At 45.5% G+C, this 66,718-nt stretch overlaps 3 protein-coding genes across 4 annotated transcripts; 1 reads left to right on the top strand and 2 right to left on the bottom strand.

The window, feature by feature from the left end:
• The first annotated feature begins 3,465 nt into the window (after positions 1 to 3,465).
• Positions 3,466 to 4,887, top strand: LOC101771321. The gene has a single exon (XM_004962560.4). The coding sequence runs from the start codon at positions 3,900 to 3,902 to the stop codon at positions 4,425 to 4,427; it is 528 nt and encodes a 175-aa protein (XP_004962617.1). The 5' UTR covers positions 3,466 to 3,899; the 3' UTR covers positions 4,428 to 4,887.
• A 1,380-nt stretch (positions 4,888 to 6,267) lies between these two features.
• LOC101770931 (WD repeat-containing protein 89 homolog) lies at positions 6,268 to 13,054 on the bottom strand. Of its 2 annotated transcripts, none has more exons than XM_022825474.1 (8): positions 12,477 to 13,054; positions 11,943 to 12,150; positions 10,479 to 10,574; positions 9,314 to 9,388; positions 8,437 to 8,547; positions 7,957 to 8,048; positions 7,479 to 7,563; positions 6,268 to 6,896 (listed from the first exon to the last, which is right to left on the bottom strand). In XM_022825474.1, the coding sequence occupies exons 1-8, from the start codon at positions 12,680 to 12,682 to the stop codon at positions 6,579 to 6,581; spliced, it is 1,191 nt and encodes a 396-aa protein (XP_022681209.1). In that variant the 5' UTR covers positions 12,683 to 13,054; the 3' UTR covers positions 6,268 to 6,578. The 2 variants fall into 2 exon arrangements, with proteins under 2 accessions (XP_022681209.1, XP_004962616.1); XM_004962559.4 differs by having other exon boundaries at positions 6,268 to 6,941; positions 12,477 to 13,051.
• Positions 13,055 to 33,367: 20,313 nt separating this feature from the next.
• Positions 33,368 to 37,850, bottom strand: LOC101780521. Its single transcript, XM_004963928.4, has 3 exons — positions 37,742 to 37,850; positions 34,976 to 35,314; positions 33,368 to 33,820 (listed from the first exon to the last, which is right to left on the bottom strand). Exons 2-3 carry the CDS (start codon positions 35,309 to 35,311, stop codon positions 33,371 to 33,373), a joined length of 786 nt encoding a protein of 261 aa, XP_004963985.4. The 5' UTR covers positions 35,312 to 35,314; positions 37,742 to 37,850; the 3' UTR covers positions 33,368 to 33,370.
• Between the last annotated feature and the right edge of the window lie 28,868 nt (positions 37,851 to 66,718).

The raw sequence follows: 66,718 nt of genomic DNA, 5'->3' as shown, positions 1-66,718 counted from the left end.
CGGGCCGAGTTGTCTCCGGATGACGATACACGCCCCTAAGTAACTTCGGAGGATTGCTTGCCAAAAATGGACACTAGGGGGCGCCAGAGGGTGCCAGGCCCATCGGCCTGGGCTCCTCTAGGCCGATCGGCCTAGCCCCTAATAGGGGTAAAAGTGTGTCAATAGTGAGCATCAATAGCCGGCTACCACAAGCAGTCCGTGGGGCTGGGTGTAATTTAATGTAAAATCTAGTATAGACACCACACCTACACCATCAATTACTACTTTACTCTGCTGCTAAAGCAAAGCACCCAACTACCTAATTAGTGGATGAGGAACCAGTATAAAGAGGGACATAAAACAGTCATAACTAGAGCCAAGGCTAAAACCACTTTAGTCTAAAGTAGACATTTGGCAATCATTCACAAAATAAATGCAGAAAGTAACTATCTCAAAATAAAGAGCGGAAGATAAAATATATTAATACTCAGAGTCTTACGAAAGAAAAGCTAAAGATACAAGAGCTTTACCAGAACTCCTGAAGACTACTCTGGAACCCTGAGGCGAAACTCGACCCAACTCTAACTCCCAACTAAACTAGCCTAACTCTACATCTTGAAAGAGTGAAAGAATTTCTCCTTGGAGGTGTGTCCTTGGCTCCTGGTGCGAAATGCCTCTATTTATAGCACCCAGGAGGCAGGAGGGTACTTGTAGGGACCAAGGGACGTCGATTGGAGGTGGGCCCCTAGGTCGTCCGAACTGACCAGGTCGACCGACCCTAGGATCCACCGCCTTTGCTTGATCAACACCTGAGAACAGCTCCTAGATGTCGGTTTCTTGCATGCAGTTAAGCGGTTGTGCTCCGTGGCAGCCAAGGGTTGGGTCGGCCGAACTCGACCCTACACCCCATGCCCGAAGTTGTCCGTTGCACCACCTTATCTTGTGGACACCTTGGATCAGTTAATGGGTAGGTTGTTTGGTGAAGTTTTCTTGACTTGTGGGCCCATGGATTCAAGGGAGTTACACCAAGTCCACAAGATAAAACCGACCTTCATCCAATGCTCGGAATTGTTCCTTGATGTATTTTCTCATGCATGTGCGAAGATGGACCGGAGGAGATGCTTGGGCTGGGTTCGACCGAACCAAGGAGGGTCGGCCGACCCTCCCACAATAATGGATGGCTCGTGACAACATTCCATTGGGTCCTATGATGAGTAGAGAGGCTTCTAGCAAAGTTTGGATGTGATTGGGCTTGGCTAGGGTCGCTCGAACATGTCACCCTGCGGTGCAATCTTCCGAGAAGCATAACTTTTGCGTTCGGACTCTGAATTGAGTCATCCAAATGTCCATTTTGATTGTCTCGAGGAGTGCTTCAATATGGTGGTGTCAAATCAGGAATTTGAGATTTTTTGTGATAATGATATACTTGGACTCCATCTCAAGTTCATTCTGCACCACATTGCATATGTGCCATTTGATAGCTTTCTAAGCATGTTCCTGCAAAACATCCAAACCACCAAAACTCGTGGAATTCATTAGTTTAAATATAATTACGCATAGAACAATATCTACACCCTCTTTATTTACCGAGAGTTTTGTGGTCGAAATTTTGAAATAACGGCCACCAACACCAACAATACCCACCTCTTGGGGCGAGGCTTCAATCGGAGACATGGCGATCCCCCCCCCCCCCCCCCCCCCAGATGGGGACAAAAACAACTTTTATGAAGGATTTTGTGCTGAGGACATGTCTGGCTAACCGGTATGGTGTTACGGAGCTCGGACTATTGCTTCCTAGGAGCATGAACGCGATGGATCCCGTCGGTCTCAACTCTCATCAGCTCTTGTGGTGGAAGCAGAAGCCAGTTGTGATGGATTGCGGATGGCACTTCTGGGGTAGGATCCATGCGGGTGATAGTGAAATCGGATTCGCTCCAGCTTGTATTGTAGTGGAAGAATCGGGGGCAGCAACAGTCGGAGATCGCAGTCATTCTGGAGGAGATGTAGGAGATGGTGACGTCAATGCTTTCCTTCAGCTTTGTTTGTTCGCGTCAGAAGATTGGCCAATGTCGCAGCTCATCTATGTGCCAAACATGCAGCTCCTTCTAGGCCTAGTCTCTTGTGGCATGATCAGCCACCTAGCTTTCTTTTATCCTCAATACAAAGTGATTGTAACCCGTCTGGTTAATGAATGATAGCTATGTTTTTAAAAAAATCCGATTCGTACTGTGTTTTTTAGCGTAACTGTTCGAAGCAACCTAAACCATGGGTTTAGGAATAAAAAAAGGTGGTTTGGGTGTATTTGTTACGAAAAAATATGCTGCAACTTCGGTAGCTACCTACATCCCAGACGCGGCGTCAGTAGACGTAAGTCATGTTTCAACATTTTTGAACAAGAAAGTGACGAGTATCCCTTATTCACAGCCTACGTGGGCCAACAAAATAAAGGACTTGATCCGTGGACCAACAAGGCGTGGCAAACTTTCTCTCGTGGATCCTATATGGCTTTCGGTAGCTACCTAGACAGGGTGTTTAATCTTTGTGCTAAAGTTTAGTTCTTGTAACATCGAATTTTCGGATGCTGATTAGGAGGACTGAACATGAGCTAATTATAAAACTAATTACATAGATAGAGGCTAATTCGTGAGATGAATCTATTAAGCCTAATTAATTCATAATTAGCACATATTTACTGTAGCATCACATTGTCAAATCATGAACTAATTAGACTTAATAGATTCATCTCGCGAATTAGCCTCCATCTGTGCAATTGGTTTTGTAATTAGTCTATGTTTAATACTCCTAATTAGTATCTAAACATTTAGTCTATGTAATAGGGACTAAACTTTAATCCGTGGAACCAAAAAGGGCCTTAGTTATTTGGCTTCCAGTGTTTGAAATTCGTGCACACAATAATATCCGTTAGATGCATCTTCACTTTCCTCAACCATAACTACCTCCACCGCTTCTCCTGCTTGCCGCCACCACCCCCTACCCCAGAGCTCGCCAGCGGCCCAACTCCCGTGCTACCCCACCTCCCCGCGCGGCCCCGCACGCCGCCGCCGGCTCCCCGCGCCCCCCCCCCTCCCGGCGTGACTGCACACGCCACCGGCCCCGAGCGTCGCCGCCCCCTGGACCGCCGGCCGCGCGTGCCCCGCTACCACCCCCAGGCCACGCCGCCGCTCCTCGGGCACGTTGGCCACGCGCCGCCATCGGCCGGCCTCCGTGCTCAAGAAAGAAGATGAGGAAAAATTAGAATGTTGAATCTTTGGTTATCCGAATGTTGAATCTTATTTGTCCAAATATTTAAATAGATGGTGAAAAATGTTGAATCTTATTTGTCCAAATATTCAAATAGATGGTGAAAAATGTTGAATCTAAATGTTGATTTATTTCTCAGAAAATGTTGAATGTAATTTTTCGAAATGTTAAATTTATATTTATTTATAAGTTGAGCTATTAGTTGGACTAAAACTATATTGCTTATCGATCACACGGAAGCTAAGTACGAGCTCCCAACTTTCTCCGTGGGCTAACAATTCAACTAATGGGCCAAGAGAGAACGAAAGGAAAAAAAAAACAGCAAAGACAGGGAAGACGGAAGAAGGCCTGTCGGCGACGAACGACGATTTGTACAGTCGCCGAGAGGTGCGGACAAAGTGAAATGGCAAGAAATCATCACAAGGGAAAGTGAGGAGTGCAGGCCAGCCAGCAGCCATCGTCCAGAATCGCCACCGAGCCAAGCAAACCTCCGCTTCCCCAGCTGCCTTCCCACCCAGCCAAGCAAAGCAAGCTCCCAACCAAGCTGCTGCTGCCGAGCCAGGCCCTCAAATCAAAACCCAGGCAGAGGCAGGAATCGCCGCCGGCGGGAGCAAAAAAGCATCATCCCAGGATCGGATCCCCGGATCCGCGGCCCGTCCATGGCGGATCAGGACGCGGCGGAGGCGGCGTGGCCCCCTTGGACCTCCCTCCTGCTGCGGGCGCTGAGCCGGCGGCGGACCTGGGTGGCGCTCTTCCTCGCCGTGTACGCCGCGCTGCTCTCCTCGTCCTGGAGCCTGCTGGCCTCCGTCCGCGCCTGGTACTACTCGGCCTCCTCCGCCGCCGCCGCCACCACAGCCGCCTCGTCCTCGGCGCTCCCGGCGTGGCCCGCGGCGCTGTACGCGTCGGTGATGTACGGCGCCGTGTTCGGGCTGCTCTCCATGGGCGCCGCGCTGGCCGTGGCGGCGCCCGCGATGCTGGTGACGTGGATCACCGTGCTGGTGCTGCTGGCGTTCGCGGGCCGGCCCCGGCGGTCCCTCGTCGCGGAGGGCCGCCGCGCCACGCGGGACATCGCGGGGCTCGCGCTCCGCGTGCTGCTGCGCGAGGGCAACGCCGTCGCCGCGCTCTGCGCCGCCGCGAGCTTCGCGGCTCTCCTCCTCGGCCGCCGCGACGACGACGACAGCCCCTGACCAGCAGCTGTAGCTGTAGGCAGGCTTCTTCTCAAGCTAGATTTCCCCCACCCACCCCAAATTTCTTCTCTCTTTTTTCTCCCCTTCGCATGTGTTGGCTAATTTGTTCGTTACAGTTATTACTAGGGGTAAATATTTTTTTATCACACGAGGTTGTTTTAGTTTAGTGTTAGCTTTGCTTTGCGCGTCGGCGTGGCATCTTTTGCCCAAACTGCCGTGCGCGTCACGCGGGGGACAGCTAGAAAGCCGAGTGCTGTGGTGGTGACTGTAACAGAAGCTGCTGGGCGCCGGAGAAAAGAAAACAGAGCCGGTCTCGGTGCTGATGTAATAATGTACTAGCCTTCTTCTTCCTACCAGAATTTAACGGATTATAAGGTGTGCGTACCTAGCATGCAGACAACTGCAAGACCTCAAGTGGCTCATTTTGATTCCGCTGTAAAATTCGTTCCTTTTCGTCTTCCATATCAATCTGCATTAGTTGGGTACCAAAGTTCAAAATTTTGGTGACAAGTATATTTTTGGTGACAAGTATATGCGGTCCAATGCAACAACAAAACTAGGCTACTTTCAGGCCCGTACCTAAGTTTCAAGGCCCTGGTGCGACAAGGCCCTGGTGCGAAACACAAAATAGTAGTTCCATATTTTCAAAATACAAATAGCAAAAATGTATTTATACTTCATAATATAATTATTATAAGAATTAATGCATGCCACGATGCAGGATAATAGAGTTGAAGCCCAAGCTAACAAAACATCTACTGTGAGCTACTGGACATGACGTAAAAAGACTGGATTGTAACATGCTTAGTAGGCTAAATGCTGTTTAGAGTAGCCTCTTGAAATTAGAGATCCGGTGCAATTGCGTCATGTAAGTTTGGCAGTGCGGCTTACTAATTTGGCAGTGCGACTTTGGACATGTTTGGTTACAGCCACACCACAAGCTGTGGCGCCGATTTCTCTCGCCACAGCCGTCATCAGTATAAACCATCAGTATAAAAAGAAAGAAAGATAATGGATCCATGGCCTTCACCCAGTACCTTGTCAAAGGTGTTTTTCGTCCGAGTCCATCCACCAGTCTAGTCTAGTCTGCCAAGGCGATCGCCGATTGAGGCGATGCTGTGGGCCAGTTCATTGCAGCAGCCGGAAGCCGGGAACCACACACTTCACGCCCGAAAAACACAACACAGCAGGTGTTCAATCGCTCTGCAGCAACTGCTCAGAGTTCTACGAAAGAAGCTGGCATTTCAGGTTGATAAACTTTGTTGCACTCCATCAACCAAGCTGGGCATTCTAAGTGATTGGTTTTTTTTTTGCGACTCTAAGTGATACGTTTAGGGTCCAATAAATAAAATGAAACCAGGGGATTTCCTTGTAGTATGTCCTTTGTAGCATTGCTCTAAGCAAAATTACAACATCACCAAATACACGCTTTGCATCGGTAGCAAATGGCACGTGCTAAGAAAATAAGAACCATTCACTCCTTTTGTTTTAGTTATTTTTGGAACGAACTCTGACTCGTTTTACCGCATTCAGAATGAAAGCAAAGAAGACTAATCGTTGTTTGGCCGTCACTGACTACCCGCTTACTATTTGGCCCCAACTAATGATCAATCCTGCATTAATGAACTGATCAAACTGTTGGAAAATGTACGCACATTTCATAAATTTGCTCCATGCTTTTTCGCCTAACAATGCCACTAATGCACCATTTTAAGCTAATATATAATTATATTGCTACGGATGGTAATTTTCAAATAGAAGAGCCATGTAGTTTAGGATTCTTTTTCTGGTCTTAAACACTTACTGAAGAAAACTGCAATGAACTAGAGAAAGCATGAGATAAAAATGAGGCACGTCTTGCCGAGCTGGCCCAAATGGACACATCACCATTTGCTCAATTCAGGCTTCAGATAATGTTACCAGGTCCGACAGCTTCAATACTCTAGCTTTCATGGGGATGAATGATAACCAGCGGCTGAACTGTGGCAGCATTCTCACTGATTAGCAAATGTGAAAATAGAGCCACAATGTGCTAAGGGATATATGTTTATCACGACCTATTCAAGAGGCATGAAGATAAACATGCTCACATCACAGACAGGGCTTCCACCTTTCAGTGACAAAGGTTACATATGGATTTGTTCTTAGCGGCTAGTATGGCTGATGTCGGCTTTTGGTTTTCTTTTGCAGCTTCAAACCTAATGAAGTAGAGATCCAAGACTTGTTTGTCTCTGCAATTTCGTCAGAGCGCCAGCAACACAATCGGCCATCTTCACCGCCTGTCCATCCAAAGATGCCCCTATTTTGCCCAAGGCTTTCATGGGTTCCTGCAGCAGGGTATACGGTCCTAACAACTCCTGTATGGCCTCCTTCAAGGATAGCTTCCACAGAACCTATTGCTCCTGCAGGATCATTTCTTAGAGGGAAGTAACCCAGAGTCCCTGCGCTTGTGCCGCCAATCAACCATAGCTGGTCATCAGGCAGAGAGTAGTGACAATCAACAAAATAATCAACCTGCCATACGAAGGAGAAAAAGAAGCTGGTGATAAGGGGGGAAACCTGCTAAATAAAAAAGAAATAATAGAAGGCGAGAAAAATAAAGAACAATTGTCTTTGCCAGTATTTTCAAAAGTAGACATGGAAATAGTATGCTTTTCCTCGGTGCCAACTATGCGCTAGGGAAAAGAGCTCAAAGGCAAGCATGATATTTGATAGATGAAACAAAACATCAGTTTGTATGGGTTGTATGAAAATAAAGGGAAACAAGAATTGGTGGATAAGACAATCTAAGATAGTTTCACTAGATATCTGAAGGACAAATATAACTCATTTCTCAAGAACGAAACTAAGTCTGAATGCCTTTTTCATTGCACACCATGAAACAAAAGAATTGAGAGAAAAACTAGCATGGAAAGTTAATATTATCTCACTACAGACAATGCTTTCTAAAAGAATCTACATCATCAGCATACATCAAAGCTACATGCAAGGCTTGATAACATAAATGCACAAAAATAAATGAATGCAGTACTGGTTCTACTGGATGCTCACATGGTCAAGGTTCCACTTATCAGTGGCCAAGGAACGAGCATCTTCCATATTCAACTCTCTAGACCCGTCATTCCAGTCCCAAACACTGCAATAATTGAAGGAAAACAACATAATTGTCCAACTGTCCAAGCTTTTGTACTTTGATTATCTGAACATCCAAACAGATAGGGATGTTTCCTAATTATTACGGTAAAGCGTAGAAAGCTCAAACTACTGTTTTTAACAAGTGTACCAAAGGGCCCTTTTGGCACAGCTCTAGTTGGCTGGATATTCAAAGCTCCAAGAAATCTGGAGCTCAGGTGGTACACTGAGAGTGTCTGTGGGAATCACAGTTTCCATTTTAGACTAAAAATAATAATTTAAAACATAATTTTATATTGCAAATTCCAGATCTAAAGTGGGGCTGAGACCTGGAGCTCTGCCAAATGGGTGAGAGATACAACTGGCGCAATAATGTAACCATGCACAAAGAAGCTACCTTAATGTCTCAATATGGGTCAAACACCAAAGCTTCTGATACATATTCCCAAAAAACCCCACTTTGGCAACAGACGTTTCCGCATTCATAACCTAGGGAGATCAGTTATCAAATAACAAAACATCAGAAATTGATACAAATTTTGGAAATAACTTTGTCAGAATAAGCAAAGAAAATCTAAGAGCATAACCTTGTACAGAACATGAGTCATAGTATATTATTTAGAACAATTTTACTTGCCAGACAACAACATAAAACGTACGCCAGCTATACAGAATTATGTACCTTAACAATAATAGGACTACTATACAAGTTCACCAGTGTGATAACACTGCTACAGAGAACTACAAGGAACATAACTTGAAGCTATGGAATATGTCACTAATAGGTACTGCGATTGAACAACTATAACTTTTTGGCAAGTTAAAGATGAAAAAGTATTAAAGAGACAACAGGGAGAACTATGAGTCTATGACATACAGATAGCAGATGATTGTCCTCATCAATGTCACCATCAGTGTCAAAAACACATACTAATCCATCCACTGCGGCGGAAATGAGTTTACTCTGTTGATTTGGTGCGAATTTGACCTGTCCAACAAAAATACATAGATAAATAATTGAAGTTGTAAGAACCCTGCACCTGAGATGAATTGAGCCAATGCAAGAAATGGAAATGTACACAATAACAGCACACTGATGAAGTATCACTAAAGGGGCCAAAGCAACTATGACTTTCTATGCAGTGAGAGGGGAAAACAGACTAAGACAACGAGGTACAACATGATTTCGCACATGTCCAACCTGTCAGTCAACAAGTAACACAAGACCTCTGCCATCAACAGTAAGATATTGTTCGGGACAGCAACAAAGTCAACAAGTTACTGAAACAGCAAAAAGATATACTAGGATTTAGAAAACTTATACATTCTTTTACATCCAGAATGCATTTAAAGAAAACCAGATTGAGTCAGTTCTCAATTGATCAACTGTTCCTAAAAAAACAATCATTCAACAACAACACGTAAGAACACATGAATTGCAAAAGAAAGAAAATGAAACCAGATACATCAATAGCAGAACCAATAGTATTTGTTAAATATTCATATAAATTGATTAGCCTGGAACTAAGCTTTCATCAAATATGTGACATGATCTACAAAGAAAAGATTGAGTGCACAACTGCACATTAATTATTACTGTCATAATACCAACAGTTCTTAGGAATAGGAAACAGCGGCATTATTGCATACAAGAAGATAAACTATGACATAATTCTTTGGTTTGAGAGAAAGTTTTACAAATATTTCACAATAAAAAATGCAAATAAACTTAGCCAACATAGAGTAATACATACTTGTGTCACATCATCCATGTGGGATTCCTCTAAGCATGCAACTTGTTTTGAAGTTCTCCAATCCCACAAGAGAACCTACAATGAAGTGACTAGAATGAGATCCAGTGGCTAACCAAATAACAATGCCTCCATGTCAACTAACATGCAGATCGTTGACAACCAACGTGCATACTTCTAACTACCATGTTTGAATGCTTGGATAAGTTTATAAGCAGAAGATTCCCGAAGACTATGATCTTAGATAACATAAGGTTAGCAACATTACTTTCGAATAACATAAGGTTAGCAGCAATGGAAATATGGGATTCTCACAGCAAAAATCCCTAGCTAGGTGTGAGAATCCAAAAGCCTAACTTAGATTGTACGTGAGGAGATTCAGGACAAACTCCACATAGATATAGATTAAAACCTATTGGGATAAAATAGAGAAACTAACTACAAGATTTTATACATAGGGCTCACCAATCTTAATGGAAACTATCAGAGGCATTTGATTGATTGTTACGAAAATTCAAGATACAAGTTTTTCATTGAGGAAATGAAAAAAGACTACCACCATTCTTATTAATGTCCTAGAATGTTTCTAAATTTTGTTCAAGAAAGATGTACAAATAGGATAGACTAAATATCTAGAACCGTTTTTATACACATGTGCACCTTTTTTTTGTACAGGCAATATACGAAAATCAAAAGAAAAGCTACCCAGATATAATCATTAGCGTGTTGTCCCAACCTTCAAAATTCGAAGTCCAAATTCAAAAGTGTAGTAGGAAAAAAATGTTGGCTGTGCAATAACAATAATCATTTCCTTTTTTCCCTTTCTTTCTATAATTTAACATTTCGACAAACCATGGTTACCCTCAATGTGAAATGTAACTGAACATGGAATTCATATCAAGCAAGAGTTTCAGAAGTGCTCAATATTTTTTTAGATTTTTTTGTTGTACTGAGTCAAAAGTGTAGTAGGAAAAAATGTGAGTTTCAGAAGTGCTCAATATTTTTTTAGATTTTTTGTTGTACTGATTTGACATCTAACAATATGTTAAAAGTCTGCATCTTTTTTATAGAAATATACAACAAACAGTGCAGGTATATGATGATGAATATAAGAAAAAACTAAGCTAGTACATATTCTCTAAACGGTGAATATGTTTTACTCAGTTACCTGGGCATTAGAGCCAGCAACAAGTAGGTTACCACTTGATCCACCAAAAGAGAAAGTAAACATTTCCTGTGACGCACTTCCTCTTAGCAGAGATATCTAGTTAAGCATTTAGAGAACAGTGAGTGGTTGAATTTAGAACATGCATAAATACTAAAGAAATAAATGCACACAAAAAACTTACTGTACAGCAAACTGATCATTAATGCCATATCAAATACATGCTAAGTGGTAGAAATCTTGAAAACATGGATACATGTAATATCCGGGGAGTGCTATATCATTATATCAGGTAGTAATTTACATAACAATGTAAATCATAATAAGAAATAATATTAAAGAACAACAAATATTTTCATGTTGAAATGAAGAAGAACGCTGTTATAAACTTATAGCAAAACTATATCATCCAAGTTCAGTAAATTGCGTAAGTTCATTATAATGATGGTCACAAAGGCAATCACACAAATGAAATAAATAATTGAGTATAAATTCCATCCACTTTTCTCTATTTTTTTTCTTTTCCTTGGAATGGGAAAATAGCTTGAAGAGTTACCCAGAATATATAAAAAAAAAGCAGGTACGAGTTTGAGATAAATATACTTAGATTGAATTATAGATTTAACAAAAACCGGATAAACAAATACACAAATCAATTGGGATAAATGTCAATCCAGATGAAGCATGAAAACAAAAACATGACTTGATTGAGTAGTACTCCCTCTGTCTCAAAAAACAAGTCATTCTGTGATTCAAAATTTGTTCCAAAAAACAATTATACTCAATTTAGCATGTTCGCATGTGCATGCTGCAGCAGTCAATTAGCACCAAATATAGCTAATAAATAGAGGCAATCAAGGTCATTTTACCTCGTTGTTAATGTCCTAGAATTCATTGGGTGACTTGTGTTTTGGGATGGAAGGAGTAGAATTTACAAAGCAAACAAAAGAAATTACATTCAGACAGCCTTGTATGTGTGTACAACCTAATAAATAGTCGTGGCACTTAACTGTTTTAAGCAGCACTCCACAAATGGCACTATTCCAATTCTGAGCATAAGAGATCAACAAAACAGAAACATCTACCTATTTCCATTTTCTTTCTATTTACTACTATAAAAAAGATTCATTATGTGAGTAGGTGGCAGATGCCACACAACTGGTGTGATGAATAAGCCATGGGAGCAGTATACACTAAGAACAATGAGGAAGGCACAATTCAGGCAGAACTGTAGCACTGCCAGGAACCAAAAACAGAGCCAAATGCTGCTCTAGGCTTCTAGAGTCTAGGTTAATAATAAACAACTCTTAAGCCTCTAGCCTTTAGGGCAATGTGGTTATTTTTTATTTTGTTCATCAAAATATGTAGAGACATGGTAGTCCTAAATTTAAGCAATCATGCATGCACATAATAATAATTGAAATACTAACAAGAATACTCAACAGCCATAAAGCACTAGGAAATAACCTGCTTAAAGTTTCTTGTATCCCACGCTCTGACAGTTCCATCAGAAGAACAAGAACAGATTACTTGTGGTGATGATGGAACTGAGAAGGAGATTTCATGAATTGTTCCTTCGTGTCCTATACACTCCCCCAGATATTGTCCGGTTGCTGGAGAATAAAACTTCAGTGCATTTGTTGACAAGGAAACTGCGAGTGTTGAGATCTCCTGGCTTGTTACCAGATATATCCAATAAGAAGCAAAAGGCACAATAGCATGAGTACTAGAAGCACAGAATATAAACTACACGACATTAACGAGAATAGGAGCAGGTGATTGCGACCACATAACAATAATGTCATCAGAAACACCCTATTGCAATACAGGGAGGGACTGATACATCAGACAACTATGCATTGATATACAAACCAGGTACGAACTTGGCGATTTTAATTCTATCTGCAACCTTAATTGGCCACATTGGATCATATGAACCTACCTTATCCTTTCTAATAAAAATTGCAATCCAAAATATAAGGGGGAGCACAGTGTTCTTACCAAGAAGCAATTTGGAAGACATAGTCATCTCCAAAGTTGGTCTGGATGCTGTTCTTAAGGCCGAGCCGCCTCGAGGTCACGCTTCCATCAGGGTTTCGGGACGGGGAATCTGACGTCACAGGAGAGAAGAGCCCCGCGCACGGGCTGGCCTCGGCCTCGGCCTCCACCTCCATGGCCGCCGCAGCCGCCTCTCCGTATTCATCCATCGCGCAATCCCCACCGAGCCGGTACTAATGGCGGACGCCTCTGCTCGTGATCCCGTACGAATGACGAAGCACTAGCAGACCGTACAACCGCGGGAGCAGAGCAGCAACGACCGACGGCCGGCAATCAAGGGTATGTACGCTCGAGGGTGAAGAAACGTCCTTGGAAATTGAGAAAGAGGAGCGGCAGCTCGAAACTGGGCAAGCCGCGGCGTTTGGATGTGGGGTGGTGGCTCTGGTAGATCGTGAGGATGGAGAGAGAGCGTAGAGGTGCGGCGGGACTTCGCCGGCGGGCGCGGAGGAGTGCCGGCGGCGGGTCGGAAGGGAAAGGGAGCGGTAGGGAGGCGCGGGGAACAAAGCTAGGGCAACTTCTCTCCCCATATATCCTAGCCGCTCGATAAAAAATTGACGGTCAAGGAAACAGAAAGGTTGATGACATGGACGCTCTCGCACTCGCTGGCCAGGCTTCGGAGCAAATTATGGGCCAGTTTGGCCGGGCCTGGGCTCCGGCTCCTCCTAGGTGTGTTTGGTTACTGGTTGGACCGGATCGGAACGGGTTCGACCCCGTTCATCCCACGTTTGGTTGAAAAATGATGTGGAACGGGTTCAACCTAGATGGGAATATTCCCACTTGATTCGGGTCGAGCGGATTCCTCCAAAATGGACAGACTGCGCGGACCCAGGTGGATGCCGTGCGGCTCCGTCTCACGCTCGCCCGCGCGCCTCCCTCGGTCGCCGCCGGTGTGCGGGGAGGAGTCGGCGTTGCCGGGCGGGAAGGAGGCGGTGGTGGCGTGGAGGAGCTGGCGTCGCCGGGCGGGGGAGCAGGGCAGAGGCAAGGGCGGCGCGCTGGTGGAGGCGGCGGCAGAGCACGGGTGGAGGCAGGGGCGGCGCGCGGAGGCCGGCTGGGGAGAGGGAGAGAGGGGCAGCGGCCGGCGGCCGACGCAGGAGGAGGAAGGGATGAGCGGCGCGCTGCCGACGCAGGAGAGGGAGGATGGCCGGCGTGGCGCGGGGAGCGGGGGTGGCTAGTCCGAGGAAGAGCGGCATAGGGGAGGTGGGGCCGGCGACGCAGGGAGTCGCCGGCGGGGGCCGGTGGTCGGGGAGGAGAGAGGAGGAAGGAAGATGGAAGGGAGGGGAAAAGGAAGAAGAGGCTGACAGGTGGGCCCCGCGGCTGACAGATGGGGCCCACAACTAACGGTATTAAAAGGACATCATCCCAACCCTCCCAACCTCCTCAACCAAACTAAAGACTGGGTTCAATCCATCCCTCTCCATCTTTTTCATCCAAACACGAGATGGGTTCAATCCAATCCACAAAAGTGGGTTGGCTCCGACCTGACCCACGTCGTCCCAAAACCCAATGCACCCTATGTTAGCCTAAGAGGAGCTAGAGGAGGAGTTAGGTTCACCACTTTTCCTTTGGCTGTGAGAGGGACGGAGAGGAGAGAGAAGATCAAGTCCAGTGAACATCATCGCTACAGTGTTGCTACAGAGTTTTGTCGGGAGGAGTTGGAGCCGGCAAAAGCTCTACTAAACTGGCTCTATATCACGTTGTTGACGCAAAATCTGTAACTCAGGCTTCTGCGTTGAACAACACAGAGCAGTTTCCAAAATTGGCTCGAAAGGTGCAAGGTGTGCTAGTCAATTTGATCTGAAAATTGACAAGGTAAACATTAAATTCCTGAACCAATCGGCGGTGAAGCCTTTTGAACCTATGGGTAGACGTTTTTGGAATAAACACCATAATAGACAAGTATTTTAATGTAATCATACGGTGTAAATAAATAAAACATTAATGGCAAGTGCTATTGACTGTAAGAGCAGACAGGTTAAAATAAAGCATTGTAAAACAATAGCTATAAAAGGAGTCATTGCTAACCATGCACACATCAGATAGGCTAACAGATCTAGTTAATGTTTCGATAAGTGTAATTGAACTTAGACAAGGTAACACGAATGATAGGGCATTGACATCAACCTATTAATCTAAAAGATTAGAACACAGCAACAAGGATCTCTTGCCTACCGCTTACAAGCTAATTAAGCTAATGGAACCTAATCAATGCCATGACCGTGTAATTGAATTTAGATAAGGTAACACAGTGAGAAGGCATTAACTTCGGCTTACTAGCTTAATCAGACAAGCTTGTGGCAGCAAGATCTCGTACATGCCCCTATCAGCTCAATGACATCACCATGCTTCCGTGAGATGTAGATGACACCCAGCCGATGCATCGGCTCTCAACAGTAACGTTATGACATCAGGGATCCGATGGCTAGCAATATGAGGTGCAGGAGTAAAGATCTATCGGAAGCATTAAAAGCATGCAAGATCTCACTAGCCGATACGATCAGATAACTAGTGAACGCTTAAACAAGGTCAAGGAGCCGATGAAGACAACTTAACCAGATTTAAACCATTTGATAAATGTGAGCGCTTGATAAAACTAAGAGATCGATACGATGCAACTTAATAAAACCAAACGACTCAATCACTGTGAGCAACTGTCGAAGACAAGGAGAATATTGGGCAAAACCTAGAAAGTTTTACTTACAATCAAAGATAACTCGATAACTAGCCACACAACCGAATATCAGAATATAAGACTTAAATTAGAAAGTTTTGATAGAGATCGTAATGATCGAGTGACGATACTTAGAAGCTCTCCTGAGATCGAAGCCAATGCAGTCATGCGCACAAGAAGGAACTCGTCGAAACTACTCTACTCCTACTCGTAGGGTTTTAGCAGTGTGGCGCCGAAAGGTTGTATTGATTGATTTATGATTATTCGTTACAAAGCTCATGGGATCATATTTATACCCTAGAGCAGGCTAAAATCCTAGTCGATTACGACATGACTATTACAGCTCTTTCTACAAACTACCTAAGATAAATCTCCACGCTTTCCCTTACTTGGTGGAGTTGATTTTGCTTCGGATCAGGCTTCCTCCGGTCTTCTATCGATTCTAGAATCCTGATCAACTGCGGTTAGTTTTGGTCAACGTGATGTCATCATCAGGCTCTTTCTCTCTCCTTCATCGGCTATCAGAACCTTATCCACAATGGTTGACTCTAGTCAAAAACCGGTGTCAACATATGCCCCCCAATTTTGGAATATATTATTATATTCCAAAATTCTCTTCTCTTGTCAGCATCTTCTTAGGTCCCAAGCCAATACCCTTTCCAAAACCGAAAGAGTCGTTGCCGCAATCATAATCCTTTTTCCGGTCTTCACGATGGTGCCACCCTCGATTTTAAGAATTCACTTGATCAACAATACTATTATATAACCGCTCCATCCTTTCTTCTTCCACCTTAAGCCAACCAAGCTTTCCACCGCCGCAAATCGAAACCAAGCATCTACGGCAGCAATCATCTTCAACCTTCCACTACAGACATCGGAGCTCTGAAGTCAATCATTGGCGACCTCCAATTCTATTCCTGAGGTATTTTCATGTCGCCACCTTGCTTAAGCGCTTTTTTAGATCTGATTTGTTTTCCGCCATATTTCTCATTCCTCTCCTTACTTACTTCAATCCGTAGGTTCTTAGCGACTATGTTTTGATTCCACTTAGCGACGTTAATAATGCATTTTTCCTTGGCCCCATCGGCGATGAGGATCCTATTGATTTCATCAACGCTGAAACCCAAAGGATTCCTTATAAGACCTCCTTAATGGATTTAACTATCTGGGAAAATGGTTTTCACTCATGGCCTTGCAACCATCAAGGTTGGAGGATATGGTACCATTGTTGGGATATGAGGTAGGCTACGCTACCGCAAAACAAAATTTTTCTACCGCGTAAACCAGGAAAACTGCCGTATATGGATCACGGGATTACCACTCGACGCACTGGTGCGGAAGATGTAGAATCGCGTCGGGGTAGCGGAGTTGATCGGCGTAGTCGATCACGTCGACGTCGAGCAGCTCCTCAGCAACTCGTCCACGTGCAGCGAGGTCCTCCTCATGGCGCGGCTCATCGTGGCTCGTCGGCGGCTCGTCGTGGCTCGTCGGCGACTCGTCCAAGTGATGCAGGTACAACACCTCCAAGGTATCCACACGTGCAGGGAGGAAGCGTCGCAAGCCGGACTGCTAGGTCCGCGGGTTGCAACAGGGCGAGGGCGTGGGAGGCGCGACAGATGTGTTCTCGGCCAAAGGGATGAAACCCTAGGGCGTCCCACCCCTCTATTTATAGAGGTTCCTGACGGATCTCTGGGTCCGAGGCCCATTAGTACTTCTAAACCTGATCCAACTCAAATCATATCCGAATTGGGCTTCCAGCCCCTTAAGTGTGTGATCCTATGGGTTCGGATACGTATAGACATGGCCCGAGTACTCCTACTCAGCCCAATAGTCGGTAGCGGCCTCTAGCAGGACGTGCCAACTCCTATACGCACACGAAGATCATATCAGACGAACCGTCACAACATCATGAACATGCTATTCCCTTTGCCTCACGATATTTGGTCTAGCTTCAAGCCGACCGCTCTTTCTCGATCCTGTGATTCGGAATCCCTTTGTATGTTAACTCTTAACCGTACGTAGCATGGTCATGCATTTACAAATCATAGATACAATCAGATATCATCATCTCTATGATTGCCTTTAGGGCATACCTCCAACAATCTCCCACTTGCACTAGAGTCAATCTAGAATATATCTAATACCAATAGCTCTTATGTGCGCATCATGCTTAGACTGTGGGAGAGGTTTTATCAACGGATCAGAAATATTCAAATCCGTCTGTATTTTGCATATCTTGATCTCACCCCGATTAACGAAGTCTCGAATGAGATGAAATCACCGCATGACATGTTTGTTCTTCTGGTGGTTCCTTGGCTCCTTTGCTTGTGCAATTGTCCCATTGTTATCACAGTAGAAATTCAATGGGCTGGACGCATTCGAGAACACACAAAGCTCAATAAGAAAATTCCTTATCCAAACAACCTCCTTCGCGGCTTCCGAAGCCACGATGTACTCGGCTTCTGTCGTAGAATCGACCATCGTCTCCTGCTTGGAACTCTTTCAACTAACAGCACCATCGTTTAGCGTGAACACAAATCCTGATTGTGACTTTGAATCATCTCTGTCGGTTTGGAAACTAGCATTGGTGTAACCTGTTACAATGAGCTCCTCCTCACCTCCATAGATGAGGAACATATCTTTAGTCCTTCTTAAGTACTTAAGAATGTTTTTTCACCGCTGTCCAGTGACTTTCACCCGGATCAGACTGGTGTTTGCTTGTCATACTTAGCACATATGAAACATTTGGGCGAGTACTTATCATTGCATACATGATAGGTCCAATAGCCGAAGCATATGACACTCTACTCATGCAATCCCGCTCATCAGTAGTCGAAGGACACTAAGTCTTGCTAAGGTGTATGCCATGTGACATAGGCAAAAACCCTTTCTTCGCCTCTTCCATGTTGAACCGTTTCAATACTTTGTCAATGTAAGTATCTTGGCTTAATCCTATAAGCTTTCTTGATCTATCTCTATAGATGTTGATGCCCAGAATATATGCCGCTTCCCCTAAGTCCTTCATCGAAAAACTATTTTTCAGTGAAGTCTTTACGGACTCAAGCATAGGAATATTATTTCCAATCAGCAATATGTCATCCACATATAAGATTAGAAATACTATAAAGCTCCCACTAACCTTCTTGTAAACAAAAGATTCTTCTTCGTTCTTGGTGAAGCCAAACCCTTTGACCACTTCATTAAAACGAATGTTCCAACTCCTAGATGCTTGCTTCAATTCATAAATGGATCTCTGAAGCTTGCATACTTTTCTAGCATTTTTCGGATCGACAAAACCCTCAGGCTGTATCATATACACGTCCTCAGTTAGGTTTCGATTCAGGAAAGCTGTCTTGACATCCATCTGCCATATCTCATAATCGAAATATGAACTATAGCTAGAATAATCTGAATGGACTTAAGCATCACTACGGGCGACAAGGTCTCATCGTAGTCAACTTCTCAAACTTGTCAAAAACCTTTTGCGACAAGTCGTGCTTTATAGATGTGAACATTTCCATCCATGTCCTTTCTCTTTTTATAGATCCACTTGCACTCCATGGCTTTAACACCATCAGGCGGGTCAACCAAGTTCCAAACTTGATTGTCTCCCATGGACTCTATTTCGGATTGCATGGCATTCTGCCATTTTTCGGAGTCTGGGTCCATCATTGTTTTTGCATATGTCGCAGGCTCATCATTGTCCAACAATAATATTTCCCGCATTTCGCGGAGCCTTGTCGACCTTCATGGTTGTGGCGGTGCTTCTCTTGCCATGGGTGTCTCAACTTGTTCTGCTACATTAGCATCACTCGTTGATTCTTGCCCGATCGGCTCATCTCAAACTTCTTCAAGACACACTATCTTTCCACTCTTTTCTCCTTTGAGAAACTCTTTCTCTAGGAAAACCCCGTTCCAAGCGACAAACACTTTCCCCTCTGACCGGTTGTAGAAATAGTATCCTAAAGTTTCCTTTGGATATCCCAGGAAAATGCATTTATCCGACTTGGGTGTGATCTTTTCCGACTAAAGTCGTTTGACAAACACTTACATCCCCAAATCTTTAGAAAAGACAAACTGAGAGTCTTTACAGTCCACATCTCATATGGTGTCTTAACTACGGATTTAGACGGTACCCTATTAAGTGTGAAAGCTGCTGTTTCTAGAGCGTATCCCCAAAATGATAACGGTTGGTCCGACTGTTGGAGGTATGCCCTAGAGGCAATCATAGAGATGATGATATTCCATTTGTATCCATGATTTGTACATTGTGTTCATTGAATATCCATTAAAGACTACTTGAATTGATTTGCAATTATGTGAATTGTATGTGAAACTCTTTACTTGTATGGTTATTCGAAAGTTGTCCCTAGTCGGAGTTCATGTGAGGACACACATGAATATTAGACTAGCACATGTATTAGTTGATGACTATGTTTCACAAGTCATGGACATGGAGATGTTGAACTAATAATGTGGACACATGTGGAGACATGTGCTAGGACTGACCCAACACGAGAAGTAGTTCTCTCTTTAAACAACATATACGCTTTGTCCTTAGACCTGAGATTGTCGCATGTATTCTAGATGTGGATCGACCTACTTAGGGGCTATCAAACGCTACGCCGTAACAGGGTAGTTATAAAGGTAGCTTTCGGGTTTATCAAGAAGCATGCTATGAGACATGGTCAATCAAGATGGGATTTTCCCCTCTCTGATTGAGAGTGATATCTCTGGGCCCCTCGAGTGATCGGATCCGAAAATGCATGGCCATGCTACGTACGGTTAAGAGTTAACCTACAAAGGGATTCCGAATCACAGGATCGAGAAAGAGCGGTCGGCTTGAAGCTAGACCAAATATCGTGAGGCAAAGGGAATAGCATGTATATTATGTTGTGATGGTTCGTCTGATATGATTTTCGTGTGCGTATAGGAGTTGGCACGTCTTGCTAGAGGCCGCTACCGACTATTGGGTCGAGTAGGAGTACTCGGGCCATGTCTATACGTATCCGAACCCATAGGGTCACACACTTAAGGGGCTGGAAGCCCAATTCGGATCTGATCTGAGTTGGATTAGATTTAGAAGTACTAATGGGCCTCGAACCTAGAGGCCCGTCAGGAACCTCTATTAATAGAGGGGTGGGGGCGCCCTAGGGTTCACACCTTTTTGCGAAACACACCTGCCGCGCCTCCCACGCCCTCGCCTGTTGCAACTCGCGGATCTAGCAGTCCGGCTTGCGACGCTTCCTCCCTGCATGTGTGGATACCTTGGAGGTGTTGCGCCTGCAGCACTTGGACGAGCCGCCGACGAGCCACAACGAGCCGACGACGAGCCGCGGCACCGGAGGCGATCTTGCTGCATGTGGACGAGCTGCTGAGGAGCTGCTGGACGTGATGTGATCGACTACGTACGACTACATTGATCGACTACGTACGACTACGTGATCGTCTTCACTGCATCGACGCATATCTACATCTTCCGCACCAGTAGTGCGTCGAGTGGTAACCCCGTGATCCTTATACGGCAGTTCTTCCTGGTTATACGCGGTAGAATTTTGAATTGTGCTAGTGTAGCCTACCTCGTATCCCAACAGCGACTGGCTCATCATTGATCGAACCATGTCTAACAAAGTTCGATTACATTGCTCGGATACACCATTTCTCTGAGGTGTTCCAGGCGGCGTAAGTTGTGGAACAATTCCGCAATTTTTTAGATGATTGCTAAATTCATGGCTCAAATACTCACCTCCACGATCAGATCGCAAGGTCTTAATTTTCTTGCCACGCTGATTTTCAACTTCATTCTAAAATTTCTTGAACTTTTCAAAGGTTTCAGACTTGTGCCTCATCAAGTAAACATATCCATATCTACTAAAATCATCAGTAAAAGTTATGAAGTATTGGTACCCTCCTCTGGCTGTCGTGCTCATTGGTCCGCATACATCGGTATGTACAAGTTCCAACAAGTCTAATGCTCTCTCAGGAAAACCTATGAAAGGTGCCTTGGTCATCTTGCCCAGTAAGCAAGCCTCACATGTCTCATATGATTCAAAATCAAACGAAGTTAAAAGTCCATCAGTATGGAGCTTCTTCATGCGTTTCTCACTTATATGACCCAAACGACAATGCCACATGTAGATAGTACTCAAATCATTAGGCCGAGGCCTTTTAGCATTTATGTTACAGATAGGTGAACCATCAAGATTTAAAATAAACAATCCATTCACAATGGGTGCAAAAGCCATAAACATATCTTTCTTAGAGATCACACAACCATTATTTTCACTCGCAAATGAATAACCATCCTTCATCAAACATGAAGGAGACATAATGTTTTGACTTAAACTAGGAACAAAATAACAATTATTCAATTCCATAATAAATCCTGATGGGAGGTGGAGTTGCATCATCCCGACGGTCAACGCTGCAACTCTTGAATTATTGCCCACGCAGAAATCAACTTCTCCATTTTCAGCACTTCTAGTTCTTATCATTCCCTGCATCAAATTGCAAATATGAGCAACCGATCCGGTATCAAATATCCAAGAATTAATAATTGTATCAGCAAGAAATATGTTATCTATAACATTAACTACAAGTGTACCTGAGGTGAAAGTAATCTTACTTCCGCCATTCTTCAACGAAGCTAGGTACTGCTTGCAATTTCTCTTCCAGTGACCAAGTTCGTGACAATAAAAGCACTCTTTATCTCGAGCAGGTCCAGGTCCAGCTTTAACCTTAGGTGCTGGGTTTGGCTTGGCAGCCTTGCTCTTCTTCTTCCAAGAATTGCCCTTTTCTTAAAGCTAGGTTTGTTTTGTATAGCCATCACATGGTTGCTACTAGCACTTTTCTTAATGTCAGCCTCTGCTATTTTACGCATGCCACATAGTTCATTTAGACCCTTCTCCGTCCCATGCATATGGTAGTTCGAGATAAAGTTCCCATAGCTAGACGGAAGAGACGAAAGAATGAAATCAGTGGCCAACTCTTGGCCTAATGGGAAGCCTAGCTTCTCCAACCACTAAGTGTAACCAACCATCTTGATTACGTGTGGTCCTACTGCTGCGCTTTCTGCTAGGTTGCTCTCCACAAAGGCCTTAGACACATTGTACCTTTCAGTCCTGGCCTGTGTTTGGAACATGTCTCTAAGCGCTACGATCATATCGTGCGCCTCATGGTTTGTTTCGAACTGCATCTGCAGCTCGGGTTCCATGCAAGCAAGCATAAGGCAGACTTTGAGGTTAACATCACATGCTTTCTTGTAAGCATTCTTAATAGCAGCAGGTCCATCATCAGCAGGTTCTTCTGGTAATGGGTTGTCTAGAACATCTTCCTTTTTCTCAGCCCTGAGAACTATTCTTAGGTTACGGATCCAATTCGAGTAATTTGTTCCATTCAACTTGTCCTTCTCAAGGACCGAACGCAAAGCAAACGGTGTGGTGTTGCTAGGTGCCATTTAATCTACAACAAAAGTAATGCAAAATACACTAAGACAAACGTATCCATGACAGAGTAAATCACATTAAACTTATTTAACAAAATTTACTCCCACTAAAATCAATATCCCTCTATTGATACTTAGCGATTCAGGATCCACAACTAACAAGTCTACTAGTGAGCTTTAGCATCACCGCTAGCAAACAAGGTAGATCGGTAAGCAACTACTTACTAATCATATCACATATGACTCCTGTTGTTGGGTGACATCTACATGTCTGGGTGCCCAACCTTTATGCCCGAAGGTCCTTAACCGTTAAGATGACCTTGTTAAGCAAACCAACCCTTATGCATGTAAGTGTCCGACACAAACCCATCTAGTCAAGCAAAACTAGTGGCACTCTAATTTCATAGACCCACCACCAATTGTACAAGACATGGGACGGTTCAAGTTTTAGTTGGGAGGGCATACAAACTTAAACTTTGTGAGGAATCATTCTACTTCTAACATCGCATTATGCAGGAAGTAAAATATAAAGAATAGCATTCACACAGTTGTGACACAGTATGACCCGTTTTCTTATGGTGATCTCCGTCTCCATAGAACCTATTCACCATGGTGATCTCCATCTCCATGTTCCGTGTGCGCCATCCTCCTGGTGATGAGTCCTCCAAGAACTAGAACATGCTACAACATCTAATAGCTAGTAATGAAGATTACATAGTTGCTTGGATCATCACAGATTGGTACGCAGACCATTAAATACATTAAAGTGACAACACATATGACTCTAGCCATGTTGCCGTACGCGCGACACGCAGATCACGAATGAGTTACACACATGCATCACATACACAAAGGGGCCATACTGATCACAAGATCCATCCATCATGCAAAACAGAGTTAGCCATTCTAACGTTCCAAACTTCAGAGGCTCGTAACTCCATCTTCCAAGCCGAATTTGGGAAATCTACTTTCGCCGAAAATGGCAAAGCCATTGAATTTTATGTGTAACTTTTTCTGTAGATCAATTTTCATATGAAATTGACCTCGATTCGAGATCGTACCAAAAAGTTACGACTGTTTTACTGAAGCACACGCATATGGCAAAATTGTGACCCGGTAGTAGATCCAATCTACTATTGCACATCTCATGCGCCTGGCGTATGAACCTAGATTTCGATTCAACCAATCACATTGATCTTCGCTTGCTGCAATTGGCATTACATGTATCACTTAACTCCGATGGTGGAAATCCGACCGGTAGGAGTATGTCGTTACATGACCATTGCAACAAGAACACGAAAACAGGTCATAGATCAATCTGAAAACTCACATATCTCCATATGCACACATCCCGACTCCATAACAAAACAGCTACAGTTCTGATACCAATGTTAGGGTACGAGGTAGGCTACGTGTGGTGGAACCACCTCGGATTAACTTAATTAAAGCACGGTTAAGCCACTTGACACGCGACACTTATGCCTTAGTCAAGTTAACTCAAAGTGTCGTCGGATTTCATCCGATTTAACCACTTAACAGGATCGAGTTAGCATAACCCACATGAAGGTGAGTGGTTCCAGAGAATACAACAGGTCTATCATTAGATTAACAAGTTGTTACACACTTGGTTGTAAATCAGAGTTTAACAAGTTCTGAAGAAAACAACAGAAGATAACAAAACCAGTGGAAGCTACTCGTCGGGGTTGGACGTCCCTGGTGAGGCTAGCCAGGACATCAATGATCCCATTCCCCGCCGTCCGAGGAAGGATCCCACTCGACCGTCCAACCCAGAGGGAGCTGGGGCGGCCAAGTGCCAGCAGCAAGCTCAGAGGCTGCAACTTCACCTGAAAAGAGAAGCCACAACAAGGCTGAGCTTCTAAGCTCAACAAGACTTAACCGACTGGTGGTAAAAGCTACTCCACCACTTCTAGACATGCAAGGCTCTTTGGCTGAGGGGTTTGTTTGCCAAAAGCGACTATGTTAGGTCCTTATTTTCAAGTTTTAGCTCAGATTCTAGTTCATTAACCAGTCTATGTTGGCAACTTACTCTAAGCAAGCATAGATCCAACCTTATGTATATAAAAACATCATCAAGACCATGTCATCATCAGATTACTTTATTACTCAGTGTAGCATTATGATCAAGCAGTCTCAAACTATGAGAGGCAGACGAATCGATTCGAGTTCTTTAACCATGCATGGTGAACCTAACCTCACGACATCCACGCACCACTGAGGGTCGCTTCCTGTGTCGGCCTTCCCCATCAATTCCCTAACCCGTGTCGGGTCCACTTCCTTTGGTGCAAGGTTCCACAGACCCGGCCTCTGCCGCTCTGTGACCACACTTGCTACCACGTGCAGCCGTAGGGGAACTTCGTTCCAAGGACAGTGGAGCGACCGCTCACGTCTAGGTTCAATCAGGTACTAGGCTTCCCCATCCCATACTGAGTATGAGGTTAGTACTTTCAAACACTTGATCACGAACACCACCACTGTCGGGCCTTAACAGATTCAGTAAACAGAGGGAGCGATCAGCCGACCACCAAAGAGTTAACCATAACCCTACCCCGTCCGTCGTCCTTATAGTTGTAACATAAGGAGAAACAACCAACTCCTATAACTCGCGAGTGACAGAAAAAATCACTCGACTTTTACCGATTGCTATTTAAGCATAGCAACTACTCGGCCCAACAAACTAGTGTTCAGATCAAAGGAACTATGTCATGCATCTATGGTTGCAAACAACTTCTATACGTAAATGCACAAACACGAGAAGGAAGGCATTTGCAAGTTTAGAAATTTGGAGTTCATGCTCCGGGGCTTGCCTTCAAGTGGAGGGGAGGAGAACTGGTCTTCAGCTGGGGCTGCTTCGACTTCTGGAGTTGGCAGACCAGCTACAGCTCCGTCTTTAGGCGCCGGGTGTAGCTCGTAGACGCCGTCAGCGAGATGTAACTCTACACGAATGCAATGCAGGAGTTAGTGTTTAGACGGTTATTTCAACAACACTTGCAATTTAAGCTCGGACACTTGTAGCAAGGCTACAGAAAAGGTGGGGAAGTTTACTTTAGTTGGTGGAGAGCAAGATAAAAGGATCGGATGGGAATAGACTTGTGATCTGACCCTTAAACTTTAAGGGATAACTATGTTCGAGGTCCTCAGACTTAACGCAGAGAAATTCCGATCTTTTACACAGATACCCTCGGGTCAAGGAAAAGGATACAACCGAGTCCTCGGGCGAGGCGGATAAGGGTCGGCGGAACAGATAGGGTCGGGTGAGACGGAAAAAGGGGTCGGGCGGAACAGACAAAGTCGGGCGAAACAGACAGGGTCGGGCGAGACGGAAAAAGGGGTCGGGCAAACCGGTAAGGGGTTGGCAGCTTACCTCCAGGTCTACTGGCGAAGCTTTGGGGTCGGGAAGGAGAAGACTTTGGGCGGAAGGTCTTAAGCACTAAGGCTTGAGCGGCGGCGAAGTCCGGCGGTGCTCCGATGGCGGCGGAGCTTCTTGTGGGCAACAACGAAGCTCTAGCGCAGCGCGGAGGAGCAGGTGGCTGGGTGGACTGGGGAGAAGCGGACTTGAGCGGAGAGGGGAACTTCTCAAGAGTTTCAGTGGGATTGCTCAAGTGTGCTCAAAGTAGGGGTGGCGAAACAGCAATGGCGAAGGAACTCCGGTGGAACTCTGGCATTCCCTTTTATAGCGGCAAGGAAGAGAGAGATTTCAAGCGGCACGAAGACTGGGAAGAAAAGGATGGGGTGCGCTGCCATGGCGGCGATTGAGCGGTGATGGGCGGTGGAACAGGACCTTGGAGATAGAGTCTTCGGCCATTGGGCACTGGAGACAAGGCGGCGCAGGCACGATTTTGCCGGGATTTAGATTTGGCAGAGGCGGGCGTCATCGAGCGGCAGATTTGATTGGTGTGACCGGGAGAAAGGCGCTACAAGCGAGGTTGCAACAGGCGAAGTGACAGGGCGAACGGCGTCGCGGGCAAGCGTGAAACGGCGGCATTGCTGGAGCACGTCACTGGTGGGGCGAGAAAAGGAGCTGTCGCTGCCGGAGTCGGGGTTGGCGAGGGAGGAATCGTCGCGTAGCGAGTTCATGGGTGGCGCGACTGTCGAGAGGCGGAAAAGCCGGAGGTCATCGAGGCTTGCAGCTGGGGATCTGGTGAAATGATGATGGGCGTGTGTTGCGAGGTGATCTGACGCAGCAGCGGCAAAGCTCTGCCACGGCAGCGACGGCGCACCATGGCGCGGCCTGCGAGGGCACGAGCGAGACGAGGCGAGGTAGAAAGGGTTGCAGACGGGCTTCCACGGCGATTGGGGAGGTGGGCGCGTGGATTCATCCTGTCGCGGCCGGCGACTGGGCGAAGCGGGGGGCGTCGGAGGGATTAAGCCACGCGGCGGAGAAGCTCTGAAGCGGGCGCATGCTGCTCGGGTGCGTCTGCTTTGGGAGATCTGTAAAAAAGATTGCGGGTCCACCCGTAAGTCTTGGTTTCTCCTCTGCTCAAGATGGAAAGGAACATTGCTGTTGGGACTTAGAAGGAATCGGTGGTTCTGGTTAGGTTTTCAGGGGTCGGGGCCGGAAACTGGATGTTGAGCGCTTAAACTCAGGGGAGCTGAGTCAGCAGAATTAGGGACTCAGATTGAGATTAACTCGGCTGATTTAACCAGGGTTGTTACACTACGCTAGCGCAAAACAAAATTTTTCCACCGTGTAAACTAGGAATACTGCCGTATATGGATTACGGGATTACCACTCGACGCACTGGTGCGAAAGATGTAGAATCATGTCGGGGCAGCGAAGTTGATCAGCGTAGTCGATCACGTCGACGTCGAGCAGTTCCTCAGCAACTCGTCCACGTGCAGCGAGGTCCTCCTCGTGGTGCGGCTCGTTGTCGGCTCGTCGGCGGCTCGTCCAAGTGCTGCAAGTGCAACACCTCCAAGTTATCCACACGTGCAAGGAGGAAGCGTCGCAAGCCGGACTGCTAGGTCCGCGGGTTGCAACTGGGCGAGGGCGTGGGAGGTGCCACAGATGTATTTTCGGTCAAAGAGATGAAACCCTAGGGTGCCCCACCCCTCTATTTATAGAGGTTTTTGACGGGTCTCTGGGTCTGAGGCCCATTAGTACTTCTAAACCTGATCCAACTTGGATCATATCTGAATTAGGCTTCCAGCACCTTAAGTCTGTGACCCTATGGGTTCGGATACGTATAGACATGGCTCGAGTACTCCTACTCAGCCCAATAGTTGGTATCGGGCTCTAGCAATACGTGCCAACTCTTATACGCACACGAAGATCATATCAGACGAACCGTCACAACATCATGTACATGCTATTCCCTTTTCCTCACGATATTTGGTCTAGCTTCAAGCTGACCGCTCTTTCTCGATCCTGTGATTCGGAATCCCTTTGTAGGTTAACTCTTAACCGTACGTAGCATGGCCATGCATTTCCGGATCCGATCACTCGAGGGGTCCAGAGATATCACTCTCAACCAGAGAGGGGCAAATCCCATCTTGATTGACCATGCATCATAGCATGCTTCCTGACAAACTCGAAAGCTACCTTTTTAACTACCCTGTTATGGTGTAGCGTTTGATAGCCCCTAAGTAAGTCGATCCACATCTTGAGTACATGCAACAATCTCAGGTCTAAGGGTAAAGTGTTGTTGACGCCAGATTTCGTCACTAATAGAATCGGCGCCAGGAAGAAGGGAATCGGAGAAGCACAGTTGGGAATCGGCCAAATGGTGCTACAGTGTGAGATCGGTCGGTGACTTCTGTCTTGCTTCAGGTCGAACATACCAGAGTCCCAATCGGTGATCTTTTGCCGATAAGGAATCGGCCGATTAGGAGGGTGGGCTAATTGGGCCTGTATGGGCTTGGAAAGGGATAGAAGGATGAGGTGGAAATCAGCCCACGAAGCGTGGAGTAACTAACCTAGCACGAATTGTGCTTGTAGATATTCGTTTTCTGTTTGAATTAGGGATAGAATTCTAGTCGGTTAAGAAGTTATCTGTACGGGGCTATAAATAGCTACCTTTGTAAATCTGTAATCATCAACCAATCAATACAACAAGCTACTTTTTCCTCGTACTTACTTTCAAGCAGGCGACTTCGCCATTACTTTTCTTTTTTCATGAGTTCGTGCGGGTTGGCAGGGCTGCATCATCTTGATCTCCGGCCGATTCTGTAAGTTCCGTTTATCGAGTAATATCTAAGCTTTGATTTCTGGCATATCGCTGTTGTTTCGTTTAGATTTATTCACTAGTTATCGGTATTTGCTAGATCCATAGGTTTTTACCTGTATTTCTAGTCTTTATCACCAGTCATCTAACTAGGAATCAGTAGTCTCGGCTCTTTCGTATCTTGCTATCAAGTTCATCTATTGCCGATTAGATCTATTCCTAGTGTTGTTATCATAGCTTTGTACCGATTACTTTAGCAATTTCCTGTCTACAAAGCTACAGAGATCAGGCTGTTTCATAGCCGATTTCATTATCACAGTAAATCGGCCGATTCGCTGATAAACTCTCTCTCGAGATCGGAAACTTAGCCGATCGAGGGTTCTGGACCTGACACGTATTCTTCCTTGCCAATCAACAGGTCAGATTGGCTGACACGCCGCGTGAACCGCACCAGGGCATTCACCCGAACAGGAGCTAAGCAGATTCTCCCGGGTCGTGTGTCGGTCGCTGGGATTCGGTTGACCGATTTCTAGCACCAACACACTTTTGGCACACTCGGTGGGACCAAGTACAACCGCCATCATGTCGAAAGTTGCTGACGTTTCCGAAGATAACGTCATCGAGGTGACGGAAGCAGATCTGAAGGACGACCAGAAGGAAGAGCTGAACAAGTGTACGGAGCAGTTCCGGAAAGCTTGCCTGAAGTCTTTCAGTCGCTCCAGAAGCGGGGAGACCATCAAAAAGAATCCATTCCCTGCTCTCCGCCAGATCACGATTTCTGAGGATTCGGATAAAATGTCCGATATGATTCAACAGTCTATTCATCACGCCTTCATCGATCAGTCCCCGGTGCTTTCAAACATGGTGCACAACGCCTTTGTCAATTCTTTCGCCAGGGGCATACCTCAAGGATACAGGGGGCCGACATATTTTCAGCCGGTTCCACCAAATCAGGCTTATTCAAGTTCGGTTTCGCAGCCGATCCAATTTTCTGTTGGGGGATCCGGTGCTTCCTCATCATCAGCCTCTATGGGATATGGATCCATCCAACTGTCCTCAGCGCCATTCCCTCCGGTCAGCCCAATTAACCCATCACCCTGGGGGGCACCTTCAGTCACGGCCGGTCAGCATCAATCGGCCAGTCAAATGAATCCTCCATTCCAGACATCCTTCCAGGCTGCTATCCGGCCAACCGTGCCGCCATACCAGCCTGTCGCTCCGGAGGTTAACAAAACAGCAGAAATCATGCTGTATGATGAAACGAGTGGCTCATTCAAACAGCCAGCTTTTACTACATAGCCGGCTTACACTCACATACCACCCTTCAATCAGTCTCCGTTCATTCAGCCTCCGATTTATCAGTACGTGCCGGTACCTCAACCAACAATTCACCAGCAGCAACCAGACTGGTCGGCACGTATCGCGGAGGTGATGCAAGAGCAATTCGGCTTGAAGCCGAAGGTGCAAACTTATACCTATAGAACGCCATACCCGGCTACATATGACTTATTGCCGTTCCCCCATCGGTATAAAGTTCCTGATTTCACTAAATTTTCGGGGATGGATGATACTTCGACCGTGGAACATGTGAACAGATTCATCATCCAATGCGGAGAAGCGGCTACGCAAGACGCCTTACGGGTACGGTTGTTCTCGTCATCTCTGTCTGGTTCGGCCTTTCAATGGTTCACTACATTACCGCCAAACCCAATTATCACATGGGCCGATTTAGAAAGATAGTTCCACAAATACTTCTATGCCGGGGTGCATGAAATGAAGCTGTCCGATTTAACCAGCCTCAGGCAAAGGAGTGATGAGCCGATATCCTCGTATATACAGAGGTTTCGGGAAATCAGAAACAAGTGCTACTCTTTGGCTCTAACCGTTGCGCAGTTGGCCGATATAGCTTTTCAAGGCCTTCTGCCCCACATCAAAGAAAGATACGCTTCACAAGAGTTCGAAAGTCTGAGCCAGATTGTTCACCGATTGTCTGGACAGGAGGTACGTCCTTTCGACCCAAGGAGAAATTTCCAAAAGAAAGTGGCGTTCCTGGAAGAATTAGAGGATGAGGAAGATACTGAAGTCGGACTTGCGGAGTGGATCAAAGGGAAGAAGCCGATATCATGCCCATTCGGCAAAAAGGAGCCGGAAGCGTTTGGTTTTGACACGACTAAGGCCGATAAGATCTTCGATCTTCTCCTCCAGGAAGGGCAGATTAAACTCTCACCATATCATACAATACCCTCTGCCGAACAATTAAAAAAGATGAAGTATTGCAAGTGGCATAATGCCACATCCCATGATACCAATGAGTGCAAGATCTTCAAGCAACAGATACAGTCGGCCATTGAGCAAGGCAGACTTAAATTTGAAGTGCCGGCAAAATCGACCAAGCCAATGAAGATTGACCAACACCCCTTTCCTACCAACATGGTTGATGCGGGAAAGAATCCACTCCAAACAAAAGTGCTGACATCCGAATCGGCCAAAAGGAGCGGCGCCGTCGATCCCAGAAATCAAGCTACGCCTGAAGATGTCAAGGGGAAGCGGCGGATAGAGGACGATGATGGTGAATCTGAAGGGCCACGCATTACATCCTAGTTCCTGCTTCAGAAATACCAACATCAACATGAACACTCAAGGTCCCGAGAAGAAGCGATGCGTCGGCACGAGGAACACTGGAGATGCCCGTTCTTCATTCATTGTTGGGAAAATAACCTCAAGTTACCTTCAGCCGATACTTGCCCAGAATGCAACGGTCCCTATCGAGGCAATCGGCTGTTTAACAGGTCTCGTTCCAGGGACGGAAGGCCAGAACCGATCAGCAGGAATTGGCGCAACCACGATGACCAGCGCCCTCCCGTGCGTGATCGGCTGGGGGGCAGAGGTGACCGATATGATCGGTCGGAAGATAGACACCATGATAGGCAGGGGGGCAGGACTGATCGACATGACCAGTCAAACAACAAAGCCAGCATTCATAGCCGGCTCGAAGAGATGGCCGATGCTCGGGTAACGGATGAAAACCCGTTAGGACGCGAACCGGAATGGGAACGCGCCAGGTCAGAGGGAAAACCAATAAACCCCAGGTGGTGTCCTGATGGATTGACCAAGTCTCAGAAACGAAGAATCCAACGTCTCCGCCAATGGGAACAGCAAGAAGAAGAAAGTACGACGGACAAGAAGGAAGGAAGGCCTCGGGTATGGCACCCCAAAAGGAACGATAAGAGGAACGATGAATCAGCGGGTGACGAATCGGCAGTCGAGATCGGCATGGTTTTCATATTGCCGATGGAGTTCATGACCCCCGCCGATCAACAGGACGTATCGGCGATAGAAGAACAGACAGCGCGGTTGGCTTTGGAGCCAATGATGGCCACGTTTGAGAAGCCCGAAGATGACGAACGACAACATATGAAGGCACTGTTCCTTAAAGGGCATGTTGACGGCCGCCCCCTCACTAGATTAATGGTAGACGGAGGAGCTGCAGTCAACATCATGCCCTACACCGTACTCCGGAAACTTGGGAAAAGCGACGACGACTTGACCAAGACAGACATGATGCTCAAAGACTTCGAAGGCAAGGTGTCAAACGCTCGCGGTGCTCTCTGCGTCGACCTCACCATCGGCAGTAAGACCCTTCCTACCACCTTCTTCATTATTAATGGCAAGGGATCCTACAATATGCTACTCGGCCGAGACTGGATACACGCAAATTGCTGCATCCCGTCAACTATGCATCAGTGCCTCGTACAATGGGTCGGCGACAACATCGAGGTGGTCAAAGCTGACTCCGCGTACAGCATTGCAGCGGCCGACACGCAGCAGTGGAGTTGCGAAACCGTCAGGTGCATATCAGGTAGGGTGTGGGAGACTGATTTCCTGAAGGTCACCGATTTTGGCCTACAGCCGATCCGAGCAGTCGGCTCCGAAGACTCAGAATAGATGGATCAGTTCGCCCGAGAAGATGGGAAGCTAGGGCACGGGTTCACGTCGGCCGATTCATTAGAGATGATAGACTTAGGTGATGGAACCAAACCAAGGCCAACTTTTATTAGTGCAAATTTAGATCCAGAATACAAGTGTAAATTGACAAATTTGTTAAGGGCCCGTTTGTTTCGATGGAATTGAATCTCATTCTAGGAATCTAATTCTAGCAATTAGATTCAATAGGAATTAAATTACATAGAATTAGATTCATTTCAATTTTCTTGTTTGGATGTACAAAGAAACTAATTCCTAGAATTAGATTCCAAATATTGTTTGGTTGATTAGAGAGGAAACTACTTCTTTGGAAAATATAGGTTAAATCTGATAGCTTCGAAATTCCTAGCTTGGAGCTCATTATGCGTCAATGACACCCATGAACAATCTTTACGCAAGGACACATCATACACGAGTTACATACCTCCAGCTAGGAAAATACAGATAAAATACAAGATAATACTTTCAGATGAGCTACAGAAATCGTACATACAATGCCACATATTATTACAAGTTCAATAGATATTATCCATCACTTGATAGAGATGAACTAGTTTCTTCACTTGTTGAGCTGTTTTAGAAGCCACCTCTTCCTCATCCTCTCTGGAAGCGCCAACAGAGACTCGTACTTGCGTGCATCACCGGTTAGGATATCAAATAGGTCCAACAAAGTGTCTTCATCCAATCCTTGTACTTCATTCAGTGTGTCTAGAATTTCTTTTGATGTTGGTCCTTTAGGGGCTTCCTCCTTTAGTGCTTCAGCAAACTTGTCTAGTTTTTCAGCCATCATAGAGGTAAAAGAGTCGCCTGACCGTTGCCTCTTTAAACTTCCTGAAGTTGCCGATGATGTGGGCTCTTTGTTACTAAGATCTTCCTTACTCATGTCTTTTGAGCTCTCAGCTGCAGTCCTTGCCGCTTCACCGGTAGCATGGTCTTTGCCAAACACCAAGCTAATTGAGTCCCAGTACAAGACAGTCTTGTGCCTATACCCAGAAGCTTCTTTGTTTTTCTACAAAAAATAAATGGAAGTTTAGAGTCAAAACTAGTACCCAGAAGCTCAAACAACTGATGACGACATGTCTGGTTGTTACATGTCTGGTTGTTACATGTTAAGCAAAACTATGGATGGAGTTCGATTTACCACCCCAGAACGAAAATGTGGTTCAGTATAAGCATTTGTACTATACAGAATTAACAAAAGGACATTACTAGTTAACTTATCGTGTACTACAAATTGCATTACCAATTTACCATGCATGTCGCTTCTGTTCTAATGAACTAGAACCAAACTAAGATAAATATGTACTCTACACAGCTGTGATTTAGATTGAAAGTTCAGTAGAATGCAGTTGAATGCAAAGTTATCAACATACGGAAAGGACTTCATCAGTTAGAAATTGTGAAATCTGCATTCTGGCTTAGAAAAACAAGGGTCAAAGCTACCTACTTTAGATTAGAACAGAGAGCTTATGATAAAATGAATGTACTGTAAGTCTGTAAGTCTGCAAGAGCTTGAGGACACATCAGAATCACAAAGGAGTAAGGATTTCTGATTTTATTTCATAGCTAGCCGGCATTTCTACATTCGACTTTATGAAATCCAATATTAAAAGAAGATTCCAGAAACTGAAAGTACACTATCTTGTGGCAGATAAAGTTCAGATAATACTAATAGCATTGTGCTAGAGGAATCAGCAATCATGATACTATGGGGGCATCTGGGATCTGATCAGAAAGACAAAAGTTCAGGTAATTTACCCGGACTCATAAAAAATCAACATATCATGAGTTTATGACAAATCACTGAACAATCATAATGAACTAGAAAATTATGCAGATAGCTAGATACCGAATTATTATTAAAAAAATGTCCATTATCCAAAGATGACATACATTGCAAGTTATGTGAAAGGCTGATTTCCTCACTAGAAAAGCAGAGAATTTCAAATGCTAATTTATCAGGGCATGGAAGGATGAACAATAAGTGAGCCATCATTTAGTAAATGTGAAATCCACATTCAGGCTCATAACTTTAAGGCTAACACAAACTTTAGACAAACATAGAGACAAACAATGAGTTTGGGTACTGCAAGAGCTTAAGATTATGAAATAGTCACATTTACTTAACACAAATTTAAGTAAATCAGTGGTTTTTGAAACTTACCGCCACATATTCTTCCCATACAGCATCACTATCAACAGATATTTTATTTTTGTTCCAATCCCAACCAAATCCACTTGATTCCAGCATACCATTGATGATAGTGTAGTGTTTGTCAAAGGTCTTGTTCCTCGCCATGATATTGTCTTTTGAGATATTCACATTACACTTTTCTCGGACATTCTTGATAGCAGCTGTATAGACATGAGACTTCCACCCATTCTGGCATCTGTCACCCTTGTTATAGTACTCCACAAATGTGTCAAGAAGAGCCTTGTCCATGTCATCATTCCAAGAAATGTAACCCCTGCCCGAACCTGACTTCTTGCCCTTCTCCATATCCTACAGGAAAAATGTTCACAAAAGGTTATTAGTAAAATATTAGGAGCAAAACCAAATATCATAAGTTTAAGCATGCATTGATGATAGAATTTATCATACATTGACCACGTCTTGCTTGGTAATCAGCAAACATTTGGTTAGCTTTGGTATCCCTAAAATTGCTCCATTCATTTGTTGATTGAACATTGGTAATCATACCCACTTCACTTTGAACTTCATGAGGTTCAAAAGATATTACTTGATCAACTTGGTGTGTAAGTAAGTCATCCATATCTCTCTGTCTATCAATTACAAAGTTGTGCAATATGCAGCAAGCATTAATGATCCTAATCTGCAAGAATTTAGTAGAAATGAGTTGCATGCTAGCTAGGGTCATTCAGAGATGAATTTCAAGCTAGGTTACTAACTACGGAATACCTGATTTTGCAAGTCAAAATATGAGTTGCTTCTTAGTATAGCCCACCTCATCTTCAATAGCCCAAATGTTCTCTCTATCACATTTCTAGCAGTTGAATGGCGCAAATTGAATAGTTCTTTGGCAGTGGATGGGTTATGCCCTTGAGCAGCCCACTCATTCAAGTGGTAGCGAGTGGATCGATATGGAGCAAGAAAGCCCGGTCCATTGGTGTATCCCGCATCTACTAGATAGTATTTCCCACTTGGAATAACAAATGCATCGTCCCGAGACATTGCATCACGTAGCACATGTGAATCTGAAGCTGATCCTTCCCATCCCGCTAAGACGTAAACAAATTTCATGTGACGATCACAAACCCCTAAAACATTGGTGGTAATCTGTTGCTTCCTATTCCTATACCTCCCTTGGTCAGCCAAAGGCACAAAAACGTCAATGTGTGTACCATCTAATGCTCCAAGGCAATCTTCAAACCACTTCCACTTGGAATCCTCAGGTTGTACAGCTGATGGATCAGGAAGCTTGATAAATTCATGGCATAATGATAGAATACCTCTAAGCACCTCATTGAAGTGACGGCAGATTGGCTCAAGTGACCATCCATATGAGCTACGAATCATCCTCATCTTAGTGCCATGACCCACTACAAGCAAAAAGATTGCTACCTTTTCTTCTACCGACACATTCTTGTTATCACACATACCACATCTCTCACGTAAGATGGCACATAGGTCATAAAATGATCTCTTAGTTAGGCGCAAACTATCATAGCAATAGACATTTGATCCTTGGTACAGATTTCTTAGCATTTGTTTGCGTGTAGCTACATCTCTCTCAGCCACTTCATTCGGATCAACAATATGTCTAGGTCTCTTACGCTGATACCAGTGCACAATTATGCTCATGACAGCAGAAACAAATAAAGCAGCCACCCTTTTTCTCTTTTTCCTACTCATCTCTCTCATTTGCTCCTTGCTTGTATTAACCAAGTCTATGTTGTTGTCAGGCATCTAAAGCACATATGCAAAAAGGAATATTTTAATTTATCATCAAAATGCTACACTATTTTGGATAATCAGTAACTTGTGGTGAAAGTTTTGAAGGTTTTCCTAATGCCTACCAGTCCAAAAAACAGAATGCACTCAACAAGGTTCAAGGTCCAAAAAACAGAATGCACTCAACAGAAATGGGGAAGTGGATCAATCATCAAGCATTGGTGAACTACTCCCACACAATTGTTTTGTCTCAGAGGACAAATCATCAAGCATCTAGTTGTTAGTTTATTACCCACATAATTTATTTACTAATAATTTGGTTTTATCTGTTGTACAGGTTAATAATCTGCTGCAAGTTGCCCAGAAATACCATCTGCAGGTTAACAGGTTAACAAGTTGCCCAGACATGAAGGCATTGCAGGTTAACAGGTTAACAAGTTGCTGCAAGTTGCTCACAATACCATTCCTGCTAGGAGCAATCTACAGTATTAACATTTTTTAAGCTGTTAATGGAGTTAGATAACAAACAAGCAGAGCACTCTATTTTCTGTGATAGACAGAAGGCAAGTTATTTCTATTGCGACACTGATGGTACTATTTTTCATTGGCATCTCACGACAGTATGGTAGATATTTCTGACTCATTACCATCACACAGACAACGATATCAGCTGAAAAGTGAAAACAACTAAGGGCACTGGAGAACAAACTAGGAATAGTTTTCGGACCAGGTTGGTTCGTAGTGATTTGTAACTGATCCCAATTCGGACCTGCAAGTTAACCTGTTAACCTGTTCTAATATTTTCTAAAGGACCATCATTTTCTATGGTTAGAAAATTGTTTCTTTAAATAGAACAAGATAAAACACGAGCTGCTTCCAATCATTTCAACCATATAGTTAGCAATTCAAGAACTGACTAAACAAGTCACCAACACATCATCCTTTCAATAATTAAGAGTCCACACGAGGAACTATGATTTTTCAACTAAGGATCCACTCGCTAATCTTTGAACTTACAATGTATCAATGCCTCAGCATATCAGTTCCTTGCACCCTTCTTGAAGCCGCCCAGCAACGCCTTAACCAGTAGCTAACAAAAGAGAAAAGAATCTGAGACAGTGAAATAATTGGCCTTAAGTAACAGATAAGCAGATGGGAACTTAAACTAGGACAAAAGTAACAGCTCTGATTAAGACAGAATAAAACCTGGCAAGCATATCAAACAGACATTAAATAATTGAACCTGGGTAATCTGAGACAGTGAAATAATTGTCCAATTTATGATGTCCCTGAAAAATCCTACCATAAAAGACTCTGGCCCTAACTGGCCCTAACCATGCTAGTTGTTACATATCAAACAGGAATATCAAACAGGAATATCAAAGAAATGATGCACCAATAAATCCAAATATCTCATACAGACTAGAGATTAGAGAAATGACCAAGAGGTTCCAAATCTAGCTGCGGAGGTCTAAAACATGCTGGCACGATTGTATTTGTAGACAAATGAAGAACAACCAAATTGACATTACTCGCTCCTCGCACGTATGTACAAAATACAAATTACTTATAGCTTGAACATGAGAAAGGACACACATGCCTATGTAACAACTAGCAGAAGTACTCCTCGTTGCAGAACATATAGTGCACACATGCTAAGAAATCGTGGTTAATGCTAATATAGAGCAATGGTTCCTTGAATCATTAGCATATACTGATAATATTAACATCTGTGATTCTTTTTTTCCTCCATTAAAGCAAAAGAACAGATACAAGTTAAAATCACTCAAAGTTGAACATTTTTTACACCAAAACGATGTAAGGAGTTCTCTGAGTCATGTATCTCATTAATGAAATAAATAAACCCATAAAGAATGATTAATGTACATCACAAAAGAGATGGCTTGAGAAATATACTGGAAAGCCACATAAGATTTGCACACAGTCCTGCATTACACACCAATGAATGCATAAGTGAGTGTATTATTCACAGCCACATAATGCCCAGTAGCTGAATAGCTAGGATCTTCATGGCTTACATTGATCATACATCTAATTATTCACTGAACACAATAAAGGCTAACTATCTGGTAGAAAATTATGCATTTGTGGTATGCAAAACTGATTTGACTAACGCTGTACAGCTTGTTCTTTAGAAAATGATGCACATGCATGTGAAATATGCAAAACTGATATAGTCAACTAGTTGGGAGATCTAGTCATCCAACTATCTGGCACAGTACAACTTGTTCCCAAAATTTGCAGAACTAGTTGGGAGATCTAGTCATCCAACTACCTAATGAAGAGAACGACGCAATGATCTGTAGAATTCAAAAGAGAATGAGCATCTGTCGAATTTTAGAGGAGAAGAGACGAACCCTAGAGGGCGGCGAGGTAGATGGGGGCGCCTGAGGAGGAGCGGGCGGCAGAGGAGGTAGACGTCGTCTTCTTCGCAGAGGAGAGGCGGCGGAGGAGGTAGACGTCGCCTTCTTCGCGGAGGAGGCGGCCGGGCGGAGGACGAGTCTTCGCGGTGGAGGGAGCTGTAGAGGAGAGGCTGGTGGAGGGGGCGCCGGAGGAGGAGGTGGCGGCGCGGGAGGTGGCGGCGCAGATTCGGGGGTGGCGGAGGAGGGGCTGGCGGAGGGGGCGCCGGAGGAGGAGGAGGCGGCGCGGGAGGTGGCGGCGCGGAGTCGGGAGCGGCGGCACTGGTGCGGCGCGGAGTCGGGAGGCATCGGGTGGAGGAGAGTCGGGGCGAGGAGAGTCGGGAATCGTTTTCCTGATATTTTGCTCGGAATGTGGGGAAGGAAGGATGGAATCACCAGGAATCCCTCTTTCCAATTCCAAGGGCAGCCAAACAGGGTGATTTTGGAAATTAATTCCAATTCCAGCAGATTCCAATGAAACAAACAGGCCCTAAAGGAATTCAAGGATTGTTTTGCTTGGGAGTATCACGAGATGCCCGGTTTAGACCGATCTATTGTTGAACATCGGCTACCCATAAAACCAGGGTATCGGCCGTACCAACAACCCGCACGGCGTTGCAATCCTAAAATTTTACCAGACATAAAAGCTGAAATAACTCGGCTAATCGAAGCAAAATTTATTCGGCAATGTCGTTATGCCGAGTGGATTTCTAACATCGTGCCAGTGTACAAGAAAAATGGGAAATTACGCGTTTGCGTTGATTTCAGGAATCTTAATCAGGCCACACCGATGGATGGTTACCCCATGCCAACGGCCGATGTACTGATCGACGCTGCCGCGGGGCATAAAATCATTAGCTTCATGGACGGAAACGCCGGATACAATCAAATACTTATGGCCGAAGAGGATATACCCAAAACGGCCTTCAGATGTCCAGGCCATCTTGGTTTGTTCGAGTGGGTGGTGATGACTTTCGGCTTGAAGAATGCTGGCGCTACATATCAGAGAGCTATGAATTACATTTTTCACAAACTCATTGGCCTCCTGGTAGAAATCTACATCGACGATGTTGTGGTCAAGTCCAAAAGTCACGAGGAACATCTGGCCGATTTGCGAAAAGTGCTAGAGTGTACCAAAAAGCACGGTCTTAAGATGAACCCCAACAAATGTGCTTTCGGCGTATCCGCCGGACAGTTCTTAGGATTCATGGTACACGAACGAGGCATAGAAGTCAATCGGAAGACCATAGCGGCCATCAACAAAGTCGTGGCCCCACAGAACAAAACCGAACTGCAGTCTCTAATCGGCAAGGTAAACTTCATCAGAAGATTTATATCTAATCTATCTGGACGGATTCAGGCTTTCACGCCACTTCTGAAGTTAAAGCCAGACCAGGAATTTATATGGGGAGAAGAACAGCGCAAAGCGTTAGAAGATATCAAGCAATACTTGGTCTCACCACCAGTCTTGGTTCCCCCTCAAACTGGTAAGCCGTTTAAACTGTATTTATCAGCCGATGAAAAAGCTATTGGGTCGGCTCTAGTCCAGGAGTTTGAAGGCAAAGAACGGGTAATTTATTACGTCAGTAGAAGACTCCTGGATGCTGAAACAAGATATCCTCCAGTAGAACGTTTGTGCCTGTGTCTTTACTTCTCATGCACCAAACTCAGGCACTATCTACTGTCGGCAGAATGTGTAGTCGTATGCAAAGACGACGTAGTAAAATACATGCTTTCACTGCCGATATTGAAAGGACGAATCGGCAAATGGATCCTAGCTTTATCAGAATTTGACCTGCGGTATGAATCAGCAAAAGCCGTCAAGGGTCAAGTAATGGCCGATTTCGTCGCCCAGCACTGTGGACCGGAGATTGCCCTCGTAGAACTGGCGCCTTGGAAACTATTTTTCGACGGGTCATCGTGTGGGGTCGGATCAGGAATCGGCATCGTTCTCATATCGCCTCGGGGGGCAAGCTATGATTTTTCTCTGCCGATAGAAACCGCCGCTACCAACAATCAAGCTGAGTACAGAGCTGTATTAAAAGGCTTGCAACTATTGAGAGAAGTCAAGGCCGATTCCGTTGAAGTCTTCGGAGATTCTATGCTTATCGTGGATCAACTAACCGGAAGGTCTGAATGCAAGGATGACGTATTAAGAATTTATTACGAAGAATGCTTATAGCTCTTGAAAGAGTTCCGATCGGCAGTAATCGAGCACATCCCAAGAGACCGCAACGAAGATGCCAACAAACTCGCCCAGCACGCATCTGGGTATCGGCCAATTCTAGGCACTATGGCTCTGGAACTCACGGCCGATGACTGGCGTAAAGAAATTGCCGACTACCTGAAGGATCCGTCTAAAAAGGTGGAGCGGCGAATACGTTTTCATGCCACCAAATACGTACTGCTCGAAGATGATCTATTCTACCGAACGATTGACGGGGTCCTTCTCAAATGCCTTGGGATAGAAGAGGCCAAAACTCTAATGGGAGAAATCCATGAAGGGGTATGTGGAGCACACCAATCGGCACATAAGATGAAGTGGATGATCAGGAATAACGGGTACTATTGGCCAACGATACTCGAAGACTGTTTCAAATATTATAAGGGTTGTCAGGAGTGTCAAAAATTTGGAAATGTCCAACGTGCGCCCGCATTGGCCATGAATCCCATCATCAAGCCATGGCCGTTCAGGGGATGGGGAATAGATCTTATCGGCCAAATATACCCACCGTCAAGCAAGGGGCACAAATTTATTCTGGTGGCTACTGATTACTTCACCAAATGGGTAGAGGCCATCCCATTAAGAGCCGTGACATCGGCTATCATGGCCGATTCGGTATCCCTCAAACTATAACAACCGATCAAGGAACAATGTTCACATCGGGGGAATTTGAGGAATTTACGACCGATATGGGAATCAAATTGTTAAATTCTTCTCCGTATTACGCCCAAGCCAATGGTCAAGCAAAATCCTCCAACAAAGGAATAATCAAATTGATCAAAAGGAAAATCGAAGAACAGCCAAAGAAGTGGCATCTATGTTTGACTGAGGCCCTGTGGGCATACAGGATGGCTTGTCATGGGGCTACCAAGTTATCTCCCTACCAGTTGGTGTACGGTCACGATGCAGTATTACCGTGGGAATCGAGGGCAGAATCGAGGTGTATTTCACTCCAGGACCAGTTATCGGCCGACGACTACTCATCACTTATGAAAAGGGAACTTGACGATTTGGCTAGCCAACGATTGAGGGCCCTGATAAGCATTGAAGAAAACAAAAAGAGAGTAGCCAGGTGGTACGATAAGAAGGTCAAAGTCAAACAGTTCTTCCCCGGGGACTTGGTATGGAAGTTAGTGTTGCCGATCGGGTCGAAAGATCCTAAATTCGGAAAATGGTCCCCTACCTGGGAAGGGCCGTATAAAATCGGCAGATGCGCTCCAGGAAATGCTTACATTTTGGAAACAATAGAAGGAGAAGAATTTACTAGAGCTCTAAATGGAAGGTACTTAAAAAGATACTACCCTAGTATATGGGTCGGAGCGTGAGAAATTGACCGTGACACAATCACACATAGCCGATTCAAATCGGTTCAAAACGCATAGTCGACCGGATCGGCCGATTACATTCATTCGGTACGGGCGACGGATTACATGGCCGACAAAACATTAGTCGCCCTTAGAACAAAAAATACGAAAAACAAACTAGTTATTCTTCTTCTTGGTCACCTTCCCGTTCCACTCCAACTCGTTCACGACACGGGGACGCGAAGCTCCTGCCGCCGCGAGGGCGACTGACTGAGGAATCAGACGGTTCCTATCGGTAGAAGTTCGCTGGCTGCCGTTCCTCTCCACGAAGTCCAAGATCGTGCGGGCCGCCGTGGCGACGTCATCTTCAAGAACGTCACGATGATGGCCCCTGACAATTGGAGATCGGCGATTACTTTCACTCACCACAGAATCCAAGACCATACGAGCTTCCGTAGTAACATGGTCTTGGAGTTCCTCTCGGTGAGCCAGGATCAGCGCCTTGTCCTCCGACGACAACGGGTCCTCGGAGTGAATGCACTCGATGGCGCGCACGAGCTCGGGGCTAAGACGTTGAGGCTGAAACAAAGAGGGAATAAGAAGGAACATTCTCTTCCTAGGATCTAAGGGAAGTTAGAGGTCAGGACTTCACCTGGTTAACAGAAGAAGAAGATGACGAAGCCATGACAGACGGTCGCACCGACAAGAGGAGGAAGAGAAGTAAACCGAAAGCCAAAGATTGGTGCTATCGGGAGTAAGCGCCGGGGTCGGTATTTATGGAAAAAATGCGTGGAAATCTGGTAAGGCCACGTCCCATCGGTAATAAGGAAGGCAGTAAATAGAAAGGTCGTCTCGAGGGATGGTCAAAGAAGACAGTAAATGTTCGTACAAAACGGTCAGTGTTTTACAGATTACCCAGAAGGGTATCGATAGCCGTGATGGCCCGACGCCGGATCTGATTGGCAGAGTCAAGAACCCGTTAGTCTTCTTCCGCTGATCCGGGAACCTCCGATGCGCTGCGATGGAGTCTCAGGGCCTCATGAGCAAGGCGCTGCCTCTCCCGTGTCAAATCGGCAATAACAGAGGGCAGCTCTTGGAGTTTGTTCTCTTCGGCACTGATTGCCTTAGTCACTTGCTCCATCTCTTTGGCAAGTTCCGCCCTCCGACATTTGAGGCGGTCTATCTCACCGATGATCGCCGGACGGGAATCTTCTAGAACATGGATACGCCGATGCGCCTCTTGAGCCTGACGCTTGAAAACATTTTCATCTTCACGAGTCTTGGCCAGTTTTGCGCGATCGGCCATATGACGAAGGGCCCTAAAGACTGGGATCCTCATGGACTCGATGAAGGACGCCGGCGCCAGGGCCTCCTCCGCCTCCTCTGGTACTCGTCCGCTGACGTCACTGAAGAGCTGCCGAATCGGCGAAGCATCTTCTACCAGTCGGCCGATGTCCCCCTGGAGAAGGGATCGGATATTGGAAAGTTTAGCTCGGACGTCATCAGGAACGGAGCTCAGGGCGACTTGGCGGGAAGCAACTTCTTCGTCATCAGAAAGGGCAACCGCAAAAGAAAAGAGGCTGTTGTCGGGGGTGTCTTGTTCCTGGAGAAAATAAAGAGAAAGGATAAATCGGCGGGGGGTAAGAGCAAATCGGCTGGATGGAAGCCGGGACAGAAACTTTCCATTTTGAAGCAAATTTCCTCATGCTGCACTTGCGAAGCCGTCATACCTTGCTCAGGAGCCTGCGCTATGGGCTCATCGGATGAAGAAGACTCCACGATAATCGGTGCGGTGCTTGGACCAGCTCCCTGAGAAGAGATCGGTGGTCGAGGAGCGCTCGGTATGCTGATGGCCTGTGTCAGAGGATTGAATAAGTACATTACGCAAATGCTCGAAGGAAATCGGTAAGATAAGTACTATACCTCAACGGATGGGGGCGGAGGCACATCGATGGTTGGTTGAGTTGCTGCCGATTGTTGTACTTCCATAGGAGTGCTCTGTGTGGTCTAATATTACTAAGGGTTAATATCAGAATAACAATCGGGGGCAGTAAAGCTCAGGTTTACCTGTATAGCTTCCAACAGCAATGATGCGACGGCCACCCCAGCTTGCGTGATGGCTTGAGTATCGGCACCTTGAATGGCCTGAGAAGGTGGTGCGGCCGAAGTTTCTGCCGATACGAGCACAGGAGGATCCGCCGATTCCGTACGAGCCCGGACTCGGCGACTGGTCTTTTTGGTGGTCCTCTTATGAACCTGCTTTGATCGGCCAGCAATCACGTCAACAGACGGGGCGTCGTAGCCGATAAGAGGATAAGTAGTATATGGATGGCTCTCTATTAGCCGTCCGCTGCGGCTGTGTGTTGGAGGAGTCCGGTTCTCAGCCTGAAGAGATAATAAAGTTATTAGTACTCAATCATGTTAAGAGAAATAAAATCGGCTAAGTGAAGTACCTCGGCGTTCGGGTCGATGTTGGCCGGATCCAGAAGGTTGCAGTATGCCGATGCCGAGTTGCAGAAGAGAAATTGCTTCCAATTGGCCCACCAGAGTTTGAACGGCTGGACAGCAAATGGAGCTACTAGCCAGTCGTTCAAGTTAATTGTGCTGGAGTCCGGAATTCGGTCTCGCAACCGACTGTAATCCAGGCCAGTCGTGAGCTCATCTCTAAACTTGATCCGGCCAGCAAAGTACACTTGAATCGGCAGCTGACCCATGCCAAATTGACGTGCTGCAGTGGAAGGGTTGTAAAACTCGTACGTAGGGGCATCCTTCCCCGAGAAGAGTTGGCTGGCAGGAGTCCTGGCTTGATCAGTTCTTCATAGAGATCTTCATCAAATCGGTCGGAAGCTGAATCGAAGCAAGTGGGGAGTTCAAAGATCGGGTCGTCTCGCTGATATGGAAACCAAATGGTTGCATCTTCATTAAATCCATTGTAGAAGCATCGAAAGTACTCAGCTACCTTTGTAGCAGAATACGCGCAACCCGGAAAAGCTGACGCCGCTTCGCCAAAGGACATGCATCGGCGACGTTCGGTAGGGTCCTCCGCCGATTCGATATTGGGGAACGTCATGTGGTCCATCGGCTGCTGGGTGATTCTGCTCATGTAGAGGTTCAACCACAGATTGACGAACCACCAAGGCCCGCCTTGATTGCCGATCGGCTCTCCCTTGGATAGTCTTGTGCCGATTTGATGAAGCATATGGTACACAGCCCCTAGCAGATGTTTCCCGAGGGGAACATGGCTTCCTCTGGATAGTGCTTCAGCTAAGGCTTGGGTGTTGGTTGTTGGGCCGGCGCTCTTCCGCAAAAGAAGTGCTTTTCTAGCCACATCATCAGGAAAGCCGTGTGCTCCCTGTTCTCAACGGTCCCGGTCCTCTTATTACTTCTGATGAAGCCCTTCCATCCGCCGATTCCCCTTGTATCCAGCCGATGTGACGTTGTGGCTAGAAGATGGAAGGGTGTATCTGGGGAGGATATGTCAAGGCTGGTCAACAGGATCACATCGGCCAGTGTGGGGGTCATAGGACCGTGCCCAAATAAGAATGCATTAAGTGCATCAGACCAGAAATAAGAAGCCGCCATCACTAACGGCTCATTTTTCTCCATCTGAGATAAGGAAAGGTTGATGCACTGGCCGATTTTGAGCTCTTCCCATGAGACGCTCCTTGATGCGGCCACCCGTTGGTACCACTCCCTCCAACCTGGGGTTTCATTCGGCCAGGATCTAAAAGTACCCACCCAGTGGTCTAAGTTCATATCCGACCGTTTGAAGGGTATCCGATCAGTTTCCAAATTTACGAGATCTATTGGATCTGGGTTTCCCATAGGACCGAGGCAAATAAGGCCGGGATTTCCCGTGAGGTGAATAGTAATTCAATGCCTAACTGCCTAAAAAGGAAAGGGGAGTGTAGAAAAGTAAGAAACAGATCTAAGGTAAATATTGTTGCCAATAGGAAAAGGATTCGGTATTTACCGCCGGGATGAAGTTCTGGGTGATCGGCGTTGTCGCCGGTGCAGATGCGGATGATGGGGCCGCAATGGGGATCGCCGTTGGGATCTCCGATGAAGCTCCTTCTTCTGAGGAAGGAGCAACGGTTGTCGCCACCACCACCGGAGGTACTTCTGGGGCGTCACGCGCGAGAGAGCTGCCGGAAGGAGCCGCCATTGAAGGAAGAGAGAGAAAAGTAGCAGGAGATGGAGCTAGGAAGCTTCGGCGGCAAGGGAAAGATGTCGAAAGAGGAAGAAGGCGCGCGCGCTGGAAAAGAGATGTGAGCTTGAAGATGAGGTGCAGGTGAAGCGCTATTTAATGGATGCCTGAAGGGGGGGGGGGGGGTAAAAATGGAATTTTCACCGCACCGGCGCTTCGAGTTTTTCGGAAGTAGTGGCTGTCGTGGGCGCCCGTTTCGAAAAATTGCAATGATCAGCTGAAAGACCGCGAAACGGAAGGATATTTTCACTGCGGCTGTTTCGGAGGGGGAGTTATAAAGAATTTCGAAGTAAAAGACTATGTTTTACTCCGAAACTGGGGGGCATGTGTTGACGCCAGATTTCGTCACTAATAGAATCGGCGCCAGGAAGAAGGGAATCGGAGAAGCACAGTTGGGAATCAGCCAAATGGTGCTACAGTGTGAGATCGGTCGGTGACTTCTGTCTTGCTTCAGGTCGAACATACCAGAGTCCCAATCGGTGATCTTTTGCCAATAAGGAATCGGCCAATTAGGAGGGTGGACTAATTGGGCCTGTATGGGCTTGTAAAGGGACAGAAGGATGAGGTGGAAATCAGCCCACGAAGCGTGGAGTAACTAACCTAGCACGAATTGTGCTTGTAGATATTCGTTTTCTGTTTGAATTAGGGATAGAATTCTAGTTGGTTAAGAAGTTATCTGTACGGGGCTATAAATAGCTACCTTTGTAAATCTGTAATCATCAACCAATCAATACAACAAGCTACTTTTTCCTCGTACTTACTTTCAAGCAGGCGACTTCGCCATTACTTTTCTTTTTTCACGAGTTCGTGCGGGTTGGCAGGGCTGCATCATCTTGATCTTCGGCCGATTCTGTAAGTTCCGTTTATCGAGTAGTATCTAAGCTTTGATTTCTGGCGTATCGCTGTTGTTTCGTTTAGATTTATTCACTAGTTATCGGTATTTGCTAGATCCATAGGTTTTTACCTGTATTTCTAGTCTTTATCACCAGTCATCTAACTAGGAATCGGTAGTCTCGGCTCTTTCGTATCTTGCTATCAAGTTCATCTATTGCCGATTAGATCTATTCCTAGTGTTGTTATCATAGCTTTGTACTGATTACTTTAGCAATTTCCTGTCTACAAAGCTACAGAGATCAGGCTGTTTCATAGCCGATTTCATTATCATAGTAAATCGGCCGATTCGCTGATAAACTCTCTCTCGAGATCGGAAACTTAGCCGATCGAGGGTTTTGGACCTGACACGTATTCTTCCTTGCCAATCAACAGGTCAGATTGGCTGGCACGCCGCGTGAACCGCACCAGGGCATTCACCCGAACAGGAGCTAAGCAGATTCTCCCGGGTCGTGTGTCGGTCGCTGGGATTCGGTTGACCGATTTCTAGCGCCAACAAGTGTACATGTTGTGTAAAGAGAGAACTAATTCTCGTGTTGGGTCAGTCCTAGCACATGTCTCTACATATGCCTACATTATTAGTTTGACATCTCCATGTCGATGACTTGTGAAACATAGTCATCAACTAATACATGTACTAGTCTAATATTCATGTGTGTCCACACATGAACTCCAACTAGGACAACTTTTAGAATAACCATACAAGTAAAGAGTTCCACATACAATTCACATAATTGCTGATCAATTCAAGTAGTCTTTAATGGATATTCAATGAACACAATATACAAATCATGGATACAATCAGATGTCATCATCTCTATGATTGCCTCTAGGGCATACCTCCAACAACCATAGGATGCCAGCTGCTAAGAGGGTAGAATGGGATGAGTTGTGCATTAGCCACTGCATTGAGCTTTCTTTGTCTGGCATGGACAAGGATGAACCCATGCTTGTTGCCGCCTCATAATTTTGGTCCGATGCACTGAATGCCTTCATGTTTGGGGATGGTCCACTAGCTCCCAGTCTATTGGACGTTTACATGTTGACAGGCCTTGACATTACTGTCGGTGTTTTAGACCGGTAACCCACCTAGGGGTTATCCTAGGTGGTCATTTATGCGGTAAGGGCCGTCGAGAATCAAGGAGTTGATGGTGACGCAAGGAACACGATTTAGACAGGTTCGGGCTGCTAGATCGCGTAACACCCTACGTCCTGTGAGTTTGGTTGTATTGATCTTAGATGAACTGGAGTTGTTGTTGAGGGGGGTCCCTGTCCACCCTTATATACACGGGAGGGCAGGGTTACAAGTCTGAATCCTAGTCGAGTACAATTACAGAGTTCTACTCGGTGTGGTCCGAGTAGTTTCCATATGCATACTTAACTAGTCTAAGTGGGATATGCCTATCGCTGCGTAGCCCCCTTGTCTTGATCATGTCCGAGTACGTCCCTTAGTGGGCCGTTCAGGGCCTAGTTGTGGGCCTAGGGTGCATTCCCGACAAGCCCCCGAGTACTTTGTAGTCGTGCGTCACAGTCACGAGTATTGCAGGCACCATCCTAGTAGTTCTTCATAGAGGTTGTAGTGTCCAAAGTGCTCGAGTACTGTTATGTGGCTAGAAGGTACTCTTCTTGTTCCTTTGAGTTGCTTCTATTCCAAGAATTTTATATGGTCGTGCGATGACAATCGCACTCCATATGGAGTAGCACCCGAGCCTTAGGTGAGTTGAAGAGTCAGGCTTAGGGTCAATCCTGCTTCTTGGTTGTTTTACTCTTGTAATCTGAAAAAGAAAATTCTGACCATTGGGTACGGTACCCACAGCCCCTGAGCACTTAGGCGATTTTTGTCGATGAAGTGGTCAAAACCCATTGGTAGGAGTAGCCGTTGGGTGTTACGGCAATAAAGCTGTTTTAAACCTGACCGTTGCGTAACTGACGCTTGGAATCCGGAGGCGGAGGAAATATAACGGGAGGGCCCCCTTTCGGTTTGGGTTACATTTCATTGTAGCAGATCTGTTCTTCTTCTTCGCCCCGCTTTTTTGTTCCTCTTTTGCGCCGTCGCAATCTTCCAGCGCCACCGCCGCCATTGCCACTGTTCCTTGAGAGAGATCCGAGGTTGACTTCATTTTTCCTTGCCACGGCTGAGGTCGGCTGATGCGCACCAAGAAGATGGGGAAAAAACTTGAAAAATCTCAGGGAAAAGCTCTGGCGACGGGTAAGGTGAAATTGAAGAAGGGAAAGGAGCTGGTGTTGCCGGCATCGAAGGTGGGTCCGACAAACCAGACTGCGCCGCCACCACCTGGAGTCACATGGCAGAACTCTGTGATGAAGGAGGTGGCCGTTCAGGCGCTTGTTGACGCCAAGCTTTTGCAACCAAAGGAGGTACTTGAGTGGAGGCCTGCTTTTGCTAACACGTGGCAGTTTGAGAAGCACCCAAACGAGACTGTCATGCTCGCGCACTTTGTGGAGAGGGGACTAGCAGTGCCTACCTCTGACTTCTTCAGAGGTATCCTCGAGTACTACAAGCTTCAACTGGTTCACTTGAACCCAAATGGTGTTCTTCATATGTCCATTTTTGTACACTTGTGTGAGGTTTACCCGGGAGTTCCTCGTAGCCTTGAGCTATTTAGGAATTTGTTTCGTTGCAAGCCTCAGCCTAGTGCCATTAGGATAGAGGTTTTTGGAGGGGCCGGGTTCCAACTTAGAAACTCGGGTGCCTATCTTGATTATAACTTGACCAATTCCCATGGGGAGTGGAAAAGGAGGTGGTTCTACATTGGAAACCATGAGCCTCGCTTGCCGGTAGTCACATGTCATGCCCCGAAGCATGCAGAGAACTGAGTGAGAGAACCTGAAGATTCTTCTGAGATTGACAACTTGCTGACCCACATTGCCGAGTTGAAGGCACTAGGCTTGACTGGAATTAATGTGGCAGCCTGCTTTCTTAAGAGAAGAGTTCAGCCACTGCAGAAACGGGCTCACCTGGGTGGGCAGTACTCGGGTTTTAATGACTCGTCGCGTATGTCTCTTGATGACATTTCTGATGATGATGTGGAGGCGCTGCTGGCCAAGTTCTTCAGGAACTATCAAGGAGTACCAGTTATTCCTTCAGCTCTTCGCCAGTTTGATGCCTGGTATCAGCCACAAGAGGTATGGTCTTTTACTTGACTTGTACTTTTGAGCTTTTTTGGGAGGTTGTTTGAGTAACAACAATTTTTCTTTTTGTTGTCCCGGGTTCTTGCTGGTTATCTGGCGCACTCTGAGGTAGAGTCGGTTGTTGAAGAGTCGGAAGATGAACCTTCTCCTCCTGCGAAGAAACGTCGAGTAGTCCGCAAGAGGTCTGCTGCTAAGTCTGCCTCAACTTCGACTCCCGAGAAGTCTCAGGGTACCAAGGTGTGTAGTCGTGTATCCATTGGTAACTGGTAGAGCTTATCCTGTAGTCTCTTGATGATTTTATTTGTCTGAAAAGGTTGTCAACGCGACCCTTGGTGGCGATGAGGCTACTTCTGATGAGGTAGTCGTGACCGCTGAGGACGTTGATGTTGCGTCTGTAGAAGAGGTGCTAGGAGAGGTGCCACTAGCAGATGCTGGAGTAGCCCCCGAGCTAACAGTCCAGACTCCGTCGGCTACCGCGCTGCCCATCCCTGACGAGGCAGTTCTGGGTTTGCCTGCTAGAGTGGCGGATGTTACGACGGGAGTATTGCTAGTAGTTGCTACTGGCTCTTTATTATCCAATGTGATCGCTACTGGTGAGCTTTCTCCCCAACTATTTTTGTTAGTCTGAGTTTATTGTAGTCCTAACCCTGTTTTTGTAGGACTTAGTGAGAAAACTGCACCTTCAGCTGCTCCTGTGGTGCCGAGTACTCGGCCGCATGTTGCTGAGAAGAAACGTGTGCGATTGCCGCCACGATCAACTCGGTGAGTTTTTTATTCTTGGTTTGTATGTTCGAGCTTTCTGAAAGTCATGTGACGACGTTGTATTTTGATGTAGGGATGCGGAGGACACTATCCCTATGGAGGCAGGAGTAGAGTCTTGTCCCTCGACTACTCTTTCTGCTCCCTTGGATGATTTGTCTGTTGATGATGTATCCGAGGTTGATACTAGTTGTCTTGAGGCCACCATGTCCATGCTTCAAGAAGTTATCCGCTCGATGGAGGATCCTACAGTTGCTTCGGGTTTTGGTGGTGTACCCTTGTCGACGTCTACTGGCGGTGTCCTAGCTGTGGTTGATAATGCAAAAGAGACAGCTGCACCAGGTATGTACTCAGGGTACTGATATTGTAGTCGTTGTTTTGTTTGACTAATGTCCATCATTTTAGGTACAGCCTTGGGTACGACTCTAGCTTCTCATGTTGTAAAGAGTGCTCAAAGTCCAGTACTCGGGCTTCCGTCAGAGTCAGAGTTTCAGAGAGCTATGCAAAGCTTTCAGGTATGTTATTTCTCTCGTCTGACTATTTGTTGCTAAGAGACTTGACCATTTGCTTTCTTTGCAAGATCTGTATGACAGGACTCAAAGGAATTGATGAGGACATCACCTCTCCGGATGCACATGATACTCCGCTGGACATTCAAGGTCCAATCACTAGAGCTCGCGCACGACAATTGGATTTAGAGGTGAGATCGTTCCTAAGCAATTCATTTTATGATTTTAAGAATAGATTGCTATTCAATGATTATATTTTGATTAGGAACAAAGGAGAGGACCAGGAGATGCATGGAGAGAGGCTTGGAGGCGTGGAGGACCAGCAAGGACATACAACTCGAGTTGGAGGCCCAAGCCAAGTCGACTTCGAGTCCACCTCGGTGTCCAGGAGCAGCCCACAGTGATTTGGATGCCCAGACCGCATACGGACTCCGTTTTGGATGTTCTATATATGGTTGGAAAGTTTAGAAGATCTATTTTCCAATGGCACTGGTTCCATGCCTAAATTCATCCTGAGTCAACGGGAATCGTCGAAACAAGATGGCGTCCAGAATCTGTCCCGGCGCTGCGTCGCCTTATTTTGGCCTTTGGGCCGTGTATAGTTGATGGGCCCATTAGGGGCGCGTCCAGGGGGTCGACCACGACCCTAACCCCTATATAACAGTAGCCATCACCTTTGTTAGGTTTTGGGTTTTGCTTAGATTAATCTGTCAAGAACAGTTTCGCCGTCATCAGTTTGTAAAACCCCAACTCATGAGCTTAATCATTCATCTGCAAATTTGGTTTGCATTCTTCCTTGTTCTTGCTTGTGTTCCTCGATTTGCAGGCAAGGATTATCCTTCTTGGCGAGGTCGACCGTGCATCACCGGTCGATAACCTGAGGAGACGTTGTGCTGCGATTGCGGGGTTCGGAACGTGTTGTTCGGAAGCTGGATCGATTTGCGTAGCGACTCCGCCCAAATCGTCGATTAACTGAACCTTTCGGAAGATCGGGACCCTAGTCCACATCAAGTGGTAATCAGAGCTTCAGGTATACCATCAGGTTCACCCTTACCCTAGTTAGATTTATTTTCGCATTCATCCTAGAGTCCACAGAAAAGCCAAAAAATTTTCCCCGTCCAAGACCGTGTCTAGCCTTTTGCATAATTCTCTTTCAGAGTCCGTAGTGTTGAGTTTGTGTCCTAGTTCATGTCATTGTTTCTGGTTTAGATCGTGTTTTAGTTCGGATGTGTGATCCATACTCCGCTGCCATCATCCCATCTTTTTCTCCCCACCCGATTCCATCTCGACCGCCATAAAACCCTACATCGGAGGGTCCTCCTTAAAACAGACATAACTTTTTGCTCGGAACTCTGATTGAGGCGTTCTTTTTTTCCCCAGAAAGCTATCAATTTTTTGCACATAGGATTCATTGGCTTTGTGAGTCATGCCAAAATTAAAAAATTCAAAAAAAATTCAGAAGGGGATCGATTCGAGTTCCCAAGTTCCAGCATCGGTTTTATGAAACGCTCGTGATTTTCTACCAATCACACCTTACATCGGATTGAGCTGATACTTTGTGGTGTTCCTATTTTTGTGCTCCTGGCTGAGGAAAAAAAATATCAAAAAAAAAGAAAAAAGAAAAACAATTTGATTTCTACTAGTGCTAAAAGATGAAACAACAGGAGGCACGTGGCAAGGAACCACTTGTTGCTGATATTGTGCGGGATACTTGCTGATCTTGTATCATTATTGTTCTTCATATCCATCCTTGTTCCTTATTTGTTGACACAACTGTTCTAAGGACACGGGTAGGCCAACAACTAGGGACAAGTAGCTTCGAACATTTATTCAGCATTGCTATCTGCTAGTGAATTGTGTTCCACTCACATATCTTTGGCCTTCCTATAGCTCTACATATTACTTCTACGCAACACAGGTTCTTGACCCTTGCAATCGCGGTCTATGCCTTCCAGGTATCCTTTGCCTTGCTGGTAAGAATCTTGTAAGAGCTTGGTAAGGTGTTTCCTTTTGCTGTGTTGTTTGATTTGAGAGACACCACCACACCTGCGTAGGAGATTATTAGGGTTAACCTGCACCGTTTGTTCCTGTTTTCTATCTACAATGGCTGTAGATAATGATGGAGGCACTCCCAAGGACTTCAACGAGTGTGTCAGCTAAGGACAGTTGCAAGCTTTTATGGATGCCACACAGGATAACAGAGGTGGTCGCCAAGGCCGTCACCGACTCCATCAATGGACTCAGGCTTGCTGACATTTTTGGGGAGGTGAATAGACGGATAACCACAATAGCTGATAGGGTTGCTGCGTTGGAAGCCCGTCCACCACCACCACCACCAGCCGATGAAGATGTGGTGTATGATGCCCATGGTAACATAGACCAAGTAGCTACACGAGAGGTACGTATACGACGACGTGTTCGCGTGAACGCAGGTGCTAATCATGCTCCCGATGACCCTTATGCTAAGATTAAATTTACTATACCTTCATTCTCTGGACATTATGATGCTGAGGGATATCTTGATTGGGAGATGACAGTTGAACAAAAATTTAGTGCCCCCCTTGTGCCTGAGCAACATAGAGTTCGACAAGCCACTAGTGAGTTTAAAGATTTTGCTATCATTTGGTGGACTGGATTAGTTGCTGCGGGTGTTGCACCTACTACTTGGGAACAACTTAAGGTTGCTATGCGTGATAGATTTGTTCCACCTTCTTACCATAGAGAACTGCGTAAGAATTTGATGCTCTTAGATCAGGGAGATAAATCTGTGCAGGAATATTTTGGTGAGCTTCAGAAGGGTTTGATGCGTTGTGGCATAGTTGAGGACAATGAGGATGCTATTTGCCATTTTTATTCCGGTTTGCAGCGCGAAATTCAGGACATAGTTGATTATAAGGATTTTAACTCTGTCAACCAGTTGTTTCAGTTGGCTATGTTTGCAGAAAAGGAATTGCAGGGGCGTGAGTTGTAGGGCAAGAGCAAGGTTGGTAACTCATACCAGCGCACGACGCCATCTTTGGGGCTGACCAAGTCCTCCTCTTTTCGCGCACCCCCACCAGCGAGCACGCAACCAGCAGACTCTGGAGTTTCTACAACGCCAAAACCATTGCCTGTACGACCTTCGGGTTTAGGTAAAAATTCTTTGCAGGTTCCTGCACAAAGTGCATCCTCCGTTGCTTCGACGGGACGCACGACTGCCCTTCAGTGTCACCGCTGCAAGGGATTTGGCCACGTGTAGAAGGAATGCCCAAGTCAGCGGGCATACATTGCTACAGAAGATGGAGGTTACATCAGCACGGCTGACATTGAAGATGATGTTGATGAAGAGATCACTGCCGAGGACACCGAGGGACATGTCCTTCATGGTGCGGATACTTCGGCCTACATGAACATTATTGTTCAGCGTGTGCTCAGCACGCAAATTCAGCAGCCGGAGAGTCTACAGCGCCACAACTTGTTCCAGACTTTCTTCGTCATCAAGAACTGTCGTGCACGTGTGATTATTGATGGAGGGAGCTGCAACAACTTGGTGAGTTCAGATTTGGTCAAGAAGCTTGGCTTGTCCACACGACCGCATCCACATCCATACCATATTCAGTGGTTAAATGACTCTGGCAAAGCTAAGGTAACACAAACTTGCAGAGTTTCTTTTTCCATTGGTGCTTATGCTGATTTTGTTGATTATGATGTGGTACCTATGCAAGCTTGTTCACTTCTGTTGGGTCATCCTTGGGAACATGATAATGATGCTACACACCATGGTAGAAGTAATAAATACACCTTAATGTATAAAGGACAAAAAATTACTTTGGTACCTTTGACCCCTGTTGAAATTGTGCAAGCTGATAAGGAACGTGCTGCTACTTTGAACAATGATAATTCTAAACATCAGCAAGTTGCTAATTCTGTTTCTCCACCTGAAAAGGGGATTAAATTAAAGGGGGGAGTTATGCTTGCAACAAAATGTGATCTTGCTGAAGTTTCTGATGATGATGTTTGCTATGCGTTGATATGCAAACGAGCTTTGTTCTCTCTTGATGATATTGCTAGCTCTTTGCCTCCTGCTATCACTAACATTTTGCAGGAGTATGACGACGTTTTTCCAGCCGAGATACCCCCGGGGCTGCCACCTTTGAGAGGGATAGAGCATCAAATCGATTTGATCTCGGGAGCCACTTTGCCAAACTGTGCTGCTTACAGAACCAATCCCGAGGAGACTAAGGAAATACAGCGACAAGTCCAAGACCTTTTGGACCGCGGGTATGTACGTGAAAGCCTTAGTCCTTGTGCTGTTCCTGTGCTTTTGGTTCCAAAGAAAAATGGTACTTGGCGTATGTGTGTTGATTGTAGAGCCATCAATAATATTACCATTCGATATCGACATCCTATTCCTAGGTTAGATGACATGCTTGATGAGTTGTGTGGTTCTATAATTTTCACAAAGATTGACTTGCGTAGTGGTTACCACCAAATAGGAATGAAACTTGGAGATGAATGGAAAATAGCTTTTAAGACCAAATTCGGGTTGTATGAGTGGTTAGTCATGCCTTTTGGTTTAATTAATGCACCGAGTACTTTCATGCATTTGATGAATGAGGTTTTGAGGGCTTTTATTGGTCGATTTGTGCTGGTTTACTTTGATGATATATTAATTTACAGCAAGTCTTTGGATGAAGATAGGGCTCATTTGCGTGCTGTTTTTGAGGCTTTGAGAGATGCACGTTTGTTTGCTAACCTTGAGAAGTGCATCTTTTGCACCGATAGAGTTTCGTTCCTTGGATATGTTGTTACTCCACAGGGAATTGAGGTGGATGGAACAAAAATTGAAGCCATTGAGAGCTGGCCGCTGCCCCAAAGCATCACACAGGTGAGGAGTTTTCTTGGTCTTGTAGGTTTCTATCGCCGCTTCGTCAAAGATTTCAGCACCATTGCTGCGCCATTACACGAGTTGACGAAGAAAGGTGTGGTGTTTCGTTGGGGGAAAGCACAGGACGAGTCCTTTGCCACTTTGAAGGCCAAGCTTATGCGTGCGCCATTGCTGCAACTTCCAAACTTTGGTAAGACCTTTGAGCTTGAATGTGATGCTAGTGGAGTTGGCATTGGTGGTGTTTTGATGCAAGATGGTAAACCTGTTGCATACTTTAGCAAGAAATTGCATGGTCCTGTTCTGAATTACTCTACGTATGATAAGGAATTGTATGCTCTTATACGTTCCTTACAAACGTGGCGTCATTATTTGTGGCCTAAGGAATTTGTTATTCATTCTGATCATGAATCGCTTAAGTATCTTCATTCTCAAAACAATCTGAACCGTAGACATGCTAAATGGGTTGAATTTATTGAATCTTTTCCTTATATCATCAAACATAAGAAAGGAAAGGATAATGTGATTGCCGATGCTTTATCTAGAAGATATACTTTGCTGTCCCAACTTGATTGTCATCTTTTTGGACTTGAATCAATTAAGGAACAATATGCGCTTGACCCTAACTTTAAGGATGTGTTGCTCAATTGTAAAGAGGGACGTACATGGAATAAGTTTGTGATCAATGATGGCTTTGTGTTTAGAGCTAACCGCCTATGCATTCCAGTTGGTTCCGTTCATCTTTTGTTGATGCAGGAAGCGCATGGAGGAGGATTGATGGGGCATTTTGGTGCCAAGAAGACGGTGGACGCTTTGGCCTCACATTTCTTTTGGCCACAAATGAGGAGAGACGTCGAGAGGTTCGTTGCTCGCTGCACAACATGTCAAAAAGCTAAGTCTCGTTTGAATCCACATGGTTTATACATGCCACTACCTGTTCCTTCTATTCATTGGGCGGATATTTCTATGGACTTTGTGTTGGGATTGCCTAGGACTAAGACGGGGAGGGATAGCATTTTTGTTGTTGTGGATCGTTTTTCAAAGATGGCACATTTTATACCATGTCATAAAAGTGATGATGCTGTTCATATTGCTGACCTCTTTTTCAAAGAGATTGTACGTTTGCATGGTATGCCGTCTACTATTGTTTCAGATCGTGATGCAAAATTTTTGAGTCACTTTTGGCGTACTTTGTGGAACAAGTTGGGTACAAAATTATTATTTTCTACCACTTGTCATCCACAAACTGATGGGCAAACAGAGGTGGTGAACCACACTTTAGGCACAATGTTGAGGGCTGTTTTGAAGAAAAATTTGAAGATGTAGGAAGAATGTTTGCCTCATGTGGAGTTTGCATACAATTGGGCAACACATTCCACCACAAAAGTAAGTCCTTTTCAGGTAGTGTATGGATTCAACCCTCGTGCTCCTATTGATATTTTGCCTTTGCCTACTAGCGAGAGGATTCATACGGATGCCAAAGAACGCGCTGATTTTATTTTGCAAATGCATGAAACAACTAAGCACAACATTGAAAAATGAACGAAAATTATCAAATTGCTGGTAGTAAAGGTAGAAAGGAAGTTAAACTTGAACCTGGTGATCTAGTTTGGTTGCACCTACGAAAGGATAGATTTCCAGATTTGAGAAAGTCTAAGTTGATGCCTAGAGCTGATGGTCCTTTCAAGATAATTGAGAAGATTAATGATAATGCAAACAAACTTGAGTTGCCTCCCGAGTTCGGGGTTAGTCCTACCTTTAACATTTCAGATTTGAGGCCTTACTTGGGAGCAGACGATGAGCTTGAGTCGAGGATGACTCCATTTCAAGCGGGGGAGGATGATGAGGACATCACCTCTTCGGATGCACATGACTCTCCGCTGGACATTCAAGGTCCAATCACTAGAGCTCGCGCATGACAATTGCATTTAGAGGTGAGATCGTTCCTAAGCAATTCATTTTATGATTTTAAGAATAGATTGCTATTCAATGATTATATTTTGATTAGGAACAAAGGAGAGGACCAGGAGATGCATGGAGAGAGGCTTGGAGGCGTGGAGGACCAGCAAGGACATACAACTCGAGTTGGAGGCCCAAGCACAGTCAACTTCGAGTCCACCTCGGTGTCCAGGAGCAGCCCACAGTGATTTGGATGCCCAGACCGCATACGGACTCCGTTTTGGATGTTCTATATATGGTTGGAAATTTTAGAAGATCTATTTTCCAATGGCATTGGTTCCATGCCTAAATCCATCCTGAGTCAACAGGAATCGTCGAAACAAGATGGCGTCCAGAATCTGTCCCGGCGCTGCGTCGCCTTATTTTGGCCTTTGGGCCGTGTATCGTCGATGGGCCCATTAGGGGCGCGTCCAGGGGGTCGACCACGACCCTAACCCCTATATAACAGTAGCTGTCACCTTTGTTAGATTTTGGGTTTTGCTTAGATTAATCTATCAAGAACAGGTTCGCCGTCATCGGTTTGTAAAACCCCAACTCGTGAGCTTAATCATTCATCCGCAAATTTGGTTTGCATTTTTCCTTGTTCTTGCTTGTGTTCTTCGATTCGCAGGCAAGGATTAGCCTTCTTGGCGAGGTCAACCATGCATCGCTGGTCGATAACCTGAGGAGACGTTGTGCTACGATTGCGGGGTTGGGAACGTGTTGTTTGGAAGCCGGATCGATTTGCGTAGCGACTCCGCCCAAATCGTCGATTAACTGAACCTTTCGGAAGATCGGGACCCTAGTCCACATCAGGAATGCTCGGGCCCTTCAGGAACGAAATGAATAGTTGGAGCAGGAGTGTGCCCGGCTTACGGAATCCTTGAGAGTTCATAAAGATGCTGCGGAATCTTCCGCTATTGAGCGGTCGGATCATGAAGTTTTGCAAGAAAAACTGGAGAGTCGCTATAAGTCTTTGAATAAAAAGTATCAAGGTGAGTACTTTCCATTCTTCGAGTATGTCCGACTGTAGTCGGTTTTTTGAACTTGGTTGTTTTTGCAGAGCTCAAGAGGAAGGAGGTTGCTATGAGTAGCCAACTCCTTGATTGGAGGAACACGCATGACCGAGTAGCTGATGAGGCTATTCATCTTCGGGCTGCGCTGGCTGAAGCGCAGGCTGCCTACGAGCATCAGCGAGATAGGAAGAACCAGAATGGAGTGATGCTTGCTATGGCCATGGTAGCCTGTAGAGATCATGGCCAGACCATAGGAAGACTTTGAGGCGAGCTTCAAGAGTTGACTGATGCCGCTCGGGACTTAGTGAATGCCATTGCTCCTCTTGAAGAGGACGCAGGACCTCGTTCACTAGTCGAGCGCTTGAAGGCTGCTCCGGGTAAGGTGGCTGGCCTCTGCAAGGCTATGTGTAAACAAGTCCTTGCTGTGGTCAAGTCGTATTACCCGAGAGTAGATTTGACTACGGCTGGTGACGGCGTTGCTCGCAACTGTACGGAGGAGGCTTATACGCATTACCTCGAGGAGGCTGAGCCAATTGCGTTGAAGATGTCTGAATTTGTATCTTTGGAGGAGCCTTAGGCTTTGTGTACTCTTGTAAGCTTCCGAGTACTTGGAACAATATTTTGTTTGAAAAAATGAACACTTGTCCATCCTTTGTTATTTGGTGCAGTTCCGAGTGCTGAGTTTGAGTAGTCGCGCTGTTGTCGAGTACTCTGCTTTTTACTCTTTGATGGGGGGTGCACGGGTGTACTATACTCTTTTGTCTTTTGTGGTGTGAATGCTTTCACATGGGCAGAGTCAGAGGTCATCCAGACTCATCGTTCACGAGCGAATAGTAACTCCTGGGTGGTTGGTAGTTGTAGCGCTTGGCTATAAATAGACCGCCATGGAGGTCGACCTGGATCAGGCTTTGAGTAGCGATGGATTGCCTTCGGTTGCTGTTGTTTGAGTGTAGAGAGCCTTCAAAGAGTACACCGGTGCTAGAAGATTCCTCGTAGATTGGGGCCACCTTCCCTCCACAGACTCTAGCACTTGTAGGGATAGCCGCGATGCTAGAAGAATCCTCGTAGGAGGGTACATCGCGCGCCTCATCTTGCAGCTCGTGATCCAGCCGGGTACGTGCTAGAACTCACGAGTGATGGGTGATGAGTGCCACAGTCTTTATCCGGCTCTCATAGAGGAGGAGGTGTGGCCGCAGTGTGGGTGGGCTCGACAAGGCTAGCAAAAGAGCAGCCTTGTTTCCTTCTTTGTGCAGCACGCGGGATTCATCGTTGCCGCTGTCGAGGTAGCGGCGATGCAGGAGTTCCTGGTGTTGCCTTGGGTAGAGGACCTGGATATGGCTACGTTTTGCGCAGCTTCCTTGCGTGTAGGCCCTTCCCATTGTAGTCGGCAGACCTGAGTGGCCTTGTGATATTGTAAAAGCCTGAGGCTTAAATGCAGACCGCCAGTAGGCAATTGCTTGCAGTCCTTTTGTATTGTATTTCGAGTACCTTTACTCGTATGTAACTTTTAATTTTTCCTCAGACTTGAGTAGAAAATTGCTTTGCCCTTGAGGCTTTGTACCAAAGCTGGAATGTCTGTTGAGTTGGTAGTCTTGTGTCAAGAGTAGTATGTCTTGTAGTCAGTAGTCGAGCTGTTGGTTCAAGTAGTTGAAATGAGTTTCTGCTTGAAGCAATAACTCGAGTTCTTTTGTCTGCTACGGGTAGTAGCGACAGAGATGTTCTATATTTCAAGAGTTTGGTACTTGTTCTCCTGAAAGTTCTTGTAGCCTGTAAGATCCGGGTCTTATAACCTTGGATACAGTGTAAGGACCTTCCCATGGTGAATTGAGTTTATGCAACCCTGTCGTGTCTTGGATTCGTTTGAGGACCATGTCGCCTACGTTGAAAGATCATTCCTTGACATTGCGGTCGTGGTATCATCTTAACCCGTCAAGGTATTTGGTTGATTGGACTAATGCTGCACATCTTGTTTCTTCTAGGCTGTCCAGATCCGTGCGTCTCGTTTCCTCTGCCATTTCTTCGTCATATTGTTCTACTGAAGGAGACTTCCACATGACGTCCGCGGGTAATATAGCTTTTGAGCCATATACTAGAAAATAGGGAGAGAGCACAGTAGTCTTGCATGGTTGGGTCCGTAGTCCCCACAGAGCATTAGGTAGTTCCTTAAGCCATTTGCCTCCCTTTGTATTGCCAACGTCATGTAGTCTTTTCTTGAGAGCTTTGAGTATCATGTCGTTAGCACGCTCGACTTGTCCATTTGCTTGTGGGTGAGCGACTGAGACATAGAGGACATCAATTCCACTGTTCTCGTAGTATTCCCAGAAGTCATGATTGTTGAAGTTGGACCCTAGGTCTGTGATGATTCTGTTTGGAAAGCTGTAACGGTGTGCGATTTCATCCAAGAAGTCGAGGACTTGGTCTGGCTTGGGGCAAGTGACTGGTTTGACCTCGATCCACTTGGTGAATTTGTCGATGGCCATGAGTACTCGGTTGAATCCTCCTGGCGCAGTTGGTAATAGCCCTATCATGTCTAGCCCCCAGCAAGCAAAAGGCCATGTTGGAGGTATTGTGACTAGCTTGTAGGCAGGGACATGTTGCTGTTTGGTGAAGAATTGACAGCCTTTGCATTTTTGAACTAACTGTTTCACATCGGCCAAAGCCATCAGCTAGTAGAAACTTGCTCGGAAGGCCTTGCCTACTATTGTTCGTGAGGATGCGTGGTTGCCACAGACCCCCTTGTGAATTTCTTCTAAGATTTCTTGGCCGTCTTCACGAGTGACACACTTCATGAGTACCCCTGATGATGCACTTTTCCTGTAGAGCTTGTCTCCGACTAAAACATAGTTTTTGCCTTGATTTTGCTCAGCTTGATTTTTGCCTACCATAGAAATTTGCTCAGCTTGATTTTTGCCTACCACAGAAATTTGCTCAGCTTGATTTTTGTCAGATGGTAACTTATGATCTTTGATGTAGTCAATGAAGGGTGTCCTCCAGTCGACTTCTATCATCATGATTTCTCGAGTAACTTCTGTAGTCTTGATCACCGGTGGTGTGACTTGTTCTGGTATGGATGGTTTGTGGAGTTCGTGGACAAAAATTCTTGCTGGAACTTTTGCACGAGTTGAGCCCATTTTTGATAGTACGTCGGCGGCTACGTTGTTATCGCGGACGATATGGTGAAATTCCAAGCCTGAGAACTTGTTTTCCAGTTTGCGGACTTCTTTGCAGTAAGCGTCCATGTTGCCTTTGTTTCGATCCCATTCGTCATTGACTTGGTTTATAACGACTAGTGAGTCGCCGTATACCAGTAGTCTTTTGATTCCGAGGGAGATTGCAAGATGAAGGCTGTGTAGTAGTACTTTGTACTCGGCTTCGTTGTTTGAGACTTCCCAAAAGATTTGCAGTACGTACTTGAGTTGGTCTCCCTTTGAGAAGATGAGAAGTATGCCTGCACCAGCTCCTTCGAGTTTGAGGGAACCGTCGAAATACATTACCCAGTGCTCTGGCCTCTCGACTGGTGTTGGCACCTGATTTTCAGTCCATTCAGCCACGAAGTCGACCAAAGCTTGAGATTTGATAGATGTCCTTGGTTTAATGTCCAAGGTTAGAGCTCCGAGTTCTACTGACCATTTGGAGATTCTACCCGTGGCATCTCTATTATGGAGAATTTTGCCGAGCGGGAAGTCAGTGATGACTGTGATGCTGTGTTCTTGGAAATAATGGTGCAACTTTCATGAAGTGAGCAGAATTGCGTATAGGAGTTTTTGTATCGGCGAGTACCGAGTTTTGAAGTCCGAGGGTACTTCACTAACGAAGTACACAGGTCTTTGGACTTTGTAAACATGGTCTGGCTCAGACCGTTCAACTATTATTGCCGTGCTGATGACATGAGTAGTAGCTTCTATGTATAGGAGCAAGTCCTCATTTGGAGATGGAGCAGTGAGTATTGGAGGCTTTGACAAAAAGTCTTTGAGTTGCGTTAATGCCTTGTCTGCCTCTTTTGTCCATTTGAACTTGTCGTGTCGTTTGAGAAGCTTGAAGAAGGGTAGTCCTCGTTCTCCAAGTCTTGAGATAAACTGATTGAGGGCTGCCATGCAGCCTGTGAGTTTCTGCACATCCTTGATGCTAGCTGGTGCGTGCATGTTTGTGATGGCAGATATTTTCTCCGAGTTGGCCTCAATGCCACGATGGCTAATGATGAACCCAAGTAGTTTGCCAGAAGGTACTCCGAAAATGCATTTGGTAGGATTGAGTTTCCATCGGAAAGCTCATAAACTTGAGAAGGTTTCCTCCAAATCGGCGATAAGTTCCTCCTGGTTTCTTGTTTTGACGACTATGTCATCCACGTAAGCTTCACCATTACAATGTAATTGCTTTTTGAAGCACATCTGTATAGCTCATTGATAGGTTGCCCCTGCGTTTTTTAGTCCAAATGACATTATCTTGTAGTAGAAGGCCCCAAATGTTGTGATGAAGGCTGTTTTAGCTTGATGTTCTTCTTTGAGGCTTATCTGATGATAGCCTGAGTAACAGTCAAGGAAGCATAGCAAGTTGCACCACAGTAGAGTCGACTACTTGGTCGATCCTGGGTAATCCAAAAGGGTCTTTTGGACAGTGTTTGTTGAGATCCGTGTAATCGACGCACATTCTCCATTCATTGTTTTTCTTACGAACGAGTACAGGATTCGCTAGCCAGTCAGGGTGAAAGACTTCTTTGGTGAACCCTACCGCGAGTAGTTTGGCTAGTTCTTTTTTTATTGCTTCTCATCTGTCTTGGGCGAATCTGCGGAGTCGCTGTCAATTTGGAGTAGCTTTGCGGAGTGCTCAATTAGTTCCTTGGGCACACCGGGCATGTTAGCTGGTTTCCAAGCAAAGATATCATGGTTAGCCCGAAGGAAACTGATGAGCGCGGTTTCCTATTTAGGATCTAGCCCTGTTCCGATCAGAGCTGTCTTGGAAGGGTCACCCGTCTGGAGATCGACTGGTTTGAAGTCTTTCTCGCTTGCTGGTTTCACCTTTGTGGACCCCAACTTGTTTTCTGGGATCTCAAGTTCAGTTGGGTGAAGTTTCTTTGAAGCTGTGAAAACTTGTTGCATGGGGCTAGGTGCTTGAGAAGTTGCGGCAATCTCCCATGTTTCTCCTTTTCACCTCAAAGCTACCAATAAACACAGACTGGACACAAGAAGCATGATGAACTGGAGCCGATACATTGCTGCTTTTAGCAAAACTTCAGGAATTGTCCGTGAAAAAGAACATACAACCTTTTTGAATATGTGGCTGGAGAATTTTGTGTTCTGTAAATCAAACTTAATCCCTTCATCAGATTCACAGTGTTTTGCTAAAAAGCTATTTGTTGGCGGCGAAATCCCTCTTGGGCAATATCTTTTAGGCACTGTATATTCTTTGATGCATCAGGTGTCAACTAAACTAAGAGCTGGTTCACCCATCGGCCCAATCAATGGTCCATGGTGGTTTATCCAACTTTGGCTCAACGTCTATACTGCTTCAAGATATGGAAGGACTCTGACAGCGAACTCTTTCCCGTCCAACTATGCCGAAGGTGACAGAACCACATATTGAAGATGTACCTCCTTTGGTGAAGCAGGAAGGACTCTGATGGCGAACTCTTTCCCGTCCAACTATGCCAAAGGTGACAGATCTGCATGTTGAAGATGTACCTCCTTTGGTGAAGCAGCATTAGCTTGTCGTGGAGCTACATTGACAACATCATCAGTAGCTGATCTATTCAAGATTTTATTGAATGGATTTCTTCAACCATCACCTCGATGGTTTGCATATCCAGAGAAGAACAATAACTTCAAATTTTCAACTGATTTAGACCTTGACCAAGTGGGCATTGACAACAACAGCACAACTATCTTATTAACAAGCATCTCCCCTTGCGTACTCCCCGTCAGCTTTGGCCAAGGAGGATCTCTGAAGCCTTCTTATGAGTTTTATAATCCATCAGTCTTTGCTCATCAATTGGGTTTCGGCCAAGTCCCAATCGACCTATTTTTATGGATAACATGAGAGCCAGGGACCCTCTAGGTCAACCCCTTGAGTATGACAGACTGAAAAACTTAACTGCCTCAATACCTTTTCCTACCCTTCTGGAATGGCAACATCTTTTAGGATTTGCATCAAAGCTCTTTGTCTTATGGTGGTATGAATGGCGGAGTCATCTAGCCAACAAGTCAGCTACATATTGTTGCAAGAAAATCTTCTCAGAATATGATTCAAATGATGAGGTAACAACCTTCATTCCTAATCATTTTCAGTTTTTACTCTTGCTTCCACTTATTTTCTTTGCCTCTTTGTATTATCCAGGAAATAATTGATAATGAAAGTCCGACTGTGTGTAATAGCGGCCGACCGATTGATTATGGTCTGCCGACTCCTGCTCCAATCCTAGGATCCAATGCCCCACGTGTATCTATTCTTCTCAAGGGCACTCTTCTGTCAGCAAATGCAAGTTGCCTACCATAGATACTCAGCAAAGGAAGAAAAGGCAACCATATATTGGATCAGTATCAAGGGTATGGTCTTCGCTTTCTTTACTTCTTACAACACCCTTTTTTTGCTAACTTTCCTTCTACTCCAGACACCACCAGATTCAGCATCGGCTCCCTACTCAGAAAATGAAGATTTGTAAGAGCAGCACGATCTGAACCAACAACAACCACTATCTTTGATTCAGGTAGAACTGTTA

Source organism: Setaria italica, chromosome III (assembly GCF_000263155.2).
Source record: "Setaria italica strain Yugu1 chromosome III, Setaria_italica_v2.0, whole genome shotgun sequence".
In the NCBI taxonomy this organism is placed as follows: Eukaryota; Viridiplantae; Streptophyta; class Magnoliopsida; order Poales; family Poaceae; genus Setaria; species Setaria italica.
The sequence above is the reverse complement of the archived record's forward strand: the minus strand, read 5'-3'. Positions and strand labels throughout refer to the sequence as shown.

Coding starts and splice junctions, on each gene's coding strand:
- LOC101771321 (XM_004962560.4), top strand. CDS start 3,900: ATGGCGGATCAGGACGCGGCGGAGGCGGCGTGGCCCCCTTGGACCTCC.
- LOC101770931 (XM_004962559.4), bottom strand. CDS start 12,682: ATGGATGAATACGGAGAGGCGGCTGCGGCGGCCATGGAGGTGGAGGCC. Junction 9,389..10,478: donor TTGCTGGCTCTAATGCCCAG/GTAACTGAGTAA, acceptor ACTTCATTGTAG/GTTCTCTTGTGGGATTGGAG. Junction 8,049..8,436: donor AGGACAATCATCTGCTATCT/GTATGTCATAGA, acceptor TGATCTCCCTAG/GTTATGAATGCGGAAACGTC.
- LOC101780521 (XM_004963928.4), bottom strand. CDS start 35,311: ATGGAGAAGGGCAAGAAGTCAGGTTCGGGCAGGGGTTACATTTCTTGG. Junction 33,821..34,975: donor TATGGGAAGAATATGTGGCG/GTAAGTTTCAAA, acceptor TATTTTTTGTAG/AAAAACAAAGAAGCTTCTGG.